The following is a 72,089-nucleotide window of genomic DNA, read 5'->3' on the forward strand; positions in this document are numbered from 1 at the left end:
TGGCGCTATAGCAATCAATTGCGCGTAACTGCTCATAACTCCTAAACCGTAAGGCGTAGACTCAAGTGTCTTATATCATTGGAAAGCTGGACTCTTGACTTAAAAAACGTATATCTCCGATTTCATTTCCGCCATGATGGATTTTCCGCCATTTTGAATTTTGTCAAAAAACGACTTTTGCGAACTAGTCCCTGGTTTTTTGCCCGATCGGAACCAAACCAGTGCAGAAATGTTCACTGGAGTCTGAATATCAATAATTATCAAAAAAAAGTTGAATTTTCGATTTTCGGTCGCTAGAGGGAGTAAAATGAATGTTGTGGGAGGAGCCTATTTTATTAAAATGACTATAACTCAAGAAGTAAATGAGATATCCTCACCAATCTTGACACACATGTGTATGAGGACAGTCTGGGGTCACAGTAAAAAAACCGCTTCGATCTAACACTAGGTGGCGCTATAACATTAAAAAAACATAAAAGGGGGTGTGGCCACCTGACCGTTAGTCCGATTGACTTGAAAATTGGTATGCAGTGTCTTGGTCCAAGGCCCCATGTATGTGTATGAGGACATTGGCGTATCTCTAAAAACATGGCCGCCATCTGCCAATGAAGTTTGAGCACCTATGAGACGAGGTTAACGGAGGCCGATCGGAACGAAACTCGATGGGCATGTTCGACTCATGGCCCAAGAGGTCTGAAAGAGTTTTGAAAGAAATCGGCCACTAGTTGGCGCTAACGAGATTTACGGCTCTGTAATCACGTGGTGTTGCACACATCCCCACAATATGCATATCATTTGATAGATCTCCTCATGCTGAACAACTTTGCCTCTAGAATCATTGCTGTCAATCAAACCGTTCATTAAATATTCACGAATATGTTAAAAACCTACTTTTGCGAACTAGTCCCTGGTTTTTCGCCCGATCGGAACCAGACCAGTCTAGGACAATTCTCTGGACTCTCTAGATCAATAATTATCAAAAAAAAGTTGAACTTTGCCCTTTGGTTCACTGTAACAGGGTCATTTATAAAAGGGGGCGTGTCAAAACACACTCAAAAGCCTATAAATCATAAATAAAAACTCAGAACTTCACAAAAATTGGTGAGCATATGTGTCATACCATGATGAAGAAGCATGCAAAGTTTCATGGAGATCGGACAATAGGTGGCGCTATAACTGTTGAAAAGCTTTAAACCCATGTATTTCCTATGGTAAATTGCCTGTATTGGCTGTAAATGGTCTTTTCCATCTATGATCGTATAATTTTCATATCTTAATGTTTAAAACCAGTGCAGTACAATTATCTGGACTCTCTAGATCAATAATTATCAGAAAAGGTATAATTACTTCATTTGAATGGCTATAATAGAGTGTAAATCGGATGGCTATAACAGCTATAACAGCTTGGATGGCTATAACAGCCAATAAGTGGTATTTTACTGCCCCCTGCTGTCATTTCATCATACTACTCTCTAATATTTTTATATATAATTGATATTTAGACTTTATTAAATCATTATTTTAACATTTACAATCACATTTTGTCAAAATGCATCTATTGCTCTGTACTCTCTACAACAATAATTATAGGAAAATGTATAACTTCTTCATTTGGATGACTATAATAGGGTCACTTCAATATGTAGCCTTGACCGAAAGCCAATATCTTTTCAATAAATGCTCATAGCTTCTTAAAAAAAGGTCAAGAACAGATATAACAGCTTGAAAAAAGGCTAACAGCCAATAAGTGGTATTTTACTGCCCCCTGCTGTTTAAAAAAAGTCATTTTGTCACACTACTCAACTATAATTAATATTTAGACTTTATAAATTCACTATTTTAACATTTACAATAACATTTAGTCAAAAATCGTCTATTGAAGTGACAATTGAGTCACATTGGCTCCTGAAGTTCCAAATGTCTCTATCTACATCAGAATGAGCGTGTGTAGATTAAATGATATGAAAAACATGGCCTATTGTATAAGTAGGCTGTAATAGCACTGTTGTCCACTAGATGGAGCAGCAGCATTAGACATTTTTAATCTTTTTTTATCAGCTTTCAGCATTGGCTAACAAACAAATGCTTAAAGCATTTTCTTTAATTAGTTTTATATTATTACATTGCAAAGAAATATGTGAAATGCTCATATACCATTAAAACAGATTTTCACAATAACATATCCCAAAAATGTGTGTGTGTGTGTGTATGTGTGTGTGTGTGTGTGTGTGTGTGTGTGTGTGTGTGTAAGCATGCATTATGGAGTTAACATGAAAATAATGGTTTGCTTCAGTGGAGAATACTGGAGAAACAAAGTAGTTGAAAATGAAAGTGAGCCAATAAGTGGTCTTCTACTGCCCTCTGCTGGCCACTCTTCTTATTAATAGTCTTTTTTTGTATATAGACACTATAAAATCACTTATATAACAATTACTATTATAACACATTCATATTTTGTCAGAGTTTATCACTTCAATTGTTCTTATGCTTCATATAAATGCTATCAACGTGGTAAGTCATGGTAAATAACGCCAGAAACATGGTAAATCATAGTAAAAAAGGTCAATCATGCTAGAATCGTGGTAAATTATTCTAGAATGTGCTATATCATGGTAAATCATCATATAACATGGTATATCAAGGTAAACTATGGAAAATCATGTTAGATTCATGGTAAATCATACTGGAACATGGTAAATCATGAAAAATCACACTGAAATGTAGTATATCATGGTAAATCATGAAAAATCACACTGAAATGTAGTATATCATGGTAAATCATGATTGCTACATAAAACTTAATGTCTTTTCACGCTTTTGTGCTTAACGGCCTGAAAGGCCTTAACTGCTTGAACACCGCTAAAATGCTGCTTGCAGCTTTAATTATTATTATTACTATTAAAAGGCTAAAATATTAGGCTATTAGTATTTAAATTTGAATGTTTTTTTCCCGCCAAATTAAAGTCAGTGTGGTGTCATGGGACAAGAAAACCATAAAAGAGCATTTCATTACATTAAAAAACATTATATATTTTGGCCATTTTACGAAAAGGAATGTTTTGTTCAGGTCAAATCGAGTAACTAAGCAAATTCCTTGACATTCATTAATCAAAATTAAATTATATATTTATAACAATATTGTAAATCTTGAACATGTTTGAAAACGTTATTGAAAATAACTATTAGCTATACAATTATTTGTTTTTCAGAAATGTATGAAACTAACAAAGGTTATTCATTATTCATGTAGCCTATTTTGTATTAGATTTTTGAAACCGTTCTCCTGTTTATCATCTTAAACATCCTTATTTGTCATTGATTCATATTTTATTCAATACACAACAACCAAGCAGGAGCTGAAAGCTCACAAACACTTGATATTTGTGTTTACTAATTTTATTTACATATCCGTTGAATATATATTCATATACGTTTAGCTATATTTTCATAAAATGGAGAAATTAGTAGCCCATATTCTGTCATATTTAAATTTTATGTTTTATCTCCCTATAAAGACAAAGTGGGTCTGGAATTGGGGAATGTTGAACAAATGAAAAAAAGTGCTTCAGAGAACAAAAATAATCCAAGACCAGAAACACTCATGGTCGCCCTATGATTCAAGGAAAATGCGAGATTCACTCAAGCGAGGAGCGAGCGTGCGCCTGCGATGACGCGCTGACATGTTCTCACTGGAGGCGTAAGGCGCCATGTGCAGCTCCGCTTGTGACGGGAAACATACCTAGACTAGACACAAAGGAGCGCATGGTCCAAATGCAGCCCCACCCCATACAAATAAACAAAGACCCTAAGCTTCACACCTGTCTAACGTGGGTCCACATAAGACATTTGCTTCGAGAAGAATACCTCAGTATCTAAAAGTACATATAACGTCCAGCATGATAGAGCAGTCGATGCACACATGCACAAAGAGAGGAGCGCGCGATTTAACCCTTGCGGTCGTGAACGGAACTCGCGTCGCGTCTTTATCTCTTTTCTTGCACATTACGGGTTGATGACTGGAAATAAGCGGGGGTTCAGATGCTCTCCGTGTGTTTGTGTTAAAAAGTGGACCGCCTCCTCCCTCATTTCTGTCCCCTCCCTCAAGAAACCCCCTTCCCAGTAGCCTTTTGTGCTCACGGTGCCCTACACAGTCACTGCATTCCTGTTTCGATTACTATCCGCTCATCCGAGAGCTCTGTATTTGAGATCTTCATGAGAAAGTGGCCCAATCCCGAGGAAATTCTTCACATCTACTTCTGGGACTTTGCTACGTTGAGGAAATATAAGTGGAGTGTCCAGTCCCATTCATACTTTTATCCGATCACTTACCTTCAGCGGACGGGGGGGAAGTGAACACAAAGATTGTACAAGCGTGAAATGGATTAAGTCGCATTGAGGAAAGCTGGAGCACCACAGACGAACGAAGCGACGGCGAAGGGGTCGGAGGGAGTCGATGAATTTCCAACATCAACGAGAAAGAGGTGAGATATCAGTGTCTGTCAGTCGGATGGTGACCGAGCCTGTTCCTGTGAGCCCTAAAAAGCAGACATGCTGAAAGCTGACATGTAGGATCAAGATTTTGGGGCTGGTTCGTAGTATATTTATTTTTCTGAAATACACATTAATTATACAAAAGTTCCTTAGCATTACGCTGGGTACGACATCCAGTACGACATCCAGAATAATTCATGACACCATTTCAGGAGAGGAGAGAGGTGTAGTATGTGAGATGGTAACTGACCACGAGGACATTTTGAAATGACAAATCTGAGAGAAAGGGAAAAACACGAAAATGTAGCCTAGATAATTTACGTTAAATGGAGCTTTCACATAGCCTAAGATATGCTAGGCTATTATAAAAGACAAATATAAGAATGTCCCGTGAAATCGCGTATGCTCTATTCAGCACAGATGATCCTCATCTTCCTTTTTAATGTAGTCAGAGCAATTTCAGTACCCGTGTAGTGGACAGCGCAGCTGATACAGTAGATCAGTGATCCAAGGGTGGGAATTGTGGGGGGCAGGTGTGTTCCCCCAACCCCAACACACACAATCACACACAACCACACAGGGGTCAAACAAAACAAAACAATAAAAGATGGGGGCGGGGGGTCCTAAAAACTATGTATATTTTTATTAATATGTGTACATTTAAAAGCATTTTTAAACGTTTCAGTAACCAAAAAGTCATATAAAAGTAGGCTAAACAAAAGCTAAAGCATAAAAGAGTGCACTAAATAGACGCTCATGAACAGAAGTTGCCTTAGTAAGTATGTCATAAGTTCGTCGCATACTGTTCTAGGACATCGACAAAGCATAAAGGCCCGTTCTCGCCAGGAACGATAACTTTAACAATAACGACAACTACATTTTTTATAATCGTTCTAGTTGACAATTTTGAGTCCATACCACAACTAACGACAAGGACACATGAGGAACGATATCGTTGGAATAACTTTAAGAACGATTTTTTTTTTTCAGCTGATGAAGGATAAAAATATTGACAGCCAATCAGAATCCATTGCGCACTTACAGCAGAAAGTAATGAAAAAAGTTAGACGATTTCTGAATCTATGTAAAATGCAAACAATAAACACAATATAAATAATTCAATAACGAAATAATAGTCATCCACATTTTATGGACTTGTTATATGTTGTTACGGCAAACAAAAAGAAAAAAGTATTAGCTATTTTAACCATACTAGGCCTACTGATAAAAATGTTGGATTCCCAAGGCGAAACTGAGAAATTGTTGAATTTGTTTTTTCGCTAATATTAGGCTACACAACACACTACTGTAATTAAAGTCCCTTCTTTCACTGCAAACATTTTGGGTTATCTTAGATCTTGGGCATGGGCCCTGTGCAGACTCTTTTTCCAGCGACGAGTAAGGAACCACTAAAACAAGTTGAATAATCTCTCACTTTCTCTACTATTAGTACGTATTTATTCAGTACCAACTTCCCACCAGCTCAGACATATTGCTGAAGAGGCTCACAGACTGACTTGATTGCTGCTTTATTGCTAAGCTCTTTTTATTTGCCAGCCAATAGACTCCTTGACAGCACAGACTTGAGTCTGTTCATTCTCGGCCTTCTCCTTATCCCCCTCTCTCTTCAGAGACAAACAAAGTTGTGCAGGATAAATAGTCCCCTCTCCCCTGAAAAGAGCCTTCTTTGTTTGTGCAGTGTGAGGCGTGGAAGCCGATGTGGCCACCATGTGTCACCCAACTTTCATTAGCTGTCCCCCTGGAGAGAGATGTGGCTATTCAAGCTATTGCAGGCTATGTCAATAGTGAATTCCACAAGGCAACTCCAATAAGGGAAGCCTAACTAAGTCACTAATCAGTTGTCTGGGTATTATGCAGAACTGACCATTTATAGTGCTAATATTCACATCACTGTTTTAATATGATACTAGGCAGTAGTATTCAATCACGATATTGACTGGCTATGCAGTCTACCTCATCAAATATCACCACAATGCTGTAATATCATCCAAAATCGTTAATGTTGCACTGCAGTAATGTGTCATAAAGCTCTGTCTTTGAACCCCTTAAAAGCTGTACCTGTAATTTAATAAGATCTTGAACAGTTAAATTATATTTTGCAGTGGAACACAAAGCACTCTCCAAGCCAACTTTAGAGGTCTTTTTTTATTTTTAGCCGCAAAGACCAGTGGATTTTATCACATGCATAAGGGGTTGATGAGCCTGATTTCACACAAAAAATAAATCAGTTCTTCCTCCATGGAAGTTTCCTTCTATATATATATTTAAATAAATAACCATACTGACGCTTTAATCAGTGTAATACATTTACACTCTCTGAATGTGTCTACACATTCGCATCATATTTGCATGCTTAGCAAGACAACTTACAAACATGCCTAGTGATCCAGTTACCAGACTGATTTGAACACTTAACTAGTATTCCAAGACCATTTTAGGTTGAGCCAATTAAAAGTTGCAGGCTATTTAACACCACAAGCATAGACATTTACTTATCTTAGAAACAATTATGTATCTAAATATCATGTGTTTGATCTTATTCTGTCTTGACTGTATTCACTTTTAGATTTTACTCGGCCAAACCCCAAAATGATGTCTCCAAAAGACAAGCCCAAGAAGAAGCCTCCCAAAGACAGCATGACATTACTGCCATGTTTCTATTTTGTGGAGGTATGCTCTCACTGTATTTCAGTTGTTTTGGTGAAGCTTTAACAATCTCTACAAGCCTTCTTCATCTTGCCCTTAAACTGCTGAAAAAAATTGCATGACATGTCACGCACCACTGCCTTATCTTGTGAGGAGAGTCATCTACATAGAATGCCATTTACATGTCGCTTTGAGTTACAATATAATGATGTGATGAATCCTATGAGCTTGTAAAATGAAATGTGCATCTTAGCGGTGTAATTTGACATTTGTGAAGTTTATATATAATGACAAATGTGAAGTTGATATTTAACACCATAGATGACATTTATTTTACATATAGTGAGTCATAAGCTGGATAATGTAAAACTCAGCTTCTCACCGTGTTAAATGAAGGCGATGTCAAGTACCTCTTTAACCAGGGTTAAGAGATTTTAACAGGATTTCAACAAGGATTACTTGGGCTTAAACTGCTTTATTCCTTTTCAAGGAGATAATATTGATGTAAACATCTAAGAAAAATGATTGTGAAACATGAATAGAAAATGTAACTAGTTACCTCTAGACTTATTATTATTATTATTTTGTCTTGATTTACTTGTTTGAATGTCATTACAGTGGATTAAAAATAATCAAACCAATATAAAAAATAGAACCAAGTGGCATCTGCAAACAAATGATATCAGAGCTTTTCTTAGAGCTAACATCACTCTTTTGCTATTTTGTAATTAATTTAAATAATTGGTCTCAAGTTAAGTTTTCGTGGTTGTATAAAGTCAGTTGCTCTCAAGTTCACACAGGTGTCCCGGCTAGTAACCACATGTGCAGTTCATCGAATTAGTATGAACTAATGATGTTACATATGACACCGAAGCTTCGAAGCATGTATGTATCGAGTACGCATTTTTTATTTTTAGTGAAGTTCCGTGCCAGATCGCATATTGTTTTCAGAGAAACAAGTGATCAATGAAAAACGAAGCCTCACTTACTTTCCAGTCATGTGAATGCTTCACTTTGCATGTCGGAACGTTTGAACGCAGACCACAACTCTAAAATGGTTTATATAAAGTTCAAGTCCATTTACTAAAAAATGTTATAGCCCATAGCCTATATTACATTATCATATCATATATTCAAACAGTATAAAATTGGCTGAAGTAGTGAACTTTATTAAATAAAACAAAAGAATCCAATACAAGGATAATCCAAACTAGCGAAGGCAACGTAGTACATGAAACAACTCCAAAAAATGAACTGACAGAACTGAGGGCATTATATTTATCCTTATAATTCAATTAATTTTAAATAAAAATTAAATTAATTTTATATTTTAGATGTTTTTAGTGTATATCTTCACATCTGAACAACATGTCTGTGTAAATTTGTTTTAACAAAAATTGTGTTAAAACATAATATGTTGGATATATATTTATATATATATATATATATATATATATATATATATATATATATATATATATATATATATATATATATATATATATTACATTAATCATGGTTGTCAACTTGCCATCAGCAATTATCATTAAAAACAATGCAAATATTGATATTAGTAAAACTCAATGTGTGGCTTTTGCACTTTTTTAAAGTACACTTTTACACATAAATACCCTGATTTAGGGTTTTATTTAGCTATAATAAACAAAAAATCGAATAAATGTTTTTATCCGATTAATCGATTAATCGAAAAAATAATCGTCCGATTAATCGATTATCAAAATTATCGTTAGTTGCAGCCCTACATTATAGACACAGAAAACTAATAAGCAACAGGTGCGTAATCAATGAAACAATGAATAACAACAAACGTAAACAGAAAGGAAACAGGAAATTATGATAAACAAACTAATAGTCTTTGAAAACGAAAAATAAAACATCACAGATTGTGGCACAGTCCAAAAGTGTTAAAATACTTTTGGCTTAAATTTGAAAAAATATCCCCTGGTTTCACAGGCAAGGCTTAAACCTGGTCCCAGAATAAAATGCATGTTTGAGTTGTTTTAATTGAAAGCAACTTGCACTGATATACAGTATCTTTAAAAAGTGCTTTTGTTTTGTCTCAAGATGCACACTAGTAATGTTTTTTTCTAAGGCACATTTATAAAAGCTAGCTAAGGCCTGGTTTCACAGACAGGGTTTAGATTAAGCCATAGATTAGGCCTTAGTTAGAGACAAAACAATGGCACTGGCTTATTTTAAGATATGTCAGTGCAAGTTGCTTTCAATTAACACAGCTCAATCATGCATTTTAGTCTGAGCCTTGTCTGTGAAACCAGAGGTAAATGTCCTAATTGAACTAAGGCATAATCCTGGCTTAATCTAAGCCCTGTCTTTGAAACCAGGCCAATATGTTTTTTGTTTTTACAATATGTAAAATGTTTACAATGTTTTTTTGTTTTGTTTTTTCAAATAAATACCTTGGTTTGATATTTTGTTATTTAAAGCCAAGAAATTCATAAATTTTTAAGCTTGGCACTGTATGCCTAATATTGTTCGCATGAATAATTCATGAATGTGTCCATGCAGTAAATGTTGACAGATTCCTCCCTCCATAATCCTCTCCTGTGCCACCTTTCCCATAACCCACCTATTCTTTCTCTCTCTCTCAGCTGCCAATAGTGGCATCCTCCATGATCTCTCTTTACTTCTTGGAGCTGACAGACGTATTGCAGCCAGCCAAAGTTGGGTTCCGTTGCCATGACCGCACACTGAGCATGCCCTATGTGGAAACGGGAGACGAGCTCATCCCTCTGCTCATGCTGCTCAGCCTGGCCTTTGCCGGCCCTGCAGCGTCTGTGAGTGTTCATACTCTATTCATAAACAGCCTAACCTATTTATCCCAGTGTAGCTTCTGTGAAAATGATACAAAATCCTGTTACTCTATTCATTGATGCATGCAATGTGGACAGTAACAGTGAATTGCATGGTCAAGGACTGAGTTTTAGCATCTTGTGTAAAGCATAATTAAATACTTGACAGATTGGATTTCTTATGATGCTTCAGGCAGCTCTCAATCTTCTGTGCATTTTTGACTTAGATCATGCTGGGTGAAGCCTTGATGTACTGCATGCAGTCCAAACTGAAGATTCGCTCTGGTTCAGAAGGGAGTATCAATGCAGGAGGCTGCAACTTCAACTCCTTCTTACGCAGAACTGTGCGCTTTGTGGGTATGTTAAGAGAGACCTCAAGTCTTAAAAATGGCAAACTACAATAAAACAATGTGTAGTTATGAAAAATGTTAATTGTTGCATATTAAATATGAAACAAATGCAATGATAATGTTTTTCTGTAGGGAGAACTTTGCATTATTCAATAGCCAATATACTGGACATGTATAGACTTAAATACAACATATCTGAATAAGAATATTGAAATATAAATAATAGAATAAAAATAATGATTTAAAAGTTTGGGGTCTGTAATATTTTTAATGTTTGTAAAGTTAAAAAAATATTTTTTTAAAATGTAAACAAAACCTTCATTTATTTGATAAAAAAAAACATACAGTAAAAAACAGTTATGTTGTGAAATATTTTTACAATTTTAAATAACTGTTTTATATTTTAATATATTTGAAGCTGAATTTTCAGCATCATTACTCTAGTCTTCAGTGTCACATGATCCTTCAGAACTCAATCTAATATGATGATTTGGTGCTCAAGAAACTTTTCTTATTATCAATGTTGAAAACAGTTGTTTTGCCTAATATTTTTGTGGAAACTGTATTATATTTTTTTCAGGAGTCTTTGACAAATAGATAGTTCAAATGAACAGCATGTATTTCTCAAGTTCACATGTACCTGAAATCATATATAGTAAATTATGCTTATTTGGCGTGCTGTCCGGGGGAGGGCTCCAAGCTCGGAATTTGACCCAAACTCCGTCCTCCTTGACTGGGAAAGGAACCAGCCAAGAAAAAAATATCCTGATTGTATATTGTATCTATCAACATTATGTAAAGTGTCCTCGGGTTCTTGAAAGGCGTTTTATAAATAAAACATATTATTATTATTATTAAGAGTGAGGCGATGGGGTGGTGGAGGGATGCTGTGAAACTGTCACGGGACAGAGGTGAGTGCTTTATATACCAGCTTCCTCTTGCGCTGATTGGTTGGATTACCTGAACGCGCTCCTCCCAAACTTTGTTAAATAAACTTAAATTGCAGGTCTATTGTAGTTATGAAGTTGGCTAATCAATTTAAATGATTTGCAAACAATATTTTGTTTTAAAATATGCACACATTCACTCTTATTCGGATGTCTAATATGTAAAAAACACAAAACGCTTCTTGTCTCGTCACATTCAGTAATAAATTAGCCTACATAAATCATTTAAATAATTGCATATTTTAAATTTGAAATGGTGAGATTTCATTAAAAAAAGTTGACTAGTTTGCATCACTGGATATTACTGTCTGCATATCTCACTACACACTCTTTCACTGCTAAAACTAAAGCATCGCGTTGGAATTCACACTCATCTTCTATGAACAGTAAGGCTCGCCTACGTTGATTTGATTGGCCATCTCAATCATTCTTACAGTAACGAACACTAAAAATGAGACAGACCAGCCTAAAAGTGTAACTTTTAAAACTTTTTGTCATCCGAACATTAAACAGAGCTGTGCGTAGGCTAATGGAGTGCAGCATAACAGCATCAAGAATTTCAAAAACTGGAGGGGACAATTTGGCAATTTCTAATTATTGGGTCTTATTAATGTCTATGGTGGTTATGGCCCTGTTTTGTAATGTGTTCATTTTGTTTTATTCTTGCAAGAAAAAAAAATCTTCCATTTCTATTTCACATTTTTAATAGTAACATTTTATAATGAGAAATGTACAAAGATATTTCAGGTATTTCTCAGTCCCTCTCATATGCATTTCTGACTTTATATCTAAGCTGACCTACAAATCATCTCATAAATGACCAATCAATATGTAAGTTTACCTGACAACTTCTTCAAAAGAAATCTAAAACGAATTTGTTGTGTATACTCAACATTTTTAATAAGGAGATTAAGTGTACAGTTAAAATGAAATAATACCCTTTTGAATGGTACTTGTACACACAAAACAGCTTTAAATGAGAACTTGAGGAGAACAATTTGATGGTCCACTAGGTCTCTTATTCGTAGTTTTAATACTTGGGACTTGGGACCTCCTCTGACTTCTAACATTCATTATTCATACACTCGACCGCATTCAGACATTTTTACAGGTTTGTCTATTTTGGTAGAAGCATATGGTCGAGTGTTGGCCATGTAAGACTCACATAGACAAACAAAAATAAACCAGGCTCTGTTCAGACGGTTCCACACTGACAGTTTCTCGTCCCCTCACAGGTGTTCATGTGTTTGGGCTGTGCGCCACTGCATTGGTGACTGACGTTATCCAGCTGGCCACTGGCTATCATACTCCCTTCTTCCTAACTGTGTGCAAACCCAACTACACACTGCCGGGCGTGGCCTGTGATAAAAACCCCTACATAACCCAGGACATCTGCTCAGGCCGGGACCAGTATGCCATCCTGTCAGCAAGGTGAATACACATAAACAACACCATGCTTTCTCACATATGACTGGGTAAATTCATGTTGTTGCTGCATTTAGGCTATTACATGATTTGCATATTTGCATATAACTGCTAAAAAAAACACATACCATATAAACAAACAGCACTATCCATATGCGCTATTCGTCCCCCTAGTGCTCCTTATCCAATGTGTGGGCTAAACAACTTGAAAAATTGATATTCTTTATGTTTAGGGGGAGACCGGGGATGGTTGTAACAATTTTGACCTTTCTGTCTATATCTGGTAGTACTTTGAAGTCAGTGTGTTCAAAATGTGATCCAAACTAGTTACAAGTGTCTGCTATTAAATGACATAGCTATTATCTTTGCAACACAAAAAGAAAATGCATGGTTTAGTTTCAAACACGAGGAGTGAAATGTTACAATTCACCCCATAGGCTGGGTTAGTTGTAACATACCCTGGGGTGAGATGTAACATTATGATATCCACCGGGGTGATATGTAACATAATGAAATAAAGATTTTGACAAAAAAATTATTTTGAAAGGTTTTTATTCAACACTGACTTTTCAATATAACTGATGTGTGCGTCACTCTTAGTCTCAGTGTGTTTGTCACTCTCAGTCATAGTAATTGACCATTATAAATTGAACTTGAACACAAACATTGTTTGTTTGTAAGCATGTTTGTTACTGCCAGTGTTAGTATTGGCCATAATAAAATTGAACACTTGAACATTGTGTATGTGTGTGTGCGTGTGTGTGTGTGCGTGTGTGTGCGTGTGTGTGTGTGTGTGTTACAACTAACCCAGAGTCTTGTTGTTAAAACTAACCCAGAGTCATGTAGCCATGAACTAGCTCACCTTACAGCTAACAGGCAAAACATTAGCACTAACAACTTGCATGGAAAATATCTACACAGACACACAATAAACATAATACAAGTTTGATGAGATTAACTTCAAAGCAGAAATTCCCATAACAAAAACAAAAAAAGTAAAAAAGGTAACTTTCTTACCTCAAAATTGTTTTTTCCACTCTAACATTTGCTGTGTCTGCCACTGGGCTCTACTTTATCTCATGTGGAATAAGAACTAAACTGAGCATGTGCTAAGTGAATCAGGTGATTTGTAACTAGTTCCTGATTGGACAGATTGGAATTGTTACAACTGACCCGTGTTACAACCATCCCCGGTCTCCCTATTTCAATTTTTTAGTTTCTATAATATTGCAATGTTTTCCAACAAGGATTAAGAATGGATTTTTCCTCAAATCATTGTCAGGCGGCACATAGAAAAAGGAAGATATGGAACAGAAATTACATTGTGTTTTGCTCACTGAAGTGTGGTATATTCCTTCTGCATCTCTGTCTTGGCTCATTTACATTTCTTCCTCACATGCTAAAACTCTTGGCTGTGCTCTTTTTTTGATTATTCATGTGATGCGCTACTGAATTAATATTTTCCTCTTTTTTTTTTTGATCTGTCTAATCAGGAAAACTTTCCCCTCCCAGCACGCCACTCTGTCTGGGTTTGCAGCTGTCTACATCTCCGTAAGCATTTCTCTGTACTTCTCTCAGGGCACTTTGATTTGAAAAATTATCTGATGCAAAATACATGTTATTTGGAATACCATGCCACTGTGATTATTGAGCTTTCACTGTTATTAGAAGGATCCGGGATCAGCATTAAGCACCGTAGAACCGTGTCAACTGCCGAGTGACCTCTACTGATGGAGTGTAGAGTATATAGGCCACAGTCAGCTTGGTGTCTCCCTGCTGTAGAGCTAGATGCTCATTAGTCTTCTTTTGTTAGCTATGCCTCGTTGAACTCAATGTGGGATTCCAACTGTTAATGAAGTCATTCTCTCTGGACTGTGAAGAGAAACATTCAAGCTGCTGTAACTACATTTGGAGTATTTTAGTTAATTCTAATTAGAAATTAGTGTTATCCTGTAGAATATAATTGGCTGACCGTACTTTAAAAGCATGAAAACTGGTTGTTGTAAAAAAAAAATATATATATATATACACTACCGTTCAAAAGTTTGGGGTCGGTACGATTTTAAATACTTTTAAAAGAATTCTCTTCTGCTAACCATGGCTGCGTTTATTTGATTAAAAATACAACAAAAATCAGTTATAGTATTAAATATTATTCCAGTGTAAATCAGCTGTTTTCTGTGTGAATATATAGTAAAGTGTAATTTATTCCTGTGATCAAAGCTGAATTTTCAGCATCACCAGTGTCAGTGTCTTCAGTGTCAAATGATCCTTCACAAATCAGTATAATATGAGGATTTGATGCTCAAGAAACATTTATTATTATTATCAATGTTGAAACAGTTGTTGGTCTGTCAGTTGTACAGTTTTTTTTTTTTTTTTTTTTTTTGATTCTTTGATGAATAGGGTTAGGGTTAGAATCTTTTGTAACATTATAAATGTCTTTACTGTCACTTTCGATCAAATTAATTATTCCTTGATAAATAAAAGTATTGATTTCTTTCCTCCAAAAAATAAAAATAAAATTCTCACTGACCCCAAACTTTTGAACGGTAGTGTATATATATATATTAAACTGAGGCCTTTGACTCAAGTAGAGTGGACTAGGAATTGCATGTCTTTTTCCCATGGAAGTACAAGCGTCTTCTTAAATAGCAAACTTAAACCATTTAAGTAAAATTAAGTTTCTGCAAGTAGATTTAACTTGTAAGTTCCATGATTAAAGTATCACTATTTTTACTTAATTATATTGAATTAGCTCTAAATTATATAAAAAATATAATGTTATAACATTTACTTTAGGGTTTACAATGTAGCGTTAACTTCGAAGAATAGCGAAAAAACAAACTTTAGGTTAAAAAAAGTGTTAATTTAAGAAAGCTGTTTGGGGTCATTTCATATTTTGGGGGTTTTACTAGAGCAGTTGTTATTGTTGTGACACTCGTGTTTTTCTACTCAGATGTACTTCAATGCCGCCATCTCAGACAGCACCAAGCTATTGAAGCCTGTGTTGGTGTTTGCATTTGCCATAGCAGCAGCCCTGGCAAGTCTGACCCAAATCACCCAGTATCGAAGCCACCCGATTGACGTCTACGTGGGTTTTGTGATTGGGGCTGGCATCGCTGTTTATCTAGTGAGTCTTTAATTGTTTTGTAGTTTGCTTCTCCGAACAATTTTTGCTTTGACAGCTTCAATTTTAGGTTAGCAGAGGATATCAAAACTTATTTATCTTCCTTCTTTCACTCTTTTCTAATCTTTTGACTGCAAGCTCTATATTTAGGATTTCTATTCTATTAGAGGAAGACAAATCCTTCACGATTCATCAGGGACAATTTCACAGCTCCTTTTCACTCTCTCCATGTCATCTCTTTGCTTCGTCTCTTTCCTCTTATTTGCTTTTGTGTTATAATCTCCATAACAGTCACGTGGTTCGAAACAGAAAGTATAATTTACATTAAATAGATAATAGGTAAAAGAAAAAAATCAATAGCCAAAAAATTAAAATAAAATGCAACTTTAAAAGTCTTTAAGCTCTGTATAACAGATGAACAGTAAGTGTTTTGCTTTTACACTACATGACCACAAGTATGTGGTTTTCTAACTAATGGGTTAGGCTATTTCAGCTACACCCTTTACAAGCATAAAATCCTAATACAGCCATACAATCTCCTCAGACAAACATTTATAATAGAATGGCGTGCAAAGAAACTGAAAACACATTCCTGGGCAAAAAGAAAAAGGTCCAAAATGGCTAAACACTATGCTTTTAATTGTCTTAATCACCAATTATTGGTCAGGAAATTAGCTAAATTTAAGCAAATGCACTATTAAAAAGCCATTGCTGTCTCAGAAAACCAAAGACAGAATTAAGTTTTTGGCAGAATATGGGAATTTGTGTGTGGAGTGATGAATCACAATGAAGCACTGGTTGCGTGGTGATGCTCCAGAGCGATGACTTCTAAAATTCTGGTGAGAAATATAATAATAAATGCATCTCTACCACAGTGAAGCTTGGAGGAAGAGCTGTCATTGTGTGAGGAGCCTTTTTAGCTGCTGGTATTGGTGAGCTACTTCAATGTGAAAATGCTTTAATGCTTTGGAGTAGGAGAATATTGCAGAATGGCTTGCTTCCCAGAGGAATTTGGTATTTTCCAATAAGACAATGCTCCTGAAAATTGTGCATCATGCCTGACACCTAGGCCTACATGAACCATTTACAGTTGGTTTTATGACTGCAAGTCATTCTCTTCAAATGCTATCGAAGTTAGAAACGTGTGTACCAATGTCGTATGTAACTTTAGAGATGGTCCCTAATATCGAATATCCAGTGTCAAGCCAACTTTATGCCAGTATTTCACTGGGAATCGCTTAGCGTGAAACTTTGTACGTTACGTTCATAATCTGAGTCCACTTGCCTGTTACTATATCTAGTATAGCCTACACCCCCAATAAGTTGAGAATTTGAACCACTGAATTTGTAAAACAAAATAAAATTGCCCGAATATTGCCTGTCGAATATTATAGGTTGTATTTTTAAACAGAATTAATATTTTGGAAGTGAAATCTGTAAGGTGAATGGATTATTGATTTTTTAATAATGAAAACGTGTGTGAAATGTTTTGAATTGAAATATTCACAGCTTAAATATACAACCATGTTGAATTTCAGCTCATAAAAATGCAAGCCCTAAAAATACAATGCATTAAAATGCAAGCAGGGTTAATGCAATGCATATTTTTTCAAGTAGTGCAATTCAACAAGCTTTTTTGTTTCAAAAACATTTGTCATTATTTTACTTCCATACTCCCCCCAAAATTGCAAAGACAACCAAGAAATGACTTGAGAACAAGTCCATCAGGCTCATGTTTTCACCTGGTCAGAGTCCAGATTTGAACCCTATAGTGAATAATTGGTCTCACATTAAACTCAAACAAACTGGGAGACATTTAGCACATTCAATTTGGCTAAAAGTAAAATAAAAGTTTAAATGAACTAATACTAAAAACCTCTGAAAAGACTAAAACCAAACTAGTTACAATGAAACTGAAATAAAAATAAAACCTGAAAAAAAAATTCTAAACCATGGACAACCCTGCTCTATAATGGCAAAATATAACTGCACACTTACTTCAGCATTTCATTTTTTCAGGCGTTTCAGCAACAGGTCTTTGTCAATCCTGCTCTAACGCACCTTCCTATTTTCAAGTAATCTTGCACACCCTGATTATGTAAATGACTCTCATTAACCTTAATAACAAGACGTTTCTCATATTCCAGGCACTATATGCGGTTGGAAACTTTAGGTCACATGAAGAGGCCTCCCCTAGGCCATTTAAGCAACCCCATCCTCCACAAAAAGATCCTCTAAGAGAACTGACACAGCGTGGCCATGACTCTGTGTATCAAAAGGCCCATGCTTCTGAGAGCAACGATGAGCTATCAGCCCCGCCTCATGTTGCTGGCCTGAACCGTAAGGTGCGTCGAGAGAAAGCCTCAATGGGCAGCCTGAAGAGAGCTAGTGCAGATGTCGAGCTCTTGGCTCCTCGCAGCCCGATGGGGAAGGAGACCATGGTGACCTTCAGTAACACACTGCCCCGTGCTAACACCAATGCTATGGAGGAGCCTGCTCAGCGTCACATGACCTTCCACGTACCGATGGACTCTCAGCGTTCTAAACAGCTGGTATCCGAATGGAAGCAGAAATCAATGGAGATGCGCAGTCTCAGCCTTAGGGATGAGGAGGAGGAGGAGGGAGCAACTGCAGAGGGAGTTGATGGAGTTGAGGAGGAAGCTTCAGAGGAGCTGGGCATGCTGACCTCCCTTTATCCAACTGTGCAAGCCAACAGGGGAGCAACGACCGCAGCAGGTGGTGCCAGGGTGATAATACCTCAGAGGCCCGGTGCACCGCAGTTGGTTCATATCCCAGAAGAAGCCACCAGACCACCACCAGTGTCTCCTAAAAGCGTCACCACAAGGGCTAAATGGCTGTCCATGACAGAGAAAGGAGGTCCAGTACCAGCTGCCACGCCAGAACCCCCACGGCTGCCCAACCAGCCAAGGGTTATGCAGGTCATTGCCATGTCTAAGCAACACGGTCCAGTTACCATCACCACACCAAAGTCCTCTGAGACCGCCTCGTCCTGTGCTACCTCCAGCACTGGTTCAGAGTCTCCGTACTACCGCATCCCATCGGAACCAGACAGAAGCAGCATTGTCACGGTAGACGCTCATGCTCCTCATCACCCAGTGGTCCGTCTGTCTTCAGGCAACGGGAACACCTGGGACTGGAGAAGCACCTCCAATGGTAGCACCGAGGTCCATGAGACTAGTCGGACACTGCCCAGGCAGGAATGTGTGCGTGATTATCGTCCCATGAAAACAGACTCCCTCTGTTCCTCTACCAGCGAGCCTGACCCAGGGATCCTGCCTCCGCCACCTCATCCTGACCTGCTCTTGGACAGCAGTCTCAGCCGAGATTCCTCACTTCACCGTAACTCCTCAATCTCAGCTAAAGACTGGGAGCCCGGACAGCCTCACCCAGAACCGGACCACTTCTTTAAGAACTTGCAAACAAACAGACAATTTAAAGACTGAGGAGGGTTTTTTTTTTCTTTTTTGGGAGGACTCCAATGTGAATAATTGTGTTTTCAGTGGATGGTGAGAGAATACAGCCTTCTTGGTTATCTCACATTGAGCATCTGGGGTGGATTAGTGCAGTGGAGCACCAAGAGGATCACACAGATTTGAGGAGGCTGTTCAGTGTACATGCACAAACTGTGAGGACCCACAAACCTCAGAAAAAAAAAAGTTGTAATTAATACATGTATTAAGGGGTTTATGCTCTTTTACATCTTTACAATTTTACAGTGCAGAAAATGTTTCCGCTTTCAAGATCCAGCTAAGTTCACATATGCCAAGACCAAACAACCAACCATATTTACATTTTTATTTGAGGTTTCATAAACAATGATTTAAATTGTATTGTACAAGAGGAAATCATGTTACAGTTCTCTAATGACTCACTGGGTACAGATTTGTTGTGGGAAAAATGGCTATGCTGTGTATGGAATCAGTTTTAAGTAGGCCTAGTCACTTTCTCCTTTTTATACTAAAATATGAAGTACTGTTCCTTGTTTGTGCGTGTTGCATGTGTGTTTATTTATGTGTCTTTTAGACCTTGGATGGACTGTTACATATCAGCAGGGATGACCTCTTTCATTTTTCTGCCCAATGTTAAGGTTTTTGTAACAAACTTTGAAAAATAAAATTGTAATAATACTATGTGCTTTTAGTCAGTGAATCTAGTTAATTCTGATCATTGTTTTGTGTCAAAATCAACTGTATGAAAAACAAGTGATTGTGTTTATTGCTTTTTTCCTACACTTTCATAAATTTTTATTCAGACAGTTTTGATGGATTATCATTTCACAGTAATAAATAATTTAGTTTTATAATTGTTTCAGAACATAAACATCCCATGCATGTATGCCTTCCGCTAACAATAGAATCTGCATTAATATGTTTTATATAATAGATATTTATTTTTTAGGGAAACACATACCCGAATTAATGTGTGTGAGTACATGAGTACATTAAAAAAAATCATTATGATTTTTATACTGTACAAACTGTATATTCTATCCCCTAAACCCAACCCAATACCTCTAAACACAGCCCTCACAGAAAACTTGCCTAATTTTTTACATTTTCAAAAAAAAAAAAGTTTAAAAAAAAATGCTATCTTTAATGAATTCACCAAAGAGATGACTAGACATAATACACATGACTGTATTCTTTAACAGATAATGAATTAGAGCCTTTGAAGACACAAATATCTTCAAAGAGGCCTCCATCTAAAGAAAGGACTGTCATTATTAAAACAGTTGGAGAGAATATGCCGTGAGTCACGTGACATGTCTGTTTTAAAGACATTGATCAAATCATATACTCATTTCAGAATAGTACATTAAACATTCAGTGCCCTGGGCCAAGTCAGACTGTGACTCAATATTGCAGCTACAAGAAGAGTGAATGTTCCCTTATGGGTCATAAAAAGAGCTGCAGCCCATGGGGCTGGCATGACTGTTCCAACAGCACACTTGACCTCATTGTGGTGATTGAACATTACAAGAATAAAAAGGCAGGGATTGAGCTTTTGACAGCAATGGGGAAAGATATTTTTCTAGTTTGTTCTTTTGGAGATGTAAGGATGGAAGATTAGCAGTAAGATGACTTTAAAACTGTTATGTTTTCCAAAATCAAGTGATTGAGGAGACATATAGTATCCGAAGCAAGTCAAGACCACACTTGTTCTATCAATCAAAACCACAACTGTCATGCTGGACACAATATTTTGGGGTTCTTGACTAGAGATCAATGGTGTTGTAGAATTAAGGAATTTAGACCAAGTAGACCACATCAATGAGATGTAATTATTCATGTTACAATGTCAGACTACAAGTTCTCTATGTGGCTTTGAATGGTTGGTACTCTAATATGAATAGTATACATGATTAGTGTAGATGGTGAAGAAGTGTATTCAGCAGCTAATTTAATTAAGTTATGAATACTTTTGATGGTTGTGATGGTTATTAAAAGGCCATTGTTTTACACATTGTTTTAAGGTAAGACAACAGTTGTCCGCTCACATGGTTGGACATTTTACTTCATGCCACAAAGTACCTCAAAGACACAGTGCAGGATGTGGATTAACCATTTATCAAAGGAAATGAAGCACAAGAGAAGGTGAAGAACCTGGATTAATCGACATGATTAATCCACAAATGGAGAAGCTGGCACAAATTACATGAGCACAGATGGAAAGGTAACAATTAATACTGTCCCTCATTTTGCTTCAATAACAAAAGGCATTAATGTTCACTATACTAGTGAATGTGAGAAAGCATTTGAGTAGCTTAGCTTTAGCTTCTCAAATGCTTCCTCACATTTATATATCCTCTAATCAGTTTCCTATTATCAAGAGTGCATTGTGTGAATACTTCATATGAGAAGGTAATAATGAGAAACCTCACACTGCTTTCACTTGCACTAGCTCTTCAGAACAAATGAATAAAATTGTATTTAGGAGTGACAGGTAGACTATACAACACAAAAACTGAAATTACAGTGATTTGGAAAATTCAAAAAAAAAATTTTTTTTTTTTTTTGTATAGCGCTTTTCACAATACATATTGTTTCAAAGCAGCTTTACAGAAAATGCATGAAACTTGATTTGGCCTGCTCTCATTTACACGTGTTCCTTGCATCTCACAATCACAATACACAGTGTAGGCGATCTGAATTGTGATTTGAGCATGAGTGAAATTATTTGAATTTGCTTGCAGATGCATGAAGATTTTAAATAGTTGCGTCGCTGTGAGCATGTCCTGCAGGCTGACGCTCTGACACAGTAACACTGTTCTTACAACAGATAATTGGGAAGACTGTATGCTTGCTTGATTATCTGTTCATGTTGTGCATTCACAGGCAGATAGTAAGTGTCGTGAGGTAAAGTCAGCATGAATTATTCGTTTATGGCCTATCACTGCATTGCAACTGCTCAAAGACTCACCTGCAGTGCTTCTTTCATTTCAATCAATCAGTTTGTAAAGAGTGAGATATGTGGCCCAGACACATCTCACTGAACAGGCAGGGGTTTCTAAAATCTATAAAATCATACATGGTTTTTTGTTTATTCAAAATGTCATTAAGTGAGTCGTATCTAGCTGTCTGTAAGAGGAAACTAAGTTTTATGCTAAAAAAAAAGATTTGCTTGTCAAAGTAAATTTGCCCACATTAAAAAATGTAATTTCACGTATTTTTTCCCCTCATTTCATGTGTGGGCCTCTATATAAACCCTACATTTCAAATGGAACGAGTAGATTTTCCATATTTCTATGGCTGTGTTTTTGATGTTTTTTTCTTCAGTTTAGGGGAATATGTGTATTGATTTTTCTCCAGTTTTTACTTTCTCGTTCTACACAGTAAAGAAAATGGCCTACAAAATGCCCCCCCTCCTCCTCCTCCTCCTCCTCCTCCTCCTCCTCCTCCTCCTTTTTTTTTTTTTTTTGTATTTTCTTTTTGTTTGTTTTTTTGTAAAGTGGAGCTTCTTATACTGTTGCATGCTCTTTGATTTTACTGTCCTAAAATCTGCTGCTGGGTCTCCACTGAATGATTCCTATACCCTCTCCTAGCTCAAAACCCTGGTGATTTGTGTGGCACAGATGCTATGAACATAAATAGCAGGAAGCTGGTAAAAAAAAGTCCTACACAGGCCAACGGTTTGTGCACTGCATGACACACCACTCATTTTCACAGATTACAGTAGCAAAGGATCTAAAATGTCATGTATTCTCTATAGTCAGAAAACAGAAAAGTGAAAGCCTCCAGACTACATGACACCAGAACTTCTTGAATTGTATTAATCTCTTTCTGCAGGCCTTTCTGTTTTTACGCATCACAAAACAGCAGCTTCACTCTAAATTCCCATAACAGTAATACATCAATTATCAACCAAAACCACCATTCAATGCCCCTGAACATATCCTTCAGCAGAAAACAAATCTCTCACATCTTAAAAAACCTTGAGCATTAGATTTAACTCAATTTATTCCATAATAAGTACTGAGTATAAGCGCGATACGGCGCTTGTTTGATCTTTACGTGTGATAGCCCTATATGGCAAACCCCTGCTGCTGCAGTACTTACAGGCTTGAGATTGAGTCTTCAGTTCCTTTTTCTTTTACCTCTACCCCTCCCCTCTTAGAACGGAGACTAAACGAATTGGCCTTGTATAGTGGAGCTTGAGCGTTGACCTTCAAATGTCAGAAACAGACTAGTTCATATTGAAGTTATGAGAGGGATATCTTTATTTCCTCGCATTTATGCTGGCTCATAAACACAAATATGCATGCAGAACTAGTCAAATGTGGGTTGCAACAGCTATACGCTAAGCCTTTATGAGTCATAGTGTCCCAGAAGAACATCGTTCATGCTGTTCATTCACATTTAGTTATATCTTCTAATTAATACCATTTCATAAGCAGAGGCCAATGAAATGGTGTGCATTCAAAAAAGCTAGTTTGGTCTACAAGTGCAGACTAAAGAAAATACAACTCTGTACTCAAAGGTAATTCATGTTATTTTTAGAGGATGCAACACATTGGAATCTCCCTGATGCAAGTCAAAGAAATTGTTCTACCTTTGCCATAAAAGATGGATTACATTTATGCTAATGCTATTGTTATTGCATCTAATTTCATCACTGTGAACTCCCAGTTGAAGATGTTTTCAACACCTTGCATTTTATTCTCACTGCAGATTACAACATTTATTTACTCAGAAATTATCTTATGATTCAAAAGTATATAGGCCATATGTGAATTGAAGCACTCTTGGGTTTGGGTTGAAAAACATGGATTTCATGAATGGAGCCTTTACGCCCCCTACAGGAGATTAAGTTATTATTGGTAGGGTATAAAAATATTTATATTTTTATATTCAGCGTAAGACAACGACCTATTTGTAATATTTGCACTAGTCTTTCTCACTTGTGTAGCCTATTATAAAAAATATATAAATGGCAATGGGGTTTCACTTTTATGTGTTTTTGTACTGCTGTCATGCAAGCTAGGTCTACAAAGGTTTTAACCACATTTGAGTATCCAGAAATATGATTTCTGAAGTATTTTGTATTCATATCCTGATGTGTCATATTTTGTAATGTTAAGGTTGCACTAATGTTAAGACTGCACTCCTGTCTTAATATTTTTCATAAGTGGATCCCTTTTGTTTTGTTTTAGGAGAATTCTGGAGAAAATGGACCTGCTGGGAAGGTGACTCCCATGCAGGACAAAAAATATATAAAGTAAGAAAGTTTGACAGATCTTTGTTTAAATGTATTGTGTCGTTATTGTTGTTAACAGGCATGCTTTATTTGCTCTGCTTTAGGATTGCAAGTGTCCTGGGACAGGTGAGGGTGAGTGGGAAACCCACTGCTGAAACTTGGCCTTGGTTTGTCCTCATGGATAAGGTGTTGGGACAGAGACACTTGAACAACATTTGAATATGTGTGTGTGTGCCTATGTATGTTTTCTTTTCTTTTCATATTTCATTTAATTATTTACGTAAGATAACACCCAATACTTGAACAGTTTAAAGTGTAATCCGGAGTAAATTACGCAGTAAACCAGCTCTGGCCATGGTCTTGGTTAAGCCGAAAATACATGACCCGGCGGCGCCGGGGCTGAAACATATACCATGTCCTCCAGTAATATATAAAACAAAAAAAATGCAATAGCCAATTCTGGCTCCAAAGCTGTTTACTAAATTATATCAAATGAATTATCAGGATGGCAGCTGTACTCTCGCACTGTTGCTTGGCGCCAGAAACGGTAATCGGGAACACCTGGGCTGCGCCCCGACAAAACGTTGCACAACGTTTTTTAAACAGAAACAGGGTGATGCGTTGAACACGCTGTTCTCTTTCATAGGTTCACTCAACGCTGCGTACCTTAAGACGCAGTGGGAACGCCCTCTGGGTGTGCCGATTGTCTGAAGCCCTTATAGAATCACGGCAATTCATTGGCTGATGGCGCGGGCGCCGCCCCGACGCTCTTGCATCATCACATTATATTAGTGCGGGCTCGCCATCTGCTCCTCAGATTTCTCTGCCTTCACGAAGCCGCCTAGCAGCCAGGAGGCGCGGCCTACTGCGGCCTACACGGAGCTTATCGACGTGCTTTTGCGCGCTACAGAGAAGCTCTCTATTGACTGGCCCGATGAGCCCCCCGAGTCACAATCGTCTAAACTCGACAAGAGATTTTTAAGTGGCCCTAATTCTAGGCCTGAGCGGAGAAAGCTGCACTTTTTTAATGATCTGCATCACGAGATCTCCAGACCTTGGAAGCAGGCTTTTTTCGCGCGCCTAACAAACGCTGACTTCACCAACCTCGTTGTTTCTGTGGAGCAGGGCTATTCCGCCATTCCAGCGGTTGAGGACACGTTGGCTACTCACCTTTCTCCGTCGTCTGCTCCGTCGTGGAAATCTCGCCCCCTCCTTCCCTCTAAACCGTGCAGGACTACTTCCGCCCTTATTGGAAAGTCCTTCATGGCAGCTGGTCAGGCAGGCATGGCCCTACATACTATGGCCATCCTCCAAGCCTAACAGGCGGACGTCTTGAAGGAGATGGACGAGGGAACAGGAATTACGCCAGAAGCTGTCAAAGAGCTTCGTAAGGCCACAGATCTGGCCTTATAAGCCACCAAGCACACCGCACGCGCTATAGGTCATTCTATGGCGGGGGCGATTGCTGCAGAGCGCCACCTATGGCTCAATCTCATGGAAATCTGTGACAAAGAGAAGGTTTTCCTCTTGGACGCCCCAGTTTCTCAATCTGGACTGTTTGGGGAGGCGGTCAACACTGTGGTTGACAAGTTTCGGGCCGCAAAATCCCAGTCAGCTGCCCTCAGGCAATTTATGCCCAGGAGGGCTAGGGAATCCTCTAACCCCTCCCCGGCTCAACCCAGAGAACGTTCGTATCATAGGCCGGATTTTGCCGCTAGGAGAAGTGACTCGGCTCATCCCCCACCTGCTACGGTTTGGGGAGCCCGCGGTCGCCCGTTTCCCCACCAGCGACCTCATAAGCGTCTGGAGCTGAAGCTGTCTAACAAACCCTTCGCTCCAGCCTCCTCGAATCGTTCCTGACCCGCAGGTCAGAAAAAGGAGAGCTTCCCCCGATTTACGAGGTTGGGACAGACCTCGTAAGCGTTTCTGCCCACCTCTCACTTGCTCTCCTTCTCTAAACCTGTCACTTTCGCCACCCAGTGTGTTTCGAAGTGCAGTTACTACTCAACCTCGTTCAAACCGTCTGGCGCAGGAGGACGAAGACGCGTCCAGCTTTCTCCCCTTGCCTCCAACGCGTTTGATACCTGCCGCTCGCATCCTCGAAGACACTTTCGGTTTTCATCAGGAGCAGGCAGACCCTATGATCTTGATCAAACAGGCAGTGGTACCTCCCACTACATGTCAGGACATCAAGTGCTCCCCTTCACGTTGGAACTTACCACCCCACAGGAGTCAGCGCGTCACCCTAACACAGGTATGTCTGCCGCATTGCAACACTCCACTTCCTCTATCTCATTTCTTTCAAGAATGGAGGCGTCTGCCAGGGGTATCGCCTTGGATCCTCCGCACGGTTCGGCTCGGCCACACACTTCAGTTCTGTCGCCCGCCCTCTTGCTTCAACGGAGTCTTTCCAACTGTAGTCAACAGCGCCTCAGAGGCTTCTGTACTACAGCAGGAGATTTCGTCCCTTCTCCTCAAGGGAGCATTAGAAGAGGTTCCTCTGAAGGAAGTCAAGCAAGGCTTCTTCAGCCGTTACTTCTTGGTCCCGAAAAAGGGCGGAGGTCTGCGACCGATACGAGACCTGCGCTGGCTAAATTTCTCCCTTTACAAAGGGAAATTCAAGATGTTGATGCTGAAAGCTATCATATCTCAAATTCGAGCAGGGGACTGGTTCGTGACAGTAGACCTGAAGGATGCATATTTTCATATTCAGGTCGTATGGCGACACAGGAGGTTCCTCAGGTTTGCCTTTGGAGAGAGGGCGTACCAGTACAGGGTCCTTCCCTTTGGTCTCGCTCTAGCGCCGAGAACGTTCACAAAGTGTATGGATGCTGCTCTGGCCCCGTTGCGGCTCCAGGGCATCCGTATACTCAACTACCTGGACGATTGGCTCCTTTTAGCCCACTCCAGGGAATTAGTGACTCACCACAGGGACATTGTCCTTCGTCACATTCAGTCTCTCGGCCTGAGGTTGAACACAGAGAAGAGTGTTCTTACCCCAACTCAAAGCACAGTTTTCTTAGGGGTGCGCCTGGATTCCATTCTGATGCAGGCCCGTTTGGCTCCTGCCCGGATTTCCAGGCTTTTGACATGTTTGGCTCCCTTCACCCTCGGCCATCGTGTTTCTGTGGGCACTTGCCGCAGGCTTCTGGGTCTCATGGCCGCAGCATCCCCTGTGCTTCCCCTAGGGTTGCTCCACATGAGACCGTTTGTGTGGTGGATGAAACTCTCAGGTGCCCGGTCCACAGGACCGGTTCTTCGCCTGTTGAAGGTGTCGCACAGTTGCTTCCATGCCCTTTCAATTTGGCGGGACCCTCTCTTCCTTCGGAAAGGGGTCGGCATGAGTGCAGTTTTCCGTCGCCAAATGGTTACGACGGACGCCTCTCTGACCGGCTGGGGTGCGGTTTTCGAGGGCAGGCCAGCATGTGGGGTCTGGACTGGAGAGACTCTCTCTTGGCACATAAACAGCTTGGAGCTGAGAGCTGTTTCCCTGGCCCTTCTTCACTTTCTTGCCTTTCTCAAAGGACACCATGTCATTGTCAGAACAGACAATATGGCGGTAGTGTCTCATGTAAACCGGCAGGGGGGTTCACGGTCACGCACCCTGGACAGGCATGCGCGCCACCTTCTCCTGTGGTTTCAGGGCAAGTTCCTTTCACTGAGGGCAGTCCATGTTCCTGGGATCCTGAACCTCGCAGCAGATTTTCTGTCGAAGCAGAAGCTCAGGTCGGGGGAATGGATGTTGAACCGCCGAACAGTAGCCCTGATTTGGGAAGAGTTCGGAAAAGCAGAGGTGGACCTCTTTGCATCACAGGAGTCGTCCCAATGCCCACTTTGGTTCTCCCTGAGCCCCCCAGCACCATTGGGGATAGATGCATTCGCCCACTGTTACGTTATGTGTATTTGTCTTCATGTTTAGTCCTCATGTATTAAATATAAGACTTGTGTATGCTTTGTTTCCTTTGGGTTTCAGATTATCGTTGATTTGATAACAGCCTGCCAGCGGTAATTGGACGATCAGCTGGCGGTCCTGTTTAAAAACTCCTCCTCCTCCGGTTGACAGAAGACTATTGCGGCTTCGGGTCGGTCGCAATCGCGCAGACTTCCTACCAGCCGTCAGATCAAACATAATCTTGTCATGTTTCTTTTGGTTGTGTGTTTTATGTAGAATGTGGTTATGTAGGAGAGACCTGCTCTTTTGTTTGGGGAAATATTCTTTTCTTATGTTTCTTTTGAAGAGTGTAGTGAGGGAAGCGTTATTGTAATTTATTTTCTTTCCTTTGTGCTAGGTTAATTACGTTGTTGTTTTATTTTGGTAGAACGGGGTTTTTTGTTTGTTATTTTGGGCCTTGGGTCTCTCTGACGAAAATACCACTCTTTTATTTTTATTTCTTTATTTAGGTTTCTGTGAATTAATTATAGCCTACTTTATTTATTTTGGACCAGTGGTCCCCACTAATGAATATGGTTTAATTTATTGTTATCGACTTTTGTGATAACTCTTAATTACAATAAATTGTTATAATTTATTCTTTGGTTTCGTCCTTTGATTCTTTTGGTCTGACGGCCTGCTGGAAGCCTGTCGTATCTTTTCATTCTTATTTAATTATTGCGTCTTACCCCTAGCGGACGTAATTCCCACCCATGGCCGATGCAGAAACTTTATGCATTCCCGCCTGTCAAGTTGATCCAGGCAGTTCTGTCCAGAGTGAGGGAGAGCGGAGCCCGTCTCCTACTTAAAGTCCCATTCTGGCCGTCCCAGCCGTGGTTCTCGGAGCTGGTTCCTTGGGAGATTCCGGTCAGGGAGGATCTGCTGTCCCAGCTTCAGGGCAGGATATGGCATCCTCGCCCCGAAATTTGGAAGCTATGCATATCGCCCATCAGAGGCCGCTAGCTTTGAGCTTTGGTCTTCCCGCTGACGTCCAGGAGACCATTGCGAGTGCTAGAGCCCCTTCCACGAGAAGGTTATATTCCTCCAAGTGGAGGGTTTTTGAGTCGTGGTGTTCGACACACGCTACGGACCTGATCAGCTGCCCAGTCGGTTCAGTGCTGGAATTCCTACAGGAGAAGTTTGCTTCTGGAGCAGCCGCTACTACTCTGAGAGTGTATGTTGCTGCTATTTCTGCTCATAGAGAGTCGGATGAGGGGTGCCCAAAATATTGTCCACAGCATTCCGGTCTCAGGTTATTAACCTTCACTCTTTCCATCCTCCTCCTTTTGTCTCTGAGGAGGACAAGAAGCTTAATTTGCTCAGCCCTGTCCGAGCATTGAAGTTATACGTGGATCGCTCTGGCGGTTGGAGAAAATCCAACCAGCTCTTGGTATGTTTTGGTGCTGGCCGCCGCGGGCTTTCCGCATCAAAGCAGAGAATTTCCCACTGGGTTACAGAGGCTATTTCACTGGCATATGAGGCGCGAGGTCTGCCTTCACCTCTTAGCATCAGGGCGCATTCCACCAGAGGCGTGGCTTCCTTTCAAGCACTTTTTAGAGGTGCCCTCCTGGAAGACATTTGTGTAGCGGCAGGCTGGTCCTCTCCGCACACTTTTGTCAGATTCTACAGTTTGGATCTTGACATGACTCCAGGTTCCCAAGTTTTATCTGCTTGAACCAGTCGTGTGAGTTATCTGGTCATTGTACTAGTTACGGCAGCGCTTAGCTTGGCGAGTTTGGTATTTCGTTCCCACTGCGTCTTAATCTACGCAGCGTTGAGTGAACCTATGAAAGAGAACGTCTCTGGTTACTGATGTAACCTATTTTCTCTGAATAGGGAACGAGACGCTGCATTCGCTGCCAAGCTCCTTGCGCTGCCGACAAGCTTCCTTTTTCGGCAGAGAAATCTGAGGAGCAGATGGCGCGTGCTAATATAATATGACAACGCAAGAGCGTCGGGGCGGCGCCCGCGCCATCAGCCAATGAATTGGCGTGATTCTATAAGGGCTTCAGACAATCGGCACACCCAGAGGGCGTTCCCACTGTGTCTTAAGCTACGCAGCGTCTCGTTCCCTATTCAGAGAACATAGGTTACATCAGTAACCAGAGACGTTCTGATGACGCAAGAAGGCCATTCTTTGTGTTCTTTGTGAAGAATTTTCGGAGCCTAATGAAGTCGGTATAAAAATGTGTTTAAAGGGGTCATATAACGGTACTAGGGGTGGTACGGTACATGAAAAAACATCCGAACCGTTCGGTTCGCTTGTCTCGGTTCGGAGCGTGTGTGCGTCTCACGGTTCGACGCATGCGCAATGTAGCCTCGTGCCCGTATGTGACCTCAGACGTGTTTCCTTTTCGCGCAAAATAAGACGTGTGTGGACATACATATACGAGGCTTGTTCGACTTGAACCGGAGCTGCACAGAGCGATCGGTGAATGACATCAAAGTACCGCGAGCGCGACGGCTCCGAATGCTTTTCATTCACTCTCGCGGTTCTTTGATGTCATTACCGATCGCTCAGTGCAGCGCCGGTTCAAGCCGAACATGCCAGTAAAAGTGGAGTATGGAGTGTCAGGTCACGTCACGCAGAGAAGTGGCAAGTGGGAGAAATAACCGGAAGGCTAACGGGAGTTGGAGGATGCGCCAGCGTCGTATAAGTCCGGTGTGTGGGAACATTTTGGATTTCATGTTATGATATTTAAATATATAGCTACAATGGCACTTTAAGTTTAGATAAGAACTCCAGTCATATGTTTCCAAATACTGCACTTTAATTTCAAGTGAAAAAAGTGTATCCTTCCTCACTCTCAGGGAATAGAAGCATTGTTGATACTGTTTTTGTGTTGAGGTTGAACTTATGTTTCACTTTATGATTATGGCCTTTTCTATTGCTATAGCCTAATTATAGGCAATTATGTTTCATGTATTTTGACTTATTTAAAAGACAGTGTTTTAAGAGTTCCTCTCTTTTTCTTTTAAAAGATAAACTTTTTGTAAGAGCTACACTTAAGTTGGTAGTTTGATAAATGCAAGTTAATTTTTAATCTTTGTGTGCTAAAAATGCACATAAGTTCCAGAGATAGTGATACACATTCTACTTTTTTTGCCAAATAAACGAAAAGCATGTCATCAATGTCTTCTCTCTTGCTGTATCAAAATCTCACCTAGCTTTCCTCGGAGATGGTCCCAATAATGTTCTTAAAGTCAAGTCAAATTCAGTTTGTGCATGATTGCATGATATAACATTTTTGTTAATACTGTATCCTAAATTGTGGATAATTAAGCTATATATCATATGCTGAAGTACATTTCTGGAGTGTTAAAGATTAAAAGAAAAAATAACAACAAGAACCGTACAGAACCGAAAACCGTGACCCTAAAACCGTGATACAAACCGAACCGTGGGTTTTGTGAACCGTGCCACCCCTAAACGGTAGGCTACATGCAGTTTTTCAAGTTGATTGTACTGAAATGTGTGTTGGCAGTGCCTGTACACAACCATCCTGATAAAAATCCATTATCCTTATAATTTTTTCCCCTGTCTCAAATTGAGCCGTTCGATTTTGTGACGTCACTAAATCGGACGCCCCTCCCACGATTGTTGATTGACAGCAGCCTTTCAACACAGACCAGCCCTGAGCGAGCTGTCATATGCTGGAGCAGAATGGCGTCTAAGCGATTGTGGTGTTCTGTTCTTGGGTGTAATAACGTGACGTCACACGGTCGAACGCTCGATTTGAGACAGGTAAGGAGATTAAAACAAAAATGCTGGATGGATTTTTATCATTATGATGGTTGTGTACAGGCACTGCCAACACACATTTCAGTACAATCAACTTGTAAAAGTGCATGTACTGTTATATGACCCCTTTAACAGTAAGGCTAACATATTCATACTAAAAGTTCATACAAAAAACTTTTCATAGAAACTTTAAATAGGGCACTATTTTGAGGGAACAGCCATATGGGTGTCCGAAGCCATCGTGGACGTTGAGTGCACTGATTCAATACTGGAATGTGTTGTAGACATAAATTTGATATTGATATGAGGGTATATCTAGGGTATATAGGCTAGGCCTATATAGGGGCGATTTCGGACACAACCAATATTAACGTGAAGTCTTCTCGACTAGATATCATCCTTTTTTCTTTTTCATTTTTACCTTGTAGAATGTTACAACGGTGTTCCTGTAACTTAATGCTAGAATATTGTTGTAAAACCATCAATCTAAGTTTCGAGTCTGTGTTTACATCGTTTACAGCCCCTTAAGTGTCCGGAGGGAGGCGTATATACCCATGCATCTCATCTCATCTCACTCTCACTAGGAGGAGGATAAGCCAGACATTGCCCTAAACACTCTCGCTGAATAAGTGTCGCACGGGAAACAAAGGCTTGGCTGCTGTGGAGTCAACAGTCGCGCGCTCCATCCTGAAGCCATGTGAGAGATCTGCTGCTGCTGCTGCTGCTGCAAAGGGACGCCACAACTCATTCACCGTCGGGTTGAGCGCCGCTCCCCGGAAAACAGACCACACGTCCTCGCCAACAGCCGTATTTGCAACACGAGAGGATAACCGAATTAATGCCCATCATTAGATAGTAGCAGCTCAGTCATATTGATCGCCTGTGTCGTTTACGCCTCCGAGCGGGGGTTTGGTTTTTTCTAAGCGGGCGCGAGAGAAACATTCACTATCGAAAGGGAACGGACCTGGCCATTGAGTAAGTAGCCAATTCATTTTAGAACAATTGTTATTCTCCTGCGGGTTTTATTGTCTTTCGTTTCCTGACATCTCTGATTTGTTGATATAGCAGGCTTGCTTTTGCAATGGCGCTTTAAATCGTCTAAATGTCTTGAATAGGCTACATTGCAATAACCGCGAAAATAACAGGATTGAAACGTAAAGTAGGCTACCAATGCGAAATAAGTGACATTTACCTCTTCGAAGAGAGTACAGATGGGTTAATAAGATATATAAAGGTTGCGTCTTTCATCATATGTTTACAAGAATTGTAGCACAAGCCTTCTGTAATGGCCCAATAACACGCTGGTGCGTTTTGCAGCGCATCCCCTTGTTGAAGCAGTACGTGCTCGGGTGTGGGAGAACCACATCTAGTGATATACTGTTGAAACTGGGTGGGATTATCCAATATGGCCGTGCAGACCTGGATAGCAGCATACGATGTTAAATATTTTGGTATGCAATTGGATTTTGGTTATTTAAGTTCAGAAATCTGAAAATAATTTCCCCGCGCGCGCAATCAAAGGCTGTACGTTGAGCTTTCACTTCTGATGCTTCTTCACACCCACCGTGTCCATCGTGCGTTCATTCCTCAGCTGGAAACGCTTTATTTTCGCCAAGAGCAAGATGAGAGCCATAGCGTTTTGTATTATACACATTACGTAAAACAGTTTTTGTTTATCTTTAATAACTGTGAAATGTATCGTTTTGTGTGGAGAATAACAAGACGCACATGAAGGGGGAATGGGAGAGTGATGTCAACCCTATTACATATCCAATGCCAAAGCTTTGTGAGTCAAATTTACGCTTCCATGAACATTTGAGGCACTAGGTCATTGGAGCCACCAAAGCATGTTCCCGGGGAAAAAAAATCAATGAAGTGCTTCTAAAATTGGGGTAGGTGCTCTATTCAGTGAATTGTGCAAATAATATTTAGGGCATGGCAATAGTTAATGAATAACCACAAAAACTCTGGAGTGCTCTCTTAATTTAATTCAGCTTTAGAATTAGAAAATTAGAATTCTCAAGGAATTTCTTATGAATAGTTTAAAGTAGTTTAATTTATAATTAAAACAAGGTATATGTGGTTAATAACACTTGCAGAGGCATTCACATATTTGTTTGAGCAAGTGTGAGAGGTATTGCTAGAATGTGAATATTGTCTAAAGGACTCAAGTGCTGCAACCCCTTGAAACTTACACTTACTACATATTAAAAAAATATTAAAGCTGGCATGAAATGAAAATTCAGCCTATCTATTTTCTAAATAAACGTTACACATCTTATTGGAAACAATTCATCCATGCATGTTTCATTTTAAAACTTTTTTTTTTTACCTCGTAATGTTAATTCAAAATGTCTTACCTTCCGGTGAAAACAACAGACTTCTTTCTGATGACGTATGCAGGACTTCTCCAGTCATTTAGTCCGATTAAACCCCTGAAACCTTGTATTTTACTAACCTCATCATTCTTTCTGATTGCATTAATTCAGCATAAATTGCATGTAGTCTTCAAACTTCAATACTTCAAACATGATTTTTGAAGCTGCTGATGTGTTTTTAAATAAAAATGCTCAAATTTTAAATGTTTCTAAGCTTCCAATAAGGGACTCGCAAAAAATGTCTGTGCCAGTTTTCCAACACAGCAACCCTTATCTTACTTATCTTATCTCCCTGCCCACATTACTTACTGAGAAGAATTTATAATTTTATAATTAGAGACTAATGGAAATAGTCTCTAATTTAGATTTTAAAAATAAAATAAAAATTAAGATTTCCCAATCAGTATATCAGTGGCTCAAGTGCATTTAAATATTTTACATTGTTGCTTAAATTTGACATCGAGTATTACGCAAGTGGTCAAATGGTCACATGGGATCTGTCACTTCATGGGTGTGGCCAACTGGCCATCCAACAGCAAGGAGTCCTGACAGCTGCGGTGATTTGACACAGTTAAAATTGAACAGCTCTGGATCGTCACTGATGTTTTAACCTCTCACCTATCTCTTCATTTCTCTATCAGAACTCTGTAGCAGATAATTGCCCATAACAGACTCTCCTCATATACTCAAGCCCTTCCTGCTCACTCCAGCCGTTATGAAAATATCTTAATGACTGCTACAAAACATGAGTGCACACTTAATGACTCACTTTTTCACAAATGGCCAATTTACAGGAGACTTTTTTACAATAGCTAATGCCCATTTAAACATTTTCGAAAGTGGTTACGGACTACATTCGCTTAGGGTGGAAAATACTCTTCAGTTTTATGAAGGCAGTCATCTCTAAAATCTCTAACTGTTAACCAGAAGGTTCCAGTGAGAAAGACCATTGAAGTGTTACCAGTTATTAAGTGTGACCTACATTCTATATGCTTGAAATATATATGCATGCTCTAACAGCTTTAGAAGGTATCCTCCCTTCCTTTTTTTCTCCCCATGGTTGATTGGGCCCTGGCTCATGACATGTCTAAAAAAAAGGAGTGCATGGAACTATTGGTGCCGTCCTTTACTAGCCAAGCTGGACCTTCTCAAAATCCTCATGTTGAAGTTTCTCAAGTCTCCCTCCCACATTCCTCGCAATCAAATAGCACTTAGTATGTAACACAGTGTGTTTCTGTCAGTCCGTGAGTTTTTTCGGGTGGCCTTTTTAGCTCTTGACTTAGAGGATAAGTTTTGATATCTTGATCATGCATAATTTGTGATATTTATAAAAAATGCCAGATGTTCCCTAATTAGTTTCTTAACTGCCACCAGAAAGCTTCTAATATGTTTTAAACTGCTTTTTCACTATAATTGATTGAACATCTGCAGTTTGCAATAACAAGAATCACTTCAGATGTAGTGGTGGACAAAGTACACAAGTCACATACTTGAGTAAAAGTACAGATACCCTAATAAAATATTACTCCAGTGAAAGTACACATTTTCAATTTTACTTAAGTAAAACTACTGATTGACAAACCATATATTTATTCTAGCCAGCACTAGTCAGTAGTTAGCACTAAGAAAGATTAGCGCATACATTAAATACATTAAATAATGTATAGTATTTTAAAAATGGGGAAAAACTTATTTTTATATATGTGGCGACATATTATAATAGTATAAAATTAAAATGTACTGACGTCACATGGGGCAAAATGCATCAACATTTTAAGAGGAACATAATACAAATATAGCCTACTAATTAATATAATTTGAAACGGCTAGGCTACATCAGCGGGAAAGATGCATAGGCATTCATTTGCATCATACTACCTAAAATCACCTACCCCATACAGACGTTGATGCACAAATGCGGACATGCACACATTTAAAACATTTAATTTCAATGGGCTTAAAAAGCTTGCCCTCTTACAACAGATTTAGTTTGTAAATAACTGACAGTCATGAACTAAATATGATTTCATTGACAAATAGTCAATACTAAAATTCATAAGTAAATTACTTTGTGCCATCAGTTGCACGCACATTCAAGCTCCAATGATATTCCTGTTCTTGGCTCATTTCGGATCACTGAATCAATGGCCCTGTTTACACCTGGTATTAAGATGCGTTTTGGGCGATCGGATCACAAGTAGACGAGACACATACCCATTTACGCCTGGTGTTTTAATCCATCTCTTTTGTCCACTTTCAACCACTTCTGTCCTAATTTCTTAGAGGGGAGGGTCTATGTGGGTAAATGTATATGGGTTTTTTTCAGATCTTTCAATGTAATGGACAAAATAAGCTCACGCAATTTACATATGACCATGCCTGGAGACGACGGAAAAACATATGGAGAGCAGCTGCTCTCAAGACGAAATCAGGAATGGTGAGAGTACATTGTGCTTCCAACCAAACTTGGGTCTCCAGCCAACAAAGTTTAAATCCCGTCTGTTTAGCATACTTCCCATAATGTTTACATGTTAGGTCAGTGGCCGGAGAGTGGGCAGACTTTTGTGGCTAAATGCATTCGACCACATCAGTGTCTACAATACTAAAGCAATCCAGTCGAATGCGTTTTTAACTAGCCTACCTCTGGAAGTGTTTGACAGTGGACAAGCTCAAAACATTTGATACCTTTACACCTGTATTTAGCATTGTCCACTTGTGATCCGATCAACCAAAACTCATCTTAATACCAGGTGTAAACAGGACCAGTGAGTTGTTGACTCAAGAACAGATGCAATTGGATCAGTCCAATTCGCAAATGAATTGTTCAGTGTTATTTGTGAACCAATTCAGGAGGTTTAGTGTAAAGAAGCAACTTGTTCACGAATCGGACATCACTCTTGTGTTTCAGAGGGGACGGTGATTTCTTCAGTTCGAAATAATGAGGAACAATATGCTTTTATGAAATGTAGTCAAGAAAAAAGTACGATGTTATGCTTTGGAATGAAGTAAAAATAAAAGAAATACTTTTTGACTGTCCACCACTGTTCAGATGGTATGATTTGCTCAATGTTTTGGAGTTGTATATCCTACAAGCCATTAAAATCTACCAATAAAAGGACTCTCAGGAGAGATTTACATCACCATTCCTGCATCTGAGGAATTAAGATGGGCTTGCTTTTTTGTAATTTACATTGTAATTACCCAATGCATAAATAGGACCTGCCATTTTTGTCACATCAAAGTGTATTGCATATACACAAAAAAGGAAGCCTTTGGTTGATGCTGTGTCTGTAAAAATCTAGCCACGATTATCTATTGGCTGTTCTTTGTCACTTTTGGCATTTTAAACACTTTTGTTGGCCAGTGAGTGAACCAGTGAAAAGGTCACAGCATGGCTTCAGTGTGTTGCCCAGCAGTGGACTAGAGAGGGGAAACAAGCTGTAAGATAAGTGCACCCACACTGGAGACTTCCACAGATTGGATAAAGCTGGCCAGCGTTGTGTTTTTCCTGGACTCCCAAGTGCTTTTCCAATGCTGTCAATGAGATGTGGCGAAAGGAAATGGCTGCATGGTGTTGAAACTTTTCAAAGAGTTTCTCCTCAGTCTTCCATTCCTAAACCACTGATGCAGTGCTGTTCTAATTTACATAGAGTTAGAGTTTTAGAACGAGTTAAATTTATTGCAGATGAGTTGAAAAACCCCCACCAAAGAACTGGTAAGATTATGTGCATGTTATTGAGTGGAAGAGGATTATGAAACAAGACTAACACACTATTATACATTCGTGAAAATCATCTGAAGTGGCCATTTAAATACGATCAAGTTTAAAGGTGTCTGTATGTTAGAGATTATACAGAGACGTTTGGTGTTATTCCACAGTCATAGAAAATCTAGAAACATCAAGGAATTCTTAAATTGTGATTTCCAGGGCTGGAAAAGTTATGGAAATCAATACAATTTTTGGATAATAAGGTTTTTATCCTGTTATCAATCCCGGGAAAAGTCGTGGAATTTCATTGGTTGAATGGTGGGGTCCTGATCATCAACTGTTATCTCTGAATCATGTGCTTATTGCTTTTGTTACAGTCCATGTTGCTCCACTTTTAATGAGTGGGCAATACTGCTCCATGAATCATCCTCGGCGTGATCTCAAGTGCTGCATTTGTGACTATCTGCACTAGTGGTTTAAAATGCTGGTGTTAATGCACCATTGAGTATTTTACACTGAGGAGTGGGTCTGGGGTGAGATTGAGTTCAACCGTTATTCCATCAGTCAACAGATAGGCTAATACTTTGGTCTGAATGTACAGAAGTAAATTACTTAAGCTATTGCTTAGATTTCATCTTCAGTTCCATTGTGAGTGATTCTTTAGGTCTGAATTTAGAGAGAGATAACATATCGACAAACATTCCCTGTGAGGGAGTGAACATGTGACTGGCTCTGCTCGGGTGGGCCATTGAGATCACTAATCAGCTGGATGACTCTCCCCTACAGCCATTTTCAGGAGAGAAGCTCTTTCTCTGTGGACCAGAGCAAAACCCTGCAGTAAAACAAGCTTTGACAAAAGGCATCATTGTGCCAGGTTTATCATGGGCTTCAACTGCCCATCTTCCCATTCCATGGTTGACCTCTTTTTATCCATGTGTCCCTTTTCCTTTGATATTTTGTTCTAAGTTTCCTCAGTCTATGCATTGTATGTTTTGCCTCCCTCTCACAGGATGCCCATCAATGTATGTAGCAAACTAGTATATAACCACAAATGGATGGTCATGTTTAGACCGCTTGTATTGATGTTATTGCTCGACCTTGCCACCTTGAATTATAAATTCAAATAAGACTTTTGGTGTCTCTTTTACAGTATTCATACCCATATCAAAGTCATACTGAGCTAGTGGAACGAATAGATTATAAAGCGTTTCCTTTTTAATCTCTCCAGCAACATTGGTCTTCCCTCAGCCTTATGTTGGAGTTCTGGAATCAATTTAGGGAGGAATGCAAAGGCCTGTTAACAGTTTTGATATTTACATGCCATTCATAACTTCTCCCTTCATCATTGTTGGATTGGTGTGCTGTGAAAAAGATTTGCAATATATGTCGGTGGTGCATATGTGAATTTTGATTTCTAAGAAGAGAAAAAGAGCTGCCCACTTCTTTTATCGATTCCCGTCGACCTGCTTTCCCTCGAAGGAGAGAAGTCCAAAACACTATTGACAGTCTGGGCTCATATTTTACAGGAGCACAGCATGTGTAGACATAAAACGGGTTCCATCTGTAATGCATTGTGAAAGAGTACAAGATGTTCATTTTTGCAGGTAAAGGAACAAAGTCTTCAATAGGAAATGATGTGTATGTGTATGTGTGTGTGTGTGTGTGTGTGTGTGTGTGTGTGTGTGTGTGTGTGTGTGTGTGTGTGTGTGTGTGTGTGTGTGTGTGTCTAAAGATCAGGCAGGGATCTGGCCATGCATTATTGAACAAAAATGTTATATTGAATGCTTTGAAGAAATGCTATGGTTTCAGGTAAATGTAAAGTGATGCTAATTACTCCTGTTACTGCATTTTTTTTTGCAGGATGTCGGAAGCTTTGTCACAGCAAGAGAAACTTCGGGCCATTGCTGTAAGTAGACTGTAAAAAATAAATAAAATAAAAATGTACTGGTAATTTTCTGCCAGGACATTATCTAGTAATTGTATGGAAATTTCCGTTAACACCTAAAACAGAACCTAAGGCAATGCATAATTCAAAATACAGGTAAAACACCTGTAAAAAAAACAATACGGAAAATTCCTTCATAATTATGCGGTACATTGTGTCCTATTTTTTAACTTTTTTTACATTGTAAATAATTAGGGCCCGAGCACCGATGGTGTGAGGACCCTCTTGGAATTGCTCTGTTTATTACACTAATTATAACGTACTCGGTTACTAACGTAACCTCGGTTCTCTCTAGAAGAGGGAACGAGTACTGCGGAATATCTTACGCTAGGGGAAAACCTCTTTTCCACGAGATATTGAAGCCAAAAAATTATCCTTAATTTTGAATTAATGTAAAAACGCGTTGCGGCAGCATACAGACATAGGCAAAGGCAGCTTGCGTGCCTATTGGCTGTCCTGCTGCAACTGCAGCAGCCTATCGAGAGAGGCCCTTCGGTGACGGTCCAATGGGCGCGCTTCCCGCCCACTGCGTCACCTTCCCGCCAGAGTAGGCGTGGCCTAGCCCTATAAATATAGCTCGATGGGCTGATATCACTGGTTTTTCATCGCCGAAGCGAACCAGAGTGTGTTGCAAGCACGGCAAGATACGCAGTACTCGTTCCCTCTTCTAGAGAGAACCGAGGTTACGTTAGTAGCCGAGTACGTTCTCTTACAAGAGGTTCTCTCGTACTGCGTAACACAGTGTAAAACGCCGTGCATGCTGGGATCCAACACCAAAGTCCCAAGGGCAGGTGCCCGGGGCTCATATAATGTACAATCACCAAGGACTCACAAAGAGTCTGAGAAGAGAGGCTAACAGCGTCATTCCCAATAAGTTAGCATCCAAAGGAGCTAATCACTGTCACACTGTTTCACACAGTCGGGGTGAAAATTCGGCCCGAACTGTGTAACAGTATGGGTCTTACTTTTGCCCATGGGGTAATTTTATCAGTCAGCGAGCGGTGCTCGAGCGATTGTAGTATTCTGCGCCGAAGCAGTGGGGCAGAAAATACTTGATTTTATACCGACAGTAGTTTATAACCTCTAGGTTATAAAACCTTATAAATGTAGACGGGGAGGCCCAGCCTGCCGCCTTACAGATATCTTGTAAGGCAATCCCACTAGACCAAGCCCACGATGAGGCCATGCCTCTCGTGGAGTGCGCTCTAACACCTAAAGGGCATTCAAGGCCTTTTGACCTGTATGCCAGTGCTATAGCGTCAACTACCCATCTGGATAGGCTCTGTTTCGACGCGGCTAGTCCCTTAGTACGTCCGCTGAACGAAACGAAGAGCTGCTCGGTCTGTCTGAAAACGGACGAGCGAGACACATAAGCTCTTAATGCCCTGACTGGGCAAAGGAAGCTCTCGCCCATCTCCTCGTTATGAACCGGCAGGGCGGACAGGGAAATGACCTGGGCCCTGAACGGAGTATTGAGGGATTTAGGCACGTATCCGTGTCTTGGTTTGAGTATGACTTTTGAGTCATTTGGCCCAAATTCCAGACACGTCGCGCTTACTGAGAGCGCTTGCAGATCCCCTATGCGCTTCACTGAAGCGAGCGCTATGAGAAACGCTGTCTTGAATGACAGGTGTTTCATGTTCGACAGGTGGATCGGCTCAAACGGGGCACCTTTCATGGCTTCCAGAACCGTGGAAAGGTCCCACATGGGGACTGAGGGGGGTCTGGGAGGATTTAGTCTCTTAGCTCCTTTTAAGAAGCGGATGACCAGATCATTTTTCACCAGTGACTGGCCAGTCGCGGGTTTTGTAAACGCAGCTATGGCCGCCACATAAACTTTAAGCGTGGATGGGGTTCTACCCTTATCCAGCAGCCCCTGAAGGAAGGAGAGCACTTCCGTAATCCCGCAGTCTGAGGGTGAAAAGCCTCGGGCTCTGCACCAGCCAGCAAACACTGACCATTTCGCGGCATTGAGTCGTCTAGTGGACGGTGCCCTGGCCTGCGTGATTGTGTTTAATACTCCCTCTGGGAGGTTTGCGGGTACCCGTTGATGGCCCATGTGTGCAGGGAACATAGCTCCGGGTGAGGATGCCAAATCGAGCCCTTGGCCTGAGAGAGGAGGTCCTTCCTCGTTGGTATTGGCCATGGGGCAGCACTCGTCAGCTGCATCAGGACTGGGAACCAACCTTGGTTCGTCCAGAGCGGAGCCACAAGGAGCACTGAGCATCCGTTTTCCTTGATTCGTTCCAGCACCTGAGGCAGGAGCGAAATCGGAGAAAAAGCATAGAGCGGGCAGCGTGGCCAGGCGTGGGCCAGCGCATCCTTGCTCTTGGAGAAAAACTTCGGACAGTGAGCGTTCTCTTGAGACGCAAATAGGTCTATCTGCGCTCTGCCGAATGTCTCCCACAGAGAGCTACGTTGAAGAGATGAAAAATCTGTGATATCAGCCCATCGAGCCATATTTATAGGGCTAGGCCACGCCTACTCTGGCGGGAAGGTGACGCAGTGGGCGGGAAGCGCCCCCATTGGACCGTCACCGAAGGACCTCTCTCGATAGGCTGCTGCAGTTGCAGCAGGACAGCCAATAGGCACGCAAGCCGCCTTTGCCTATGTCTGTATGCTGCCGCAACGCGTTTTACATTAATTCAAAATTAAGGATAATTTTTTGGCTTCAATATCTCGTGGAAAAGTTGTTTTCCCCTAGCGTAAGATATTACGCAGTACGAGAGAATCTCTCGTAAGAGAACTTATATTTATTAGGACAACTAGTTAAAAGTAATTGATAGAAAAAATAATAAATTTCGTTATTGATAAGTCAGGTCTGTGCACCAGGCATGGGAAATTTTATTCTTGCATTCTTTTATTTAATGCAAGTATGCATTAATTGTTCAAAAGTGACATTAAATACATTTATAATGTTTCAAAAGATTTCTATTTTAAAGGGGACCTATTATGCCCCTTTTCACAAGATGTAAAATAAGTCTCTGATGTCCCCGAGTGTGTATGTGAAGTTTTAGCTCAAAATACCCCACAGATCATTTTTTACAGCATGTTTAAATCGTCACTTTTTGGAGCTGAGAAAAACGCACCGTTTTAGTGTGTCTCCTTTAAATGCTAATGAGCTGCTGGTTCACGGCACAGGGGGGCGGAGCCTAACCAGCTCGCGCTCAGTGAACAATCTCAACTCACGGAAAGATGATAATATCAAAACAGAAACTCACAGTAACGGTGTTCATTTCGACTCAATAGACAATAATGCCTATAGTCAGAGAATATATTATGCTGTATGGAGTTGGAACAGGTATAGTTTAGTTTAATTACGGTTAATCATGGTCCTACAGCAGGCTTGTAGTAATAGTGGCTACAATCAATGACACATAGGTTATAACTTATAACCTATGTGTCATTGGTTGTATTACTACAAGCCTGCTGTAGGACCATGTCTGAATGATGACACAAAATATACTGATGAGTTTAATAAAGTTTATTGTATGTCACACAAAAGATGAAGCGTCAGTTTACTCCAGAAAATCAGAGAGCTGAGTAAACAGAAGTGCGTAGGTACATAAACAAATTTCGGTAAATGGACTGCATTTATATAGCGCTTTCACAGACCCAATGGCCACCAAAGTGCTTTACAATTTGCCTCACATTCACTCATTCACACACCGACGGGCGACAGCAGCCATGCAAGGCGCCATCCAGCTCGTCGGGAGCAGCTGGGGTTAGGTGTCTTGCTCATGGACACCTCGACACTTGGTCAGGTGGAACCGAGGATTGAACCACCAACCTTCCGGTTTGTAGACAACCCACATGAACCACTGAGCCACTGCCGGTAGAGTTGAGGGAGCATTTTTCAAAGACAAAATGAACCCACCTCGTCTTCAGCGGGTGGCTCAGATTTCAGGAGTAGATAGAGAGAGCTATGTGAATGAATACATCCAGCCACAACACCTTCAACGCTTGGGAGACATTCTCATTAGTGCAGCAATGGCGGATGTGTACAACTTGCTGTGTGAACTTGATCAGGGCGGGTCTAGTTAAAACGGCAATGTCTGTCAACACTCGTGGGCGGGGCCTGTGGCTTTAGTGACGTCACTAAAGCCGCATTCTGAAAACAGGTCGTTGGGAGACACTGCTTATGATTTATGGGGATTTAAAAAAAAGGAGTGAGTGGATTTTTATCACTGTAGGGTGGTTGTGTACACACACTGCCAACACACATTTATGTCCAAACACCTTACAAAAGTGAATTTTGCATAATAGGTCCCCTTTAAATAAATGCCGTTTGTTTTGAACTTTCTGTTCATCAAAGGATCCTGAAATCCAGAATTACATGAATAAATTACATTTTAATATAAATTTTTATATTTTTAAATTGTAATAAGATTTCACAATATTACTATTTTTTGATCAAATAAAACCTTGGTTTGCATAAGAGACTTTTTATGAAAACTTATGGCAACTTTGGCCCTTTGGTTATAGCCTAAGAAAAGCCTTTTCTGACCCCAAACATTTGAACAGTATAGTATATACAGAAAATATATATATTTAAAAAATATATACATATATTTATTCAAAATAAATGAATAAGCCTTAGTATATATAATTAGCACTTTCAGAACTTTTCCTCTTTACGCAGCTTGGATGTAATTTATTAATCACACAGGATTAGCATGAGGACAAATGTGAGGATACAGTTTTGGATGCACAGAAGGCCTAAGTGATGTTAGTCTCATTAGGCATTATGGTCCTAAAGTATGTCAATGACCATATATAATAGCTAATGTATGTCCAGTCATCAGCACTAAAGCACTTCTGTGTGTTTAATTATTGATGAGCTTTGCATTGCTTGTGAACAACCAGACTAATGTTGCCTTCAGCTGTTCCCCTTCATCCATCTTCTGAGAAGTGGAGACTTCCTGGATGAATGTGCATGGTCAAGAGTTTTATTGGGAGTTGTGCTTTTCAGTTTAATGAAACTCTGTTTAGTATGGTCAGATAGCCGCAGAATACAGCAATCAGTACTGTTTTAAAGCGCCAAATACGGCTTTGTGTCATTGGAAGGTTTTAGATCCAGTCACTGTCTTCCAACTGAGCTTGTCCTTTCAGTGTTGTTGCCTGTGCATCAATCAAAGGCTGCACTATACATTCAGTAAAAAAAAAAAAAACAGTACTCGCCTCAATTGGACTTGTTTATTAAATAACGTTTTTATTAAGATAGAACTTTCTGGTGTAATGGAAGTCAGAATGTTTTATATTTACTTCAGTCACTGTCATATGGCTACAGGCGTTATCTGTAAAAAATAGAAAAGGTGCTTGACTGGCCTCTCCTGTAAGCTCTTGCATGAGCAGGAAAATTAGAATCAGACCTGTTAGTAAATGTATTTATATTAATAAATATTATTAGCCTGACTTCGTCATACTCATATTCTAGTCAGAATGTGAGTCTGATACTGCTCCATAGGGCTTTGATTATGAGGCGTGTCTTAACCGAACCAGAAAAAAAAACCTCTGCACTCAATTGGATAGACCTACAACCAATCAGAGCAACGCAGTAAGTCAACTACTTTGCATAGCACAGTTGTCAACTACAGAACTCAAATGCACGCACGCTGGAAGAGTAAAATAACGAGTGTTGCTTCTTTTACTTGGTCCTATATGAGTGCGACCAAAGGAGAAACCACAACGACCACAGGGTTTTCATTGCGTCCCATCTTCTTGGCGACCATCGGAGCCGGCTGATAAGTTACACTTTTGCCTAATCATGTAGGAAGGACGGCAAAAATATCTTTCCGATCGACAAATGCCTTAATTGCAGTTTTCTGTTCGTCTATTAAAATTTACTTTACAACATATTTTACAACAGACGCGACAGCGGAATCTATACATCTCAATTCTCCAGCTGCAGTCATCTCTGAGGGAAACCAGTTAAGCGCTCTTTGATTACGTGATGATTACGTCCCTGCAGATCATCTGTCCATCATCGTATAAAGGCCGCCCTGGCAATTTGATTGGCCCGAACATTTTTTGACTGATCATAATTACTCCTCAATGGATCGAGTCCAGACCGAACTTCCCGACCAAAAAATGTTGTGGGCGGGGTTCGGGCTGGCATCCAGGCTAAAATATTATGCATTTATATTAATAAATATTATATATTTATATTTTAATAAATATATATGTAGTCAGATTTATAACTAAAACTAAAATCGTTAAAAACAATGTTGTTGCTGGAAATTAAATTAAAGTTAACTCAAATGAAATAAAATGGATGGAAAAAAAATATATATTTTATTTCAGCTAGTTGCCAAACTATTTTTATGTAAAATAACTCAAACTAAAACTGAAATAAAATTAATAAAAACTATATAGACTTTTTTTTATTTTTTATTTATAAAAATGACAAAAGCAGAGCAAAATTACTAAAACTAAATAAAATGGAAAAGAAAATAGTAAATATAAAAATAAAACCTATATTAAAATATTAATAAAACTAATAATATCTCATGATGCTGAAACAACATGATTGTAACTCATAATAAAGGATTTTTACTATTTCTTTAACTAAATCAGTTTTGTTAACTGAGATTTGCACAGAAGTTATTTGATTTTGTCAAGTGAGAAGTTTGATATCTTTCAGCAGTTTAATATTTTGTCTCTTTTTAGGAGAAGAGAAAGAGGGAGGCTGAGATTGAGAACAAAAGAAGACAACTGGAGGATGACCGCAGACAACTCCAGCATCTCAAGGTATCAAGACATAACAGCTGAAATGTTTTCACGAGCCGAGCAGGTGTGTGTCTGTCATTGTCCCGGTGTCATCATTCTGACTGCTGTCAGAGTCTTTCACACAGAGGTTAAGAGTCAGGGTGTCGTGGCGTATCTTCCTTATGTAATTTACTGTCCATCTGGTCATGCACACAACTCTTCAAATTTCTATTTAAAGCCTTAGTGTTGAAATTCATAATGTGAGAATGATTTTGCGAGATTTTTTAGTTGCTGAAAGGAGAGGGGGAGTTTTAACAGCAGTTTCCTGTTTGAGGGGACAAGGGAAAAAATCGGTATCCTCCCTTTAAGTAAAGTTCTGCCTTGTTATGGTAAGTCAGGCCCTCTCACAAATTTTTAAAAGGCTTAGTTTTAAAATGCTCATGTACATTCTCTGGAATCATTAGAACCTTTAACTTTTTATTGCAAATTTTAATTAATGTATTTCAATTAATCCTCATTCTATGTACAAGGCAGTTGTCATAGCAACTATCTGCCTTGGTAAGAAAACATTTTTAAAGCTGCAGTCTGTATTTTGTCCACAACTATAAAGGCACCAAATGGAAGAGCAAAAATAATGAGTTTTTCAACTTGTTTCCAAAGCAAAAATACAGCCTTACTCCATTCTGTTTAGATTTAGTTGTCTCTTCACATTAAGCCTGGATACACTGTAAACCCTAATAAGTTGAGTTCAAGGGCGTAGGTTTGATTTTGACATAAGAGGGGACTTACAAGTCCCCCATTTTTGCATTTACGATAGACCTTTGACTGCAATTTCATGTCATCTAAAGCATTTATTTATAGATATGGTAGTCAACCCATTAATAACATAATTTAGATTATGTAAACCAACAACATTACAATTTAGCTTTTTGTACTTCATGATAGAGTATTTAAACAAGCCTACATTCATAACTGAAAAAAAGTATTCAACATTATTCAGGGATTGACCAAATTTTGTGTCTAAATTGTCTTCAATTAATCAATTCTGTAATGTTATAAGTTGAAGGTAAGTAATGACGACAAGGAGGCAGTTTTATTTTTAACTTTATTCATAGTTCAACTGCTAACTGGCATGTAAATCGTAATTGGCAGAGTGCAAATTACACAGTGTTTTTTGGGGGTCAGAGCGCTCTTGATGCTGTACTTCACTTTTTATTTTAAATATTAAAAATGAATTGGACCAAAGATAATTCTAGAAGAAAACACACCTGGGAGTCTACTGTTGCTATAGACTTTATACGGCAGAGAATCTTTCGAATTTTGTGTTTGAACTTCCGTTTTTGCAGTAGCTCTGTATATTTCTATGGCGTCACTGTCTAAGAGTAATTAACTGGTGAAGTGGATTGACTTTAACAAAAGTTTTCATTTCAAAACGAGCAGTTCATTCATAAATCCGTAAGATCTTACCTTCATGCTGTGGAAACGCAAACCGGAAGACAGAACACAACGAGTACAGTGCTGAAAAAGGGCGGGGCTACCTAAGGTCTATAGCGAACATAACTTTCACGTGTATCTGATTGACAGATAAATAGCATGCTCTTATTTCAGTGTTTTTTTATTTTATTTTGTGGATATTTTAGTTAACAGTTAACTCTAACGAGGGAAAATATTATAATTTAATAGAACTGTGCAGTTATGTCTTTTATTTTCATAATACTTATTTACACCTTGCAAATAATATAGATACACAAAACATATAGGCCTAAGACGGTTATTCAGGATTTTCCAATAATTATAGACTAAGTAATGCCAACTTATTCTACTAACCCTAATCTAACAGTCTACTACAGTCTACTAATACTCTAATGCGAGTTAAATGATATAGTGGACCATCGAAATAAAATGTAACCGATTTTGCTGCCAAATGAGTTATGATGCCAAATTTTTTTTTTTTTTTTAGTTATGATAACATTGCTTTATCAATGACAACATTAGGGTTTACGATGTAGGAGAAAGTATTTTAACAACTAATAATAATAATACTAATAAACACAAGTGGATAGATGTAACTTGACAGATCAGAACCTCACTTTTGCACACATCCATGACTAGAGACTGTCATACATATTTATTCATGACCATATATTTTATATGCATGCAATACATTAGGTGTAATATTTATTATTTGACAGAATCTAAACAATCAGGATGTTATATAAACAGTTAATTATGGGTGTATGGAATATGTCGTTCTTTTTATGATTACACAATTATCTCTGGATGCCTGCATACATTATTACCATTTTCATCAAAATATAAAAACGGCAAAATGTATGCAAATCCCAAAGTTCCCAAGTCTGCTGCAGAGGATCCATGGTCAAAAATAGTTCGCCTGCGTGCCTATCCTCAGCTCCCAAATATCCGGCAAGGCGATTGTTTCCCTTTTGTCACAACGTGATATTTTTTGTTTGTTAGTTTTATACCTGCCATTGTTTTTTGTGCATAAGGGATTTTGCTCAATAGGGAACAATGGAACAGGCCTTAGTTTCCTACTGAGCGAGACTCAGATCCTTTGTCCTCCCCTCTGTGCTGGGATTGTATTGCGTGTGCATGTGGATGGGTGTGAACATGTGGTGATGTCAGCCAATCTGTCACCATGCCAGAATTTGCGGTCACGAAGCCAGAGCGGAGGGTGGGGGCTAGGAACGAGAACGAGAGCATGAGAGGGTCAGTTTGGACTGTTTTGGATGTATACAAGTCACAAGATATTATATGAAATTGAGTAACTTGTTGCTAATTCTGTGTGAAGGATTACATTTAATACTGACCCAGTTTCATAAGAAAAGGGAGTAAGAGTTTTGAGAAAGCTAAACGAATAGTAAGATCTAATGTTAAAGGGTGTTTTTCCATTTGGTAATTTTCAGACTGTACACACAAATGTCATTAATTGCCTTGAGTCAGTCTTTTTAGTTCATGTGACTGTGTTTTTTCTATGAATGACTCTTTTTGACATTCTGCGAATCTGTTTTTCTTGTGATGGTGACTTTATTTGTTGTGTATTTTCATTCATATTTTTAAGTAATTTGCCTTTAAAATACCAATTGCACACATACACTTTTTTTGCTATAAGAAATGTCTTGAGTATAGTGATAAAGCACCACGTACCAGTAAGGATGGACTTGCTACAGAGAGCAATGGTACATTTCCCTGTAGGCTGGTTGAAGGAAAAAAGTTCCAACATCCATAGACCGGCCCATTTGCAATACAGTGATGGATCCTGTGCTGCTTGTGTTATTCACTGTTAGTGAACACCTCTGCTGTCTTCTTTTTTACTTTTCTTTTTTTTACCATTGTCTTCCTTCTTGTCTGATGAGGTCTCTTGTTTGTCCATTGACCTTCTTCCTCATGCTTTTGTTATTTTCTTGTTCTTGTCATTGACCTCACCTTCCCCCTATTTCTTTCTTCCCACTCTTAGTTATATCTTTCTTTTCATTTTCTCCTCCAGAGGCCTGTCTGAATGAATCTTTCAGATGTTCAGCCTTGCGGAGCTCAGACACTACCGTCTGTACAGTAGACAGTGTAAGAATGAAAGAAGGAAGAACAACAACAACCTCATATACGTAATTGTAAAAGTTTGTGATCCGAACTTAATTATTTATTTGTGTATTCTCATATAATGTCATCTCCACCTTTATGTCAGCCTCCTTTTGTTTGCTCTTTATGAAACAACAGGTGTTATCAAGCGCTCTGTGATGTTTCTCTTCGGTTTTGCCCTATCATGGGTCTTCGGTTCACTGTTTGATGTTCTGCAGATGTTTGTTTTTATCTGCTGCAGGTTTAACAGCCTCTTCTGTCTCTGCTACAAGAATAGAAACAGCACTGTTGGCAGCAGCAGTTTGTAATGCTAAACTAGTTTGTCTTGAATAAGCTTACTCTAATGCCATTGATCACTCGTGCTCATTGAGAAGGACTTTTTTTTTTTTTTACATTTTGCTTTCTCAATGTGACATTTCTTAATGAAACATAGGGCAGTCTTTGTTTTTATCCATATGACAGGTGACTGGATGGAACTGGTTGAGATTTCTAAGAATACAATAGACATCCAGTGTGCCTGGATGCCTTGCACTGCTAATTGTGGTCCAGTGCCATCTCTAGGGCCACCTATGCTTGTACCCGAAATATCTTCCATCCCTGTGCCAGAAAATGTTCTTTTCATACAGCAGATTCTGCTTATCTGCTGTCTGTTTCTTACCAACATGGTCTAGAAGCTCTGTCAGGAAGCCCTGTTTTAGCAGGCGCCTGTCAAAATGTTTCACTATAGCAGAAATGTGCATAGTGTGCATTAGCTGCCATGGAGAATGCCCTAAAGTGAAAATCTAATGGACAGCTAATAGTCATGTGCTACACTAACCTTAATGGTCCAGATATGTTTACTTCGTCAGCACAAGGAATCAGACTGACATAATCTCATTTCCAAGAGCTCATTTTGTTACTATTAAGCAATTAGGGAACATGATATATATTTTTATAGATATACTACCGTTCAAAACTTTGGGGTCTGTAATATTTAATAATGATTTTGAAATAAGTCACTTATGCTCACCAAGGCTGCATTTATTTGATCAAAAATACAGTAAAAACAGTAATATGAAAGTACTAATGCAATTTCAAACAACAATTTTCTATTTGAATATTTTAAAATGTAATTTATTCCTGTGATGGTAAAGCTGAATTTTCAGCATCATTACTCCAGTCTTCAGTGTCTCATGATCCTTCAGAAATCATTCTAATATGATTCCAATGTTGAAAACAGTTGTGCTGCATAATATTTTCGTGGAAACCATGATACAGGTTTTTTTTAGGATTCTTGATGAATAGAAAGTTCATAAGAACATCTTTGAAACAAATCTTTTTTAGCAGTATAAATGTTTTACTGTCCCTTTTGATCAATTTAATGCATTATTGCTGAATACATTTTTTTTTCTTTTTTTTTTCTTACTGACCCCAAACTTTTGAACTGTAGTGTGATCTGATCTCACCATCATCGAGTCCATCTGAGACTACATGAAGAAACAGAAAATACTGGGACTGTAAAGAGAAAATACTGATCCTGGATGCTTTAAAAAAAAATAATGTCATAAATACATAGATTGTATTTATCAATTAACTTCTATTAACTAATTCAGTGGTTCTCAAACCTGTCCTGAAGTACCACCTGCACTGCACATTTTGTATGTCTCACTAATCTATCACACCTGAGTCAACTCATGAGCTCATTAATAGAGACTGCAAGACCTGAAATAGGGAGACAAACAAAATGTGCTGGGCTGGTGGTACTCCAGGACAGGTTTGAGAACCATTGAACTAAATCAAATCAGTATTTGGTGTGATCACCCTTCACGTTTAAAACAGCTTTTGTCCAGGTACACTTGCTGGATTATTACAATTAATGGCAAAATGAATGTTTGGAGCTATAAACTGATATTTCCTGTTGACACACTACAGCAAAAGATATAAATAACTGACTTAAAACCATTTTATTTGTGGTGAAAATACTAACGTGCCTAAGACTTTTGCACAGTACTGTGTATATATTAGTATAATTGCAAGATGTTTTTGATGTTAGCTGTTGTTTAAGTGAGGTTAACTTCTCTAAAAAGAAATATCTAAGCTATATGGCCTTTTTTGACAGTCAAAGGCTTTGAGAGAGAGATGGCTGTTGGACGGAGCGCCATCCAGTGGAGAGGACGAGGCACAGAAACAACTACAAGAGGATGAAGCCAAGACCAAACTACTGGAACAGACCATCCTCAGGTTAAGACCAGTCATTTAGCATTTTTATACCTTCCATACAAAAATCTAGCTTACATTGCTGCATCTAGTTAATGTTTACTTATACATATTTTGTTATTAATAGACTAGAACAGGAGATTGATGAGCTTGAGACTGGCGTGCCTTTGAAAAAAGGAGACCAAGGCAATGAAAATGTAAGGTTAAGTTTACTCAATATACTTTTAACTAAATTTGCATATCTGTTCAGTTTAGTTAAGGTTTTATTGCCAATGATAATACTGACTTTCTGTCATATGTCTTCTCTGCTAGGCACCTGATGGTCCAGTGAAGGGTGAGTGTCAAAATACTTTGTATATGTCAATATTTTTAGTTCTCCATCATTCTCTGTTTTCACATGGTATTACACAAAATGGAATATGATTAAAAAAGATTGCCTTGTTTCAAACAGTTATCAGTTTGTTTGCAATTATGGTGACTGTAATTTCACTGTTGTCATGTGAAAGAGCCACTGGGTCGAACAGTGAACCGGGTGAAAAGTTCAGTGAATGTTCATATTATAGGCTTATTAATAAATACTGAATAGCAGCTCCTGAAAAATAAAAACTAGTGAAGCTAAATTAATCTCGTTCTCTTTCCCCAGCAGTTGAGAATGGCATACAGCAGCCCAGTCCTAATGCAGATCAAAATAGCAAGAAACAGATCACAGGCATTGAGGCAAAGCTGCAGTGCACCAACCCTGATGTCGCCATTGAGAATGCCAGCGCAGAGCATCCCGTCACCATGGTGTTCATGGGCTACAAGAATGTAGAGGATGAGGCCGAGACCAAGAAGGCACTGGGCATAGAGGAGACAGTCAAAGCTGAATTTGTGGTCATTGAGGACGGTGAGAACAAAGGTGGAAACGAAGGGGCCAAAGAGGACCAGGCCCCACCAAACGGCAGTGCCTCCAGTCCTGACAAAGCTCAGGACGAGGCCAAGAAGGAGGAATCGAAAGAAGAGGGCAATTCAAAAGAAAAGCAGCCGTGCAAGTGCTGCACAGTCATGTGAGTGCGACCGCTCACCCTGAAGTTTAGACATTGGCGGAAAACTGACCCCCTGACCATAACGCAACAATGAATAAGTATACCCCGTATACTTATAATTAACTTTTGTTGTCTAGTATGTATTTCTTTTTTTATTTCTATTAATATTTTTCTATATGTCTGTCTTGACATTTATATATCTATATATACATATATTTTCATTATGTAATGAAGTCCAGTATTTTACTTGTTGAAGAACTGAAAAATGAGGACCACAACAGAGTTAAAAGAACATCTTTGTGGTCCTCACCCTTATTTTGTTTTAAGAAAAATAAGATGAAAGTCTCAAAATATGAGCTAGCTATTTATCTCCCGTATACATTTGTGTTTCTAAGATATTACTTTATTACTGAGAAGAAATTACTATATTGATATTACGTTATGCTTTTAATATATATTTTGTTTTTTTGTTTGTTTTTTTATTATTATTATTTTATTTTTATTGTTTTGCTAAATCATCTCAGACCACTGTGAACACTGGTACATAGAGTGTAGTCTTCGTCCACAGTCATACATTCTGCATTACACCTCACAGTAGACCAATATGTTTGTAAATATGATCCAATTATTTATGACTCTTCATGCTAGAATCATTTTGTTTAAAACAGGCTGCTGTAATTTCCCCCGGAGCCCAATTATAACCACAACAGCTATCTGCTTTAACTGTAAATCACGTTTTATAGGCCTAGTACTATTTACAAAAGGACTCATTTTAAACTCATTCTCTTTTCTACATGAAGGATAACGATATCATTATAATCAATATTAATTTTTGAAAATGTAATAACAACATTGCAATGCCTCATATTACATATATGTAGTCCATATTGTTAAAAAGCATTCTTACAGTATGTAAAATATATCTTAATATCATTTGAAAAAAATGCATTGTTTGAAGTTGAGGGTTTTTGGTGTTAAATGGGTTGCTGTAAGTTGCCCTCAATTAAACAAGAGTCCAACATGTTTCAATGTTCAGGCAGATTATTCCCAAATGAATTATTCATTGGTGTTAATTCAAGTTCAAAAGCCTGGGGTCTAAAACATGTTTCTTATTCCAAGAACAACAGCTTTGTAAATGTAGTTTTGCCGTCTTTTATAATATTTCAATTTAATGAATTATTTCATTTCCTGTAAGACCGTATGTGTTGTGGATATCAGATAATGTCATGAGTTAAAGGTGCTTTATTGATATGGCCAATGCCTGTTATGGTCCAAGTGTTTAAAACTGGAACAATGAAAATAAAACAAAACAAAACAAAAAAAGTGTTTACAGTTATCTTTTTGTAATTCTTTGGTAATTTTCTTTGATAATTTGGTATTTGTCCTCACCTACAATCAGTGAAGTCTGACACAGTTACAAATGTGAGTCATTTGGAAAACAAATTGTTTAGATTTGCCAAGGGACATGATGATGATACTATCTATTCAATACAGAGAGTTTCTGTGAAAAAAAAACTCAATCCCCTGGTTTCACAGACAGGGTTTAAGCTAGTCCCAGACTAAAAAGCATGTTATATTTTAAATGTCAGTGCCATTGTTTTGTCTCAAGATGCACACAAATAATGTTTTTTTTTTTTCTACAGTTTTTTATAAAAGCTATCTAAATGCCCTAATTGAATTACGGCCTAATCCTGGCTTAATCTAAACCCTGTCTGTGAAACCAGGGGAATACGTTCCAATATTTGCTTTGAAATTACTCTCATTGTTTTAGATGTAAAGACTTCAAATTCTGTATCAAATTCAATTCATGATTATATGATTCAACAGATATCATTTTTTAAAAATCATTTCAAAAGGACCCATATGGGCTTCAAAGTTTATAATATGTGAAGGTTGCCATCTGCAGGCTAAAATCCAGTTTGGTTACCAGTGAAGCAGCAGTTTGTTGGCTAAAATGACGCTACTCACTATAACTGTCATGTTATATTCAGAGCTGGTGTGTTGGGGGTGGGGGCGGAACATTGTCCTGGGCCCTGGTGAGGGGGCCCTACTGTGGTATGTTATGGTATAGCCTACTTATTGGGCCTGAAGAAGGGGAGGCCCACCCATTAAACTTTTTCCAAGGCACATACATTTTAGTGACAGTGCCAAGTATAGTAGCACTACACAAAGATGGTAAGTGAATGACTCAATGATTCTGACCTAAGTACATGGGTAGTAACTATAATATGGTGAATTCGGTCAGGTAAATTAGGCCACCTTTTGCAATCTCAATGACAAAAAGTGGCTTACTTTAAGGGACAGTTCACTCAAAAATGAAAACATTGTCATGATTTACTCAACCATGTGTCCTTCCAAAACAGAAAGTGTTGTACACTTTCTGAACTTTTTTCAGCGTAGCAGAAGAAAATATTTTGAAGAATATTCACCAAATGGACTTCTGTTATATGGACAAAACAAAACACTGATACATTTCTCAAAATATTTCCTTTTGTGTTCCACGGAGAATCATTTTTTGGGTGAACGATACAATGCATCGTGCATAGAACAATATTTAAAGGTGCTAGAAGTGGTCCAAGCTAATAAATACATTTTCTAAATGTATTTAAAGGTTTTCTTTTTTGTCAAAAGTTATGTTTAGATTTTTCATTTAATAACGGCTGATGTTTAACCATATAAAATCCCTTAATAATAGGCTAGCCTACTTCCAACTCAAGACTGTGCCTGTTCCACCATCTTTAGTTTCTTCCGATATTATTATAATCCTACTGTTCTTAGCCTATTTTAGCAATGCGTCTGGTAAAACTGTTTTGCCCTTTGACTGAACACTGAACTGCTTCGTCCTTTTCGTTGCTGATAATGGTGGGTTCAAGCACAGTTCACTCTTCAACTTCATTTTTCATGGTGGCAACAGGGAAAAGTTTTCGCAAACTTTTTTCAACCGCCTTTCCAGATTGACAGCTCTTCTGTCCAATCCCGCTATCCAAGGACACGTGAGGTCCCGCCCACACTCGGCTCTCCAGAGTCGATTGACTAATCAGAGAGCGACAATCCCTCCTCCGCCATTTTGTAAGGATATAAGATATACTAGTAGGTCTACCTCCCGTCTACGACAACCTGTAGTTTTGTGTAGTGCCATGGACGGGTAAGTTGAAAACATCTTCATTCCAATTCTGTAACCCCTTAAACACGTTTGTTTCGTTGGATGTTTGATTCGTTAATACATTATGCACGTTTAAAATGTTAAATGACGTAAAGTGAAGTGGAAATGGTGATTTTTGACTCGTCTCTGCCGCTCTTAATGTCTCCCGAGCCGGAAGAGCCCAAAAGTTGGACCAAACTGACCAACAACCTGTTGCAAGTAGTCTAGATGAGACAGCTTTATGAAACAATAGCGAACTTAAGCTGCAGTATTTCTTTAACCTAACTGGCAGGACCAAAATGTCAAATAGACCTTGTAACGCACAGAAGAGACCGAACAGCCACTATTCGGCAACCAACGTGTCTCAGTTTCCGCATTGTTGTTGGGTGGCTAATGTTAGCTAATTACCTGCTAGCCTGCTAAACCGATACCAGTTAAACTTTATTGTAGCTTCACTCGTTTGTATGTTCGATGCACGTTAATTTTTTTCAATCAGTACTAAGAAAGTTTGATACACGTACAATGGTCCGATTACAGTAACAGGTTTCGATAATGACGCGTTGAAGATATCAGCTGCGTTTACACTGGCACAAATACGCATTTTTTAGTCCCATTTGACACAGATCCGAAATTGGTGTAAAAAATGAAAACGCATAAATCCCAAAGAGATCCTTTTTTGCACCCGTTCAGAGCCACTTCCAAATGTGTTTTTAATCCCATATCTGGACATTTGACTAACGTCTAAACTCAAATATTCGATTTCCATTGGAATTCCAAGCCACAACAATGCGAGTTCGACACGTTTGCCCACAAAGATGGCTTTTTAAAATGTCGTATTATGAGGCAGACTTTCCTGTATGAGCTCGCACTATTGAGGTGGAAAATTCATAAGAGTGTGCACATATAAACATTCAGGAGCACAGAAACGTGTTTTCAGCCTCTGCCCCTTGAATTACTTTAATAAAATATGTTAGCTTCTCTACTGAAAGCTGCATTATATTTCTCAGTAACAAGGTGATAACTTGGCTGTTTTTGTAATTAAACTCACAGCTTCACAATTAGCCTACATTGAGGCGCTGTAGAGAACCCAGGTATCTTCATCAGATGCATTCATCTTCATCAGACTTTATTGCTGACTCAAGGTCCAAAAACAAAACCCAGATAAAACAAGAACATAAGTTCAATGCATTACAAAAAATACAATAATACCAGTTTATCCACAACTTAGACTAATGTGTAGTACTGACCCTTATATTTGAGAAGCCCACAATAATCTCAATAAAATTAAATTTTTTTTATAACATTGTAACAATTATACATAAGATTTCATAACACAGTGACAGCTTGGAAAGTATTAACTCCTGCACTCAAACATTTCGCTTGCACAATGCCATCTAGGTCTCCTTAACAGAATTCTCATTGCATCATTATAAACTACTTGAAGCCTCTGCAAACTTGCTTTTCTATAATTTGACCACAAATGAGCAGTATAAAGTGGTGTACAATATGCTTTAAACAATGACATCTTCTCTTCATCTGATCAAGAACTAAACTTGCATAGAAGTATGTTAGCCTGCATACATCATATGACGCTGCCTTTCAATCCCATTGACTTGTCTGTCATGGGCTCAGAAATAAAATGTCCAAGATATTTTACTTTCACTCACACCGTAAGATCTCTCTCGCTCGTTCATTTATTTGAATTAGATTTAAACGGTCCATAGATAAAATAACAAATTAAAACTACCGTTATTTTTCGTTATATATCCGTTCGGTCAAATTGTGGGCCGAAAAAATCCATAACCACTTTTAACTTATCTGTGCTGGCAAATGGGCTAATCAATCACGATACCACCCGACGTGAGTTATAAATTAATTATAATACCACAGCCATTCAAAATCTGAGGATCAACCCTGTAGCATAGTAAATATTTAAGTGTAAATTTAATGTGTTCAAACAGATATTGGATACCAGTCGTGTCTAAAGTGAATATAAATGGGTGGGACAAAAATCTGATATGGTCAAAAGGTCAGATCTGTGCATAAAAGACTTGCAGTGTAACAAGTTTCATTGTTCAGAACTGATCGTCAAGGTTGGAACATGTAACGTTTTATTTACGTATTGGTAAAGTATAATAAAAAAAATTATAGGCTATTTAGGCCTATGTTTTGAACTGAATCATTTGCATGAGAATGCTTATTATAAATTTGCACATTATTTCCACAAGGGATATTTCACCCTTAACAATTTGGAACAAGTACAAATGAAAGAATTTAAAATTAAGACTTTATTTCATTCAGTAGAATAGATTTAGGCAGACAATAGATTTTAGGCAGAATGACAGCCTACAATGGTAGTGAATGCTGACCAAGACCTTTCATTCAGCCTAATCTCCTTGTGAGAAGCAACTTGCAGGTTTAAAACATGATAGTGAATGAATGACAAAATATTGACACAAAATCCTGTTTTTGTCTTCTGCAGCCGGTTAGAGACTGATCTGTATCCTCTGGGATCCGGTTACGTCACTGAAATAGAGTAAGTTTTGCATCTCTTTGCATTTAAGTACAAACAGGACTGGTTTTACAGCATTATCAACTGAATCTACCTAAACTAAAGAATTCAAGAAATGTTCTCAAGAGAAGTGTGGAACTGATTGATACCGTTGTTGAGTGGCGTGAAGAGTGGCTTAACAGGCATGCTTTGTTTTACTGTTTGCTTTTATATCAGGTTGCATCCTAGAAGGTGTGCCTGAATTGCAACTCTTGTTTTGTACAACGGCAGTCTGTAGTTCCTGCTGGGCCTGTTTGTATGACATTTGTGTACCAATCAGAAATGACATTTTCTGTACACCTATTATACTAAAGCCCTGTTCACACAGAATGACACTTTTTAAAATGATGCCAAGTCACTGTATCTGGCAACAGGCCCATGTCTGCACTCACATTGGTAGTTTCTTAGGGGTGTGACGAGATCTCGTGCCACGAGATGTCGCGAGACTAAATATGACGAGATTTCTCGTCGAGTGAAAAAGCTGTCTCGCGATAAACCCCATGAATATTCCACCGCTACACTCACATTCGCCTAAACTATCGTTTTGTTGTTTTTATAAAAAAATAAAAACCATTATAAACTAATGCAAAAGTCTGCTCTGCTCATCCAGCACGAGTTGCCGTTGCAATCAGTGCAGCACGAATCACAGTTCACTGATCGCGTGAGGATGGCGGAGGATTCGTTGCGCAACAGACTAAACGTCTGGTAAATGTCTTATCATTTAGAATGCGCGCTCAGCACCGCTGCTCCCTATACGCGCGGTCACGAATTTGTAAGTGAAAGTAAAACTCAAGCTCCCTGATGTGCATTGCGCACAAATTAGGCTGCATACATAAAATAATCCGTCTCCCAATACCCATCTCTGGACTGTTTATTTGCGGCTCTGGTCTCTGTTGGCACTGCGAATATTGAGAGAGCACTGTAACGTACAAAGGACAACAGACAAGGGAGGCTCCGTTTCTGAACTTATAATCGGAACGCAAGAACAACTGTAGAGACAAACAGCCTCGTTTCTCTCGGCCTTTTCCGAACTCACCGCATTAACCCTATAACTGCCGGTCCAAAATAAAACCGCAATTTCACAACAATTATAAAGAGTCTGTGTGCTTATGGTTGCACTCGCACTTATTGTTTGCACTTAATAAGACTAAGAGAAAACAGTTATTTATTTTTGTTATTTATACTGTTTTTATTTCTCTGTTAAATGTATGTAAAGGAGTTCAGTTAGGAGGTCACACACAGCCTCAATCAGAAGTTCTGAAAGCTCTTAAATGTACAGTAAGGTCTGAAGAGACTAATGTGAAATTATACAGGAGAAAAGCCAGTCAATAAAAACCTTTTACAGTGCTTGAATATTGTTTTCTTTCAATGCATTTGATAATTCATACTCATAAAGTAGACCTGAAATGACATGCATTAGAAGATTATAAGTTAAAACATTGAAAAATGCACCTGCATACTATTTTTCCAGTCATGAATTTTGTCATTGAGGATTTCTGAAAAATTGTGCAGAAATCTCGTCTCGTCTCGTTCTCGTGAACCCAATCTCGTGTCTCGTCTCGTCTCGTGAGATAAGCGTCTCGTCACACCCCTATAGTTTCTGCATTGTTACTGTTTATTTGCATGAACTTGAGCTCTTAACAGACATACATTTTCAGTGAGTTGCAGAATTTATTGGCAACGCACGGTGACTTGGTGAAATAAACTAATGCAATGAAGAAAATTATTACAATGAAAATTCATCCCATCTATTTTCTAAATTCATGTTATAGATCTTTAATCCATACATATTTTTTTTATTATTAAATAAGTCATAACTTAATATTCCGGTGAAATGACAGACTTCTGTTATAGCAAACATACTTTAAGTATTGCATAGCCCCATCTGTTGTTGAATTTATCAAATGTGATTGAGCCTCTGATTTCTAATTTCTGTTTAATGATTTTTTTTTATTTTATAGCAGTGTCCATGATCTAACGGTCGGCACAAAGGTATGTCTTAATTTTTATTTTATTTTTTACTTTTTATAAAAGTGACCATCTCTGACTTGCAAATGTGTAAAGTTGGTTTCCCTGTTTGGTTGCTGTGGGTGTTTATTAACAATATTAGTTTGGGTTGTATGTCTGATTTTATATGTTGTGCGTTCCTCCTTTTTGTTTTCCGCATTGCTGAGACTGAGGGAACTTCTCTAAATTGCTGAGTCTGTAATTCTTCTCGCATCTGCATCTGATCCTTCAACTGTAATTATTCTGGTCAAAGGGCACCTGCTGTTTAAACAATCACTGTATCTGACCCAAAGGTGAAAGAAGTAGCCTACACTCAAATCTTGATGTTCTGTAGGCAATTCAGAAAAGTCGACCTGGAGGATTTAGTTTCTACTTTTTATATTTTGCTACTTAAGATTTTGCAAAATAGTTGCATCGTACAGTTATTTGTTTACAATATTGCTCTCTTCACACTCATTTGGATGTTTGTACATGGAGACTGCCTGCTGTTGTTTCCCCTGATGTCTTTCACACATGTGAGGAGTAAAGATGTAGATGAAGTCGGAGTCTGGGCACTAATTACTGTGGCTGGAATGCTGTGCTTGCATTCCTGTCTCCCTGACCTCCTTATTCAACACAGACTGTGCTCTCACCCTGAAGGCTTGCACTTTGTCAATGGATGTAAACATGTTGGCACCTGCAAATCTTAAGCTCCTAGAGACCAGTGGGAGTCATGGTTCTCGGCTTCTTTTTTCCTTTCCTAAGCGAGCACTCAAGCTGCAATGCCCTGCAGTTAAAAATAGAGGAAGGAAATGCTGTAGTTGGGTGGATGTCTGGCCCGAAAACAATGGATGGTTCAACCAGAGAAGGCTTTCCTGTCATAACTGTTTTATAAAAGTGATGTTGAAACCTGACTCCTGCAGGATTTAGCTGGGAGGAATGTGTCGTCGTTGTCTTTTTTTTTCTTTTTTTCTCTTTAAGGAAATGCTGTGCCACGTAAATGGTATTAAGTTATTTTTCCCTTCTCTGCAATGTTATTGACTGTTTACTGTAGGCTGCTTATTGAGCCTTTGGGCTGTATTTAAGGTAAACATTTATCCAGGGTGTGGTAAAGTGCTCTTGAGGCTGTAGTAGACCATAGGGGAAAAATCAGCCCGTGGACCAGGCGTTCAGCTTTGTTAACAATACTTTCTTTTGGGCTGGAACAGAACACGCATTGTGGTAATGGAGTGTAAAGGCTTTGGCTTATCCAGCGCATGTGACCACTTCAGCAGAGACTTGCCATTTGAAGTGGTTTATTAAGAGAGTGATGCTGAATGATTTGCTCATTGCTCCATTGGCCAGCCAAGTGGCTCCAGCTTGGCCTTGAGTGAGAGACTTTGTGTTAGTGTTATGGCAGGACACAGCTGCCTCTGTTTACATTTCTCTCTTTCTTTGTTCTGTTTTTACCAGCAGTAAACAGTGTAGTGATCTCTTGTGTTTAGATGCCTATGTCGTAGTAATTGTAACCATTAGGCAATGAGTTTTTTTTTTGTTTTTGTTTTTTTGTCATTTTGGAAATTTTCCAATTGGATCATATTAATTAATCAGACTGGTTTGGCGCATGTTTATGCCTATCACATGAGTTGGTTTCTATAGGTTAATACTATGTCAGATGACAATTTGTTACCTTTTTGTCGTTAATGCACTGATGTAGCTGATTCACATCTTGTCACAGTGTTTAGTGTCTTCTGGTTTGGTGGTTTGAGTGTCCTATTTTGCAAACCTTATAAATGTGTCCTGTTTAATGAATCACTTCCCTTCTCTTTTCAGAGGGGATCTGACGAACTCTTTTCCTCCTGCATACCTAGCGGACCTTATATAATGAGCTCTGGAGCAGGTAGGCATTTATGGCTGGGGGTTTATACACTACTTTTCAAAAGCTTTGGGTCAAAAGCTTTTTTTTTTTTTAATGCAAAAGATTATCAAATAAATTCTGTTAAATTATAGCCTGGCAGTATATTTTAAATATTATATCCAACTTTACCTGCATACATAGTACATTAATCCAAGGTAATGTATGCTATATAGTAAATCTCGGCTGTTTATAATGCTACAAAATAGGGCTGGATGATTAATCGAAAAATAAACGAAACCGAAATCCAGAGCCTATAACCAACGTGAATTTACCATGTCGGTTATTTCGTTTTTTTTAATCCTATTAATATTTCCGCCCACTGTGTGTTAATGTACTTTCCCCTTAAAACATATTACCGCGTGTGTAGTCACGTAACTTCGCCCCCGTCCAGTCTGCGACATTGAAGCAACATGAGCCCCTTTCACACAGCGCGTTGATCCCGGGAAATTGCCAGAACAAACACCTTCTATGTGAACGCAAACACGACCCGGGATTGATGCCAGGTTGGGTAACATTGCCGTGTTCAGTCCCGGAACGCGCGCTGTGTGAACAAAAGCCGTAATCAATGCCGTGTCGTAATGATGGCGCTTAAGCCGGGATCGTTCGCCAGCGTGAAAAGGTACGTAATGCGCTAGTTTATGATCGAATCAGAGGAAAAAAAATGCACAAGCGTGGTTTCTCGAGAGAGAAATCGCAGCTCATAAGCAAACTATAGACGCCGCTGAGACATGTCACGTGTCTTTGCGGGTTGTGTGTGAACGCACTCTCTGAATCCAGAAAATCACTGGCAGCGTGAATTAACCAAAGTCAAACGAACCCGGGTCACTTTATCCGTGTATTTTCCGGAATCTCTGTGTGAAAGGGAACTCAAACACTGAGTCAACTCAGCAACAGGAGCCGCTTGTAGCTACCAAAGAAACATGGGAAAAAAGAGAGAGACTGACAAACGCCCAGCAACAAGTGCCTCCACTCCACAAAGCAGGTTTCGATATCACAAGTAGTGTTGCACGGTGCACCGATACTTCAAAAGTATCGCGATACTCGGAAATTAAAAACTTCCCGATACCTACATTTATTAGTATCGATACTTCTAAGAATGACCGCGTTCCAGATTTGTAAGAGTATTGCATGTTGGTGTGTGCAACGCACGCTTCCAGTGCCTCCCTATGGACATCTGTGTTTTTCTCCTCATGCGCGTGTGACAGGGCGTGTGAACTGAACGAGCGCAGTGAGAGAGAGAGCCAGAGAGAGAGCCCCGGTCGCTGCGTAGCCAGGCGAAAGTATAAACAAGGCTTCACCGTCTCTAAACTAAGCTCTCTCTCTCTCTCTCTCTCTCTCTCTCTCTCTCTCTCTCTCTCTCTCTCTCTCTCTCTCTCTCTCTCTCTCTCTCTCTCTCTCTCTCTCTCTCTCTCTCTCTCTCTCTCTCTCTCTCTCTCTCTCTCTCTCTCTCTCTCTCTCTCTCTCTCTCTCTCTCTCTCTCTCTCTCTCTCTCTCTCTCTCTCTCTCTCTCTCTCTCTCTCTCTCTCTCTCTCTCTCTCTCTCTCTCTTTCATGTGGAGCATTCGGAGTGTTTTTTTTTTTTTTTTTTTTTGAATTACCGCTAGGAGTAAATTGTGGTAAAATACGTTGCCTTATCTTCTCTGAAAAGCGTTCCGCACATTCAGCTGACACAAACCACACTTTAAATAAACGAAAAAAACTATCCAGTCATGATATGTTTTCTGTGATGACTCAAATCTTGTGGGATGTCCTAACCGCCGGGATAATCACACAACGCGCACACGTCCGATAATGACACATCCAATTCGCGAACTAATGACTCATTTGAACCCATTCATTTTAATGAATGGTTAAAACAACTGATCTGTCTGAATCGGTGTATAACTAATCGCTAACACTTTGTAATAAGGTTTCATAAATTACATAAAAAGTAGGCTACAGTTTGCTTACTCAAGTGTAAGTTTTTAAAACAAATAACCCCCCCCCCCTGACTACTTTTTTCCACACAGTGCTATCAGGAATCGATAAGAGAATCGTTAAAGAATCGGATCGATAAGCAGAATCGTCAGTGGCATTGATATTGATAAAATCTTATGTTTCTTATGATAACTGAGATAATGCTGCTATATTCATTTATTTTTTTACCTTGAATGTCATTGCTCTAATTTATTTTTTATATTTTTCATATTTCATATTTTGTTCAAATGGTTAATATAGCCTATATGCTGTTCATATGTTCATTTATTAGTGTGTTATATGATTAGAATGTTGTCCCAGTTTTAAAATAAAGCACAGCAATGATATTTGAGTGTTTCTCCCTTTTCAGGAAAAGTATCGAAAAAGTATCGAAATCGCAATTCTTGACTTGGTATTGGTATCGAAACAATAATTTTGGTATCGTGACAACACTAATCACAAGCATTTACAAATGCTACACAATATGAAAAGGATTACTTTTTTAGTTTTATACAAGTTATATTTTACTTTTAAGATGGCAATATTTACAATAATTTATTTTGTTTACAAAAAGAACTGTTTTCTACATTTTTAGGAAGCTTTATTTTTACATTATAACTTAAAGACCCACTCCGATGAAAATAATGTTTTTCTAGGTGTTAACATGTTCTTGTGGCATTTTTCTGATGTTAGAGGACATATCTTGAGAAAAATCAGCTCAAAGTTGTATTTCTGAGTATTTCTACATTCAAATGGCTGTGAATCAGTAGCAGACGCTAAAATGCTGGCTAAAATCGACTGGAGTTGTGACGTAGTAACTCCACTGGGCGTCTCCACACGCGACGTCTTGGAGTGAAATAATGATCGGTGATCGGTGATAACTTTGATTAACTTCGGATAATAATAATTAACGTGTATATAATACTGTTGCCCCACCGGTATTGGGGGTGTAAGCTAGCGGGAGAGACAGAGCTCTCAGCAACGGGCAGGGGGAGGGTCGTCTCCGTGCCAACGGCTCCACCCACAACGCAGAGGCGAATTGCTAATGAGCTACTGCCGCTCTGCTGAAGCGAAGTCCCAGAAAACGGCACAGGTTTTGTGATTTTGGCTAAAAATGGCATAATCATAATTTAAAGACCACTGGGAATGTTTAAAAATAGCTCAAAATATGATCGGAGTGGGACTTTAATGACTTTTTTATAAGACGTTTTTATTTCAAGCATTGTATGCTTTGTTTGATTCAATTGTTTGAAATATTTAATAAATAAGCATTAAAAGCTATCTGTGTGTTCCTTATTTTAGAATCACAAAGATAGGATTATGCACTTTCATTAGAAAAAATAACCGTGAACATATTTACAGTACAAGCCTTGCCAGTGACATGAGAAAGAAAAAAAATTAAATGCAGCCTTGATGAACATAAGAGACTTATTTCAAAAACATTAAAACAAATCTTATTGACCTCAAACCTTTGAAAGTTAATGTACATTGTGTATTTGGATTCTTAAGTATGAAATTAAATTGAGATGCATTCTTTTTGTCAGCAAATGGTAATGACAGCAAGAAGTTCAAAGGGGACATCAGGAGCCCTGGCATTCCTTCAAGAGTGATACATGTACGCAAACTGCCAAATGACATAAACGAAGCAGAAGTCATTTCTTTGGGGCTTCCCTTTGGAAAAGTGACTAACCTTCTGATGCTGAAAGGAAAGAACCAGGTAAAGATCACTGCTGCCTTTCATTTCCCTCAAAATGAAATTATACCCCGCTTTGAATGTACATCATCGGGCCTTTCCTTATTGTGTTCTCTCCTCACAGGCCTTCCTGGAGATGAACACAGAGGAGTCAGCACAGACCATGGTCAGCTACTACTCCTCTGTCACCCCTGTCATCCGCAACCATCCGATCTACATGCAGTATTCCAATCACAAGGAACTGAAGACTGACAACTCACCCAACCAAGTTGTTAGTACAAATGACATTTAATCAAGGGTAATTACTCAATTTAAATAACTCTTTCAAGAATGATAATGCATACTTGTGCCCTGCCCCCTCCATTCCCATAGAGAGCACAGGCAGCACTGCAGGCTGTGAATGCGGTCCAGACAGGAAGCATGTCTTTGAGCGCTGTTGATGGAGCAGGTATGGGCAGCCAGAGCCCTGTGCTGAGAGTTATCGTTGAAAACCTCTTCTACCCAGTTACTCTTGATGTCCTTCACCAGGTAATGACTGTCCTTCAAATTAAATCGAAACATTTATTTACAGTCATTAAGTAATTTTATTATTAAATAATATTGCTATTATTATTCCATTACTTATTACCCCACCCTCCCAGATCTTCTCAAAGTTTGGGACTGTTTTGAAGATCATAACATTTACCAAAAACAACCAGTTCCAAGCACTGGTTCAGTACTCAGATGGAATGACTGCACAGCATGCAAAGCTGGTGAGTGGCATAGTGGATCAATATATGGATGAATGGACAGCTAAATCCCTTCTGAACCATGTAATCATTTGGCTTAACATTCAACAGTCTTTGGATGGACAGAACATCTACAATGCCTGCTGTACCCTTCGCATCAGTTTTTCTAAGCTCACCAGCTTGAATGTTAAGTACAACAACGATAAGAGCAGAGACTACACTCGTCCTGACCTACCTACAGGAGACAGTCAGCCCTCCCTCGATGCACAGACAATGGCTGCAGCTGCCTTGTGTAAAACTTAATCTACTTTTTTTCTTTTTTTACTGCTGTTAATAAATGGCATTTTCAACATGCATATCACAAACTGCTTCTTTTTTTTTTTTCAGCTGCTCCTGGTATCATCTCTGCATCGCCATATGGGGCTCATGGTTTCCCACCAACATTTACCATTCAGCAGGCAGCAGGTCAGTCATAGCCCTCATAATAACTTTGTAGATTGCTTTAGCACAGTTTCCCAGCATAGCATCCATGCTGTGTAGTGATGGCTGTCCTTCCCACAGGTCTGTCACTGCAGGGCATGCCTTCCGGGGCTCTCGCATCGCTCGGTATCCACGGTGCTGCGGCAGCCGCCGCCGCTGCTGCTGGACGCATGAGTTTTTCCAGTCTCACTGCGGGAGGAAACAGTGTCCTGCTAGTCAGCAACCTTAATCCTGAGGTTAGTGCCGTTTTGAATAGTTTAGATTCACTTAGCCTTTAGTTCATTAGCTTAAGGTTCTTGTTTCAACAAGCTATAATCCATTTGGTTGGTAGAACTGTAAAAATAGATAAATGTTAGATGGCAAATGGTGATGAATTAACCAAATACTTCATATGTGTAGCTCTTCAAACTATGTAATATGTGTTTATGACTGTGGAGGCTCATTTGACTACTGTACAAACATGCATGTCAACCATTTCTTAATATTTGTTGACCCTTGTCTGAAGCCATCTGAAACATTTCATTTCTAGTATTCCTTTAGAGCTATGAATATATATTGTCTCTATCTTTCCTGTATTTCATTGTTAATCTTCTCTCCTTTCTTTATTTATTGCCTTAGTATTCCTATAGTGAAAAGCATTTTAATTTAGCAAGTTCTGCTGACTGGAACACTACATTTTTCTTTGTGTATACTGACCTTGTTTTTTACTTCCTTTTTCTTGTTTCTCTCCCTCCCCATTCCCCTTCCCCCTTTTATTATTTTAATACTTTGACCTGGAATCTTTTGCCAACTGACTGCACCACTTTTATTTTTTGTAATTTAAACTCCCTACCCACCCAAACAATATGATTCCCTGTTCACACCAATACTGGATACATAAACAATTGTTTTTTCTACTGTGCAACCTACCAACACACAACAACATCCCTACACTACATTGTCGGATATCCTCCTTTACTTCTACCCTTCCCCCACCTTTCCATCATGAACAATATCACCCACCTTCATGATCCTACCACCGTTTTTCGCCATTCCTGTGGAACTGCCTCGCTGTGGACATGTTCAACCTCCACTGTCCTGCCTCCGATCTTTTCCTGTCCCTTCCTCCCTACGCTGCCTTCCTCTGCTGTCTTAAGAGCGTTACGCCCCAATGCCTCTTTATTCTTTTCGGTATGTTATCATTGGCATCTCCTTTTTATTACCTTTTTGTTTTTCATATTTTAACTTCATCTAAGATGTGTACTTTGGTTTGTATATGTGACATGTGGAGTTTTAAAGAATTTTTGGGCTCCTTCATTTGGCGGATGCTAAATATCTAATTCAAATGGCTAAATTGTTAAATATTGTGGTCATAACTGTTGTGTAGTTTAGACTGATCTTAGCCACATGACTCTACAGTCAATTTGAGAGCCAACTTTGTAGCAACTCGTTGCTTATTTTAAATGCCATACCCTCTCAATAAGCCATATTTAATAATCTTTAGGAAGTTGTATGTTTAATCAAAGGTTAACGAGCAAATTACCCGCAGTACTAAACGTAATATTAAACCAATCAAGATTACTTTGAGTAAATCTTTCCAAAAGCGACATACTCTGTGTTTGTTGTGAAGTAATTATACATTCATACATGTAGAAAGCCGGGTCCAGTAGTGATGGGTCACCATAGAAATGTAGTCTGTTTGCACTAGTAATGCATGCCTTACTTGGCTATAAAATTACTTCATTATATAGATATTTCATTGAAACATTGAGTGTTTGGTTGAGAAAATGGTAATCAATTGTCCTGTCATACAGTAGTCACGTCCTTATGTAGCTACTGCTATCTTTTGTTAGGTGTGTATGGTGACGTCATGAGAGTGAAGATCCTGTTCAACAAGAAGGAAAATGCATTGGTGCAGATGTCTGATGGAACCCAAGCCCAGCTAGGTATTTATAAAGGTCTTTAACTTTTTAACAACTTTCCTAAGAAGCAACACCAACCTCTCTTGCCCTTTTTAGCCATGAGCCACTTGAACGGGCAGAAACTGTACGGTAAGGCTTTGCGGGCCACTCTTTCCAAACACACCACGGTACAGTTGCCACGTGAAGGCCATGAGGATCAGGGGCTCACCAAGGACTACAGCAACTCTCCTCTTCACCGCTTCAAAAAGCCAGGCTCCAAGAACTACTCCAACATCTTCCCTCCTTCCTCTACTCTCCATCTCTCCAACATCCCGTGAGTCCACCAAACGAACACCTGTCAGTAACACATCTGTTTGGCTTCTTTAGTGCTGCTTTATTCAATGTCAATTTTTTTTTCTCTTGACTTCTTAGTCCTGCTGTCACTGAGGATGATCTCAGAGGATTGTTTCTAAGTTCTGGAGCTGTGGTTAAGGCCTTCAAGTTTTTCCAGTAAGACATTTTACAGATTTGATTTCTACAGATTGTCATGATATTTCCTGGAAGTTTTAAAATATTGTGTTAATCCTTTCAGGAAAGATCGTAAAATGGCTCTCATCCAATTGGGCTCTGTGGAGGAAGCAATTGAGTCTCTGATCAAATTTCACAATCATGACCTGGGAGAGAACCATCACCTCAGAGTGTCATTCTCCAAGTCCACCATCTGATGGAGGCTGTTTTGTTTTAAAGAGGTTGAAAGGACTGTCACTTTAGACCAAACTGTAAGCCTTCCACAATTTATATCACTGTGGACAAATGTGTTCCACAACACACACTTGATCATTCCTTTAATTATATCTATATTCACACATGTATGTCTATTTTGTAATTCCACTTTAAACTAGTAGACAAGAGGAACTCTTCAACCCAATGTGACTTGGGTTTTAATAGTACGTTTTCTCAGACGGTTTGTTTCATGACTTAGTTCATTGTTGGCACACATCGGTTTTGGATCATAGATGCTGCATAGTTTACACTTGTGCCTCTGCGGAAAGCCGCACCCCTTCAGGTTGCACATCTAAAGCCTTGTTTCGTTTGTTGAACCTGTAATTAACCTTTTCGAACTTATTCCCTATTTGCCTTTCCAAAAAAAGCAACTGTGCCTTACATGGTGCTTAAAGTTTATCTTCTTAATGGCCTTAGTAATATTTTGACGTTTTTGGCTTCTTTACAGGAACCATTAACCTCAAACCTAAAAAAAAAAAAAACACCTGCCTGCTGTTCCTAGGTGGTCCCCGTTTAAATTTGACTAGTGAAAACGGGAATGTTTTCCTGCAAAATGTTTTCTGGTAAATTACTTTAGTTTAGTTTATTAACAGGCTTTGGTTTTGTACCTGACTGTCACAGCTTATTTTGCATAGTTATTCTAATGTGGACCTTTTCCTTATGTACCGTATGTAAGATATTCTATAATCTATAGTTTTATTCCTTTTTTTTATTGTAGTCACACGCATACTTCCTTACTGTCATCTATTTGGGCTTTATCCCACTGGGTTCTCTGTGCCTAGACTGTTATATTCTCAGTCTAGTTGGGGGAAACGCTTTATAATTTCCCGATTTTACCCCATTGCCTTGCTGCTTATGGGTTTTGTCAATTATGAAACCGCTTGGAACCAAACCAGAGTTCACTGATTTTTACATAATTTTTGATTACTCTGCGTGTGGCAAAATAAGTCAGATTAGTTTTTCTGTTATCTAGTTCACAAGTGTTTTAATGAACGTAAATTTCGACCTTCAAAAACACTTTTTTTTTTTTTGAGGGGGTCTCTTACTGTCACTTGCCATTTATGTTCAAGAAAATGTAACATTACAGAGTCTTAAGTTCGTATGTGGCATTTGTGTGAACCGAGACACCTGTGACAAGACTTCGGATTGTTTTTGGCACTTCTGTGTTGGTGGGGTGGGGGAGGGGTGGGAAACATTAAGGCCACGGTCT

General features: G+C 39.0%; 3 protein-coding genes across 5 annotated transcripts; all 3 read left to right on the top strand.

Annotated features, from left to right (window-relative positions):
- The first annotated feature begins 3,765 nt into the window (after positions 1–3,765).
- plppr3a (phospholipid phosphatase related 3a) lies at positions 3,766–20,119 on the top strand. Its single transcript, XM_056240930.1, has 8 exons — positions 3,766–4,481; positions 7,079–7,182; positions 9,789–9,974; positions 10,217–10,346; positions 12,522–12,717; positions 14,205–14,262; positions 15,671–15,844; positions 17,989–20,119. Exons 1-8 carry the CDS (start codon positions 4,454–4,456, stop codon positions 19,303–19,305), a joined length of 2,193 nt encoding a protein of 730 aa, XP_056096905.1. The 5' UTR covers positions 3,766–4,453; the 3' UTR covers positions 19,306–20,119.
- A 12,686-nt stretch (positions 20,120–32,805) lies between these two features.
- On the top strand, positions 32,806–55,107 carry palm1b (paralemmin 1b). 3 transcript variants are annotated; one of them, XM_056240935.1, is made up of 7 exons: positions 32,806–33,204; positions 40,177–40,222; positions 46,931–47,011; positions 52,662–52,783; positions 52,887–52,956; positions 53,072–53,093; positions 53,403–55,107. In XM_056240935.1, exons 2-7 carry the CDS (start codon positions 40,178–40,180, stop codon positions 53,807–53,809), a joined length of 747 nt encoding a protein of 248 aa, XP_056096910.1. In that variant the 5' UTR covers positions 32,806–33,204; position 40,177; the 3' UTR covers positions 53,810–55,107. The 3 variants fall into 3 exon arrangements, with proteins under 3 accessions (XP_056096910.1, XP_056096913.1, XP_056096911.1); XM_056240938.1 differs by having other exon boundaries at positions 53,406–55,107; XM_056240936.1 differs by lacking the exon at positions 32,806–33,204 and adding an exon at positions 39,065–39,068.
- A 1,724-nt stretch (positions 55,108–56,831) lies between these two features.
- ptbp1a (polypyrimidine tract binding protein 1a) lies at positions 56,832–71,412 on the top strand. The gene is made up of 16 exons (XM_056240931.1): positions 56,832–56,929; positions 59,409–59,462; positions 61,439–61,469; positions 63,276–63,342; positions 66,860–67,032; positions 67,133–67,279; positions 67,381–67,536; positions 67,650–67,760; positions 67,848–68,028; positions 68,124–68,201; positions 68,298–68,452; positions 69,353–69,386; positions 70,049–70,141; positions 70,214–70,430; positions 70,529–70,606; positions 70,689–71,412. The coding sequence occupies exons 1-16, from the start codon at positions 56,922–56,924 to the stop codon at positions 70,819–70,821; spliced, it is 1,716 nt and encodes a 571-aa protein (XP_056096906.1). The 5' UTR covers positions 56,832–56,921; the 3' UTR covers positions 70,822–71,412.
- The last annotated feature ends 677 nt before the right edge of the window (positions 71,413–72,089 follow it).

Source organism: Rhinichthys klamathensis, unplaced genomic scaffold (genome assembly GCF_029890125.1).
Source record: "Rhinichthys klamathensis goyatoka isolate OS25496 unplaced genomic scaffold, OSU_Roscu_1.1 h1tg000624l_1, whole genome shotgun sequence".
Taxonomy (NCBI): Eukaryota; Metazoa; Chordata; class Actinopteri; order Cypriniformes; family Leuciscidae; genus Rhinichthys; species Rhinichthys klamathensis.

Excerpts from the sequence above, each read along its gene's own strand:
- palm1b (XM_056240935.1), top strand. The coding sequence starts at position 40,178 with ATGTCGGAAGCTTTGTCACAGCAAGAGAAACTTCGGGCCATTGCT. Across the intron at positions 40,223-46,930 it reads AGAAACTTCGGGCCATTGCT|GAGAAGAGAAAGAGGGAGGC; the intron begins GTAAGTAGACTG and ends GTCTCTTTTTAG. Across the intron at positions 52,957-53,071 it reads GAGACCAAGGCAATGAAAAT|GCACCTGATGGTCCAGTGAA; the intron begins GTAAGGTTAAGT and ends CTTCTCTGCTAG.
- ptbp1a (XM_056240931.1), top strand. Across the intron at positions 67,537-67,649 it reads CTCTTGATGTCCTTCACCAG|ATCTTCTCAAAGTTTGGGAC; the intron begins GTAATGACTGTC and ends CCACCCTCCCAG. Across the intron at positions 67,761-67,847 it reads CTGCACAGCATGCAAAGCTG|TCTTTGGATGGACAGAACAT; the intron begins GTGAGTGGCATA and ends AACATTCAACAG.
- plppr3a (XM_056240930.1), top strand. The coding sequence starts at position 4,454 with ATGAATTTCCAACATCAACGAGAAAGAG. Across the intron at positions 12,718-14,204 it reads TATGCCATCCTGTCAGCAAG|GAAAACTTTCCCCTCCCAGC; the intron begins GTGAATACACAT and ends CTGTCTAATCAG. Across the intron at positions 15,845-17,988 it reads CTGGCATCGCTGTTTATCTA|GCACTATATGCGGTTGGAAA; the intron begins GTGAGTCTTTAA and ends CTCATATTCCAG.